The sequence below is a fragment of the Pecten maximus genome, chromosome 11 (assembly GCF_902652985.1).
Source record: "Pecten maximus chromosome 11, xPecMax1.1, whole genome shotgun sequence".
Taxonomy (NCBI): domain Eukaryota; kingdom Metazoa; phylum Mollusca; class Bivalvia; order Pectinida; family Pectinidae; genus Pecten; species Pecten maximus.
This window is the reverse complement of record NC_047025.1, coordinates 5414090-5486178: the sequence shown is the minus strand read 5'-3', so window position 1 is coordinate 5486178 and position 72089 is coordinate 5414090. Positions and strand designations below refer to the sequence as shown.

At 35.5% G+C, this 72089-nt stretch overlaps 2 protein-coding genes and 1 non-coding gene across 3 annotated transcripts; all 3 read right to left on the bottom strand.

Annotated features, from left to right (window-relative positions):
- Window positions 1-235: 235 nt before the first annotated feature.
- Window positions 236-13013, bottom strand: LOC117337769. The gene is given in 8 exon segments (XM_033898880.1): window positions 236-513; window positions 4198-5256; window positions 5439-6232; window positions 6829-6941; window positions 8435-8497; window positions 8499-8571; window positions 9380-9630; window positions 12984-13013. Coding segments are annotated over 8 exon segments (2661 nt in total).
- Window positions 13014-29128: 16115 nt separating this feature from the next.
- Window positions 29129-59448, bottom strand: LOC117337450 (putative tyrosinase-like protein tyr-1). Its single transcript, XM_033898438.1, has 4 exons — window positions 59221-59448; window positions 37039-37278; window positions 32673-32785; window positions 29129-32503 (listed from the first exon to the last, which is right to left on the bottom strand). The coding sequence occupies exons 2-4, from the start codon at window positions 37273-37275 to the stop codon at window positions 31726-31728; spliced, it is 1128 nt and encodes a 375-aa protein (XP_033754329.1). The 5' UTR covers window positions 37276-37278; window positions 59221-59448; the 3' UTR covers window positions 29129-31725.
- Window positions 59449-67240: 7792 nt separating this feature from the next.
- Window positions 67241-67345, bottom strand: LOC117338677. Its single transcript, XR_004535016.1, has one exon. It is a non-coding gene; the product is annotated as a U6 spliceosomal RNA (small nuclear RNA).
- Window positions 67346-72089: the final 4744 nt, after the last annotated feature.

Here is a 72089-nt window from a genome sequence, read left to right as displayed (position 1 = left end):
TTAACAAAATATATTTTCAAAGACAAATATTATTGGCTATAAATAATTAAGTACAAGTAATTAATGATGTGTCAAAACAAACAAATTTGTGTAATTTTTCATAATGTTAGGAAAAGTATAATCTTGTATGCATAAACACACAATACAATTACGCGAATAAATTATATAAAACACAATACTGATGTCATGTATTGTTATATGATAAAACTGAACGTCTGTACCAGATTTTCGGAAATTAATCGGAATCCCCTTGACTTTTCATCAGCTGACGATTTGGGTTTTGTATCTGTGGAAATGCTGGAGTGACGCCTCTTCCTTGGCATCCTGTAAATCCGGGTACACACATTTGGGACCGGAAGTCGAACATCTGACCGTTCATACAGGTTTGTATATGGTACATGCCTCCTCGACACTGAGCGTATGACGAGCAGCTGCCTTGGCACATGCGCACAGAGCCGTCAACACATGGACGGCAGTAGTCGTTGATGACACACCCCTGGCCAATGTGACAAGCTGTAAGAGAAAACAAAGTGTCTTATCAATTAATGTTAAAGGGTAATTAAACAGTTAATCACGTTAAAAAAACAATGATATTTTACAAACCTATACACTCCTACTATGGTGCAATTTAACAGAAATAACTTGATTAACTTTCAATATGTATCATGACAAACCGTTGGACTTCCTGTTGGCATGTCATTTGTTAAGCTGTTTGTAAATTTTAACAAGACATGCGAAAAATGCATGTTTCAGGGGGACATAGTTTATATCGCATATTTTGCACAAAAAAAGCCATGTGGTTTTGCTCACAAGTGTCTAAAGCACAAAATAGGAGCATTGGTTTGACCAGACTTAACTTTTTAGCATACACTGTTGTTGTTTTTGGCTTTGAAATGCAAATGCGATCGTGAATAATATCACACAAATATGGCATATAAGGAGGTATTTCAAACATCAAAAATGCTGTTATTAGACACTATAAAGAACTCTCGAAAAAGCAAGAAGACGGCTTTTAGAAAAGAATGCTTATTTCTGAAAAAGGCCACAAACTCCCTAGTTTAACAACTTGTCTTAAAAAAAGTCCTTCTTGCTATGATCAGAAGTCTTAAAGGTATGGTATAAGAGCATTTTTATTCTTTGAAATGCCTCCTTTTATGCCATATTTGTGTAAAATTATTCACAGCCGCCATTTACATATGAAGGTCAAAACAAAATAAGTATTTATGCGTACATAAAGTCAAATCCGGTCAAAGAAATGATCCTACCCTGTGCTATAGACACTTGAGAGCATGACAGCTTGGTTTCTTTTTCAGGTTTAGCGTGACTTAGAATTATCACATTGGTGATTATAAGAAGCTAGATGTCCTAACAAACATTTTGGTATATTACACGACTATTTTTATGCAACTTTTTGTATTTTTATTCGTGTTTGAAATTCAACATTATTTTGCAATACAGATGACCTTTGATTACTAAACAAAGCTTACAGTGTGACACAACCAATACAAATTTCTTGAATCTAATGCTCGGTCGATATGGGAAATTTCAAACTTTTGTGAAGAAAGGTTGTTTTTCCAACTTTTCTATCAACCAGTCTTGGCTGTGTGATTTAACAATCTTGCATCCGTTTCCATTTTAAATGAAATTCATAAAACTCGAGTCGCCAAATGCAAAACACTCCATCTAGTTCAACATGATATAACGATCCTTTATTTGTATTCCATAAAAAAAAGAATAAATCAAATAGAAACGTATACAATAATGTCGTTATATAAAATTAACAACGTCTCAGCTTACCCCCCTCACCCCCAAAAAGGGTATTTTACAATATGCAATCGAAAACGTAATCAAACCTCAGAATTGAAATAACGAAATACAAATATAAACGTATGAATTTGCCTCGAGACCCTTAAAGGTATATAAAGTCATCCACGACACTCGCATTACATATCAATGACAATGAAAGATGAACAATAGATAACACTGGCTTACAACATGATACGACTTTGCAAAATAATCTTAAAAAACATTGTTAAAGCAATGCATATCCCATACCTGATCCCGCTCAAAATAGTAACAGTGACCTTGGCATTGCCCCGAAATCCCTGAAATTCGATTTCGAGATATTATGTCCCTTTATCATTGCGTGAAGTTTGATCAAAATCCAAGAAGGAAAGAAGGCGATAGAGCGTTGTCAATATGTGGCGTTATGTACATACGTAAGAGAAAACAAAGTGTCTTATCAATTAATGTTAAAGGGTAATTAAACAGTTAATCACGTTAAAAAAACAATGATATTTTACAAACCTATACACTCCTACTATGGTGCAATTTAACAGAAATAACTTGATTAACTTTCAATATGTATCATGACAAACCGTTGGACTTCCTGTTGGCATGTCATTTGTTAAGCTGTTTGTAAATTTTAACAAGACATGCGAAAAATGCATGTTTCAGGGGGACATAGTTTATATCGCATATTTTGCACAAAAAAAGCCATGTGGTTTTGCTCACAAGTGTCTAAAGCACAAAATAGGAGCATTGGTTTGACCAGACTTAACTTTTTAGCATACACTGTTGTTGTTTTTGGCTTTGAAATGCAAATGCGATCGTGAATAATATCACACAAATATGGCATATAAGGAGGTATTTCAAACATCAAAAATGCTGTTATTAGACACTATAAAGAACTCTCGAAAAAGCAAGAAGACGGCTTTTAGAAAAGAATGCTTATTTCTGAAAAAGGCCACAAACTCCCTAGTTTAACAACTTGTCTTAAAAAACAGTCCTTCTTGCTATGATCAGAAGTCTTAAAGGTATGGTATAAGAGCATTTTTATTCTTTGAAATGCCTCCTTTTATGCCATATTTGTGTAAAATTATTCACAGCCGCCATTTACATATGAAGGTCAAAACAAAATAAGTATTTATGCGTACATAAAGTCAAATCCGGTCAAAGAAATGATCCTACCCTGTGCTATAGACACTTGAGAGCATGACAGCTTGGTTTCTTTTTCAGGTTTAGCGTGACTTAGAATTATCACATTGGTGATTATAAGAAGCTAGATGTCCTAACAAACATTTTGGTATATTACACGACTATTTTTATGCAACTTTTTGTATTTTTATTCGTGTTTGAAATTCAACATTATTTTGCAATACAGATGACCTTTGATTACTAAACAAAGCTTACAGTGTGACACAACCAATACAAATTTCTTGAATCTAATGCTCGGTCGATATGGGAAATTTCAAACTTTTGTGAAGAAAGGTTGTTTTTCCAACTTTTCTATCAACCAGTCTTGGCTGTGTGATTTAACAATCTTGCATCCGTTTCCATTTTAAATGAAATTCATAAAACTCGAGTCGCCAAATGCAAAACACTCCATCTAGTTCAACATGATATAACGATCCTTTATTTGTATTCCATAAAAAAAAGAATAAATCAAATAGAAACGTATACAATAATGTCGTTATATAAAATTAACAACGTCTCAGCTTACCCCCCTCACCCCCAAAAAGGGTATTTTACAATATGCAATCGAAAACGTAATCAAACCTCAGAATTGAAATAACGAAATACAAATATAAACGTATGAATTTGCCTCGAGATCCTTAAAGGTATATAAAGTCATCCACGACACTCGCATTACATATCAATGACAATGAAAGATGAACAATAGATAACACTGGCTTACAACATGATACGACTTTGCAAAATAATCTTAAAAAACATTGTTAAAGCAATGCATATCCCATACCTGATCCCGCTCAAAATAGTAACAGTGACCTTGGCATTGCCCCGAAATCCCTGAAATTCGATTTCGAGATATTATGTCCCTTTATCATTGCGTGAAGTTTGATCAAAATCCAAGAAGGAAAGAAGGCGATAGAGCGTTGTCAATATGTGGCGTTATGTACATACGTATATAACGGACTGAGAGGAAATCTTTGGTACACCCCTCCCCCCTCCTCCCCATCCCCATCTCACCCTCTCCGGTAGAAGAACTAATAAGAAGAAGGCAATAACCGCCTAGAGCCGAGAGCTCGAAGCAAACTGCTCATTTAACTAGAATTACAACGACGACGTAGAATTTGGACACGAATATTCCTAGTCGGCAAAATAAAGAAGCAAATGACATCACATTAACCGCTGGAGTCCGTGCTAAGATGACAGATAGTAATTAAGAATACTCACCGACATTTGGCTGTACTTGTTGTTCATTGGTGACCCTTGGAGCAGTTTGAATATTAGGGGTCATCGCCATGACTGGTGCAGCAGCAGCAGCAGCAGCAGCAGGAGCAGGTGTGGGGACGGGAGCTTCGGTCCCAACAAAGGGCCAAGTCTCGACGTAATCGCAATAGAAAGACACAAACACGTGATCGTTATCAAGTGTTGGACATCCCCCGGCCCCCGTCATGGACCAGGTTCCGAGAACAGCCTCTCCATAGTCAAGGCCGTAAAGCTTTGGATGTGCTGTTGTCACGCGGATAGCTCCAGAGCATGGACGTATCTCGCCGATGTTAGACTCGGGGTTACGACAAAAAGGCATACATACTCTCCCACAAGAATCAAACGCGGACAACATCACATCTGTTGCACCTTCTGAAGGACTCTTTACAGCCACAAACGTTGTTGCTATAGAAATCGCTAATCTCCTATCCACTATAGCGTATTCCTTATAAGTTCCCAAGTAGTTGATGCCATTTGATTGGACGAAAACCTTTCCAGAATCTGCGTTTCCGTTTCGACATGTTGGGGTTGTGGCGAGTTTCCCGGAAGCAAAACGATCCTTCAGTTTGTCGTAGCCTAACGGAGAATAAATGTCTGATTCTTCAGATACACGGCCATCCATTACGGGGAAAGACCGATAAGTACGGAAATTCGGAGGTCTGCGCGATATGATTTTAACCGGGAGATATACCCATTGGCGAATATCGGCTCTTCCGTTCAAATTGTACGTGTTTTGATATCCCTGGTTTATCGGGATAGCTGGACATTGGACGTTGCTCTGTGTTGTGTCCGACGTAGCTGTCTGTCCTTGTTGGTTGTCCGTAACGTTAGAAGTGCTATCCACTAGTGGGGTCAGAAGGTCTGGATCCATGCCTCCGAAGAATCTTCTTTCAAAATCACGATTTAATGCTGAGGTGGAACCCCCTGCCCTTGCCATATTTTGTACCTGACGTGCTTCCATATTATTGATTTGCCCTGTGCCAGTCACCTGACCCATTCCGCCCATGCGCCCCAACGGTATCCCTGAATTGGCAAGCAGCATTGTATGTGCAGGTGAAAGGGGACCTGTAAATTGCGAACGCGAACGCCTACGTCGTCCGAGGAACTTAGGGTGAGCCATAGGCTGGAACCTTCCCGCAAAATTATTTGATGGACATTTCCCATTCGTTGTTGTTGTTGTTGTTGTTGTTGTTGTTGTTGGTTACCTGCTGCCCGACTGTTTGTGTTCCGCTGAGCGTTGTTCCCATTATTAGAGTTTGGGACGACCTGTGTAGGTTGCCTGGCGCTCTGGTCTTGACGTGGAGGCGAAATTTGTCCAGTCACCGCGACACAGGAAGCCTGTGAGTTGTTTATCTCACAGCGGAGGTAGGGCGACCCACAGTCTCTATCACTTAGCGAACAAAAAGGCACGGGCGCGTATGTATATATACCGTCAATGAATCCATTACTGTAACTGTCGATATTCCGGAGATTGCCGAACCCTAGCGGAGCTGTCGCCGTATGTAGGGTATGATTAACAACATCCGGGTAATCACTCTGAGGATCTATCCCTAAACTCCTCTGTCTTCCCCGGAATACCTCCCAAATGAAGTCAACATACGCATGGTGGGTGAAGAACACAGGATCCTGGGAAGACGTCGCTAACATGGACATTTGGCCGTCGATGTAGTCATGGATACGCCCGTGGAGAAACTCAAGGTTATTGTTCGGGGCCGCCTGTGGTTCCGTGATAGCGGCAGTTCTAGTTTCCCGCAGTACATTCTGTATCCCTTCATCCCTAAAGAGATAACCTCCTGATTCACCAATATTACGTATAAGGGGACCTGATCTGGTCATCCAATCAGCGAATGGGCCCATTCTTACTAAACCATTACCATTCCCGAAAAAGCGGTCAGACCAAATACCGGATTGCGTGGGGTCCCGTAACTTTGAGTCCATGGAGGAAGCCCAGTATGGAATGGTCACAGTTGGAACCTTCTGCCGTAACGCATTTTCAAACCTGGAACAGAGAATGCAAGATAGCAGAATTCTTTAACATTAACATAGCTACACTGTAGGCTACAGTTCGAAATAGCAAGACACATGCTATGACGGAACTTGGGCATAGTTCGAAATAACAAGACACATGCTATGACGAAACTTGGGCATAGTTCGAAAAAACAGGACACATGCTATGACGTAACTAGGGCATAGTTCAAAATAACAAGACACATGCTTTGACGTAACTAGGGCATAGTTCGAAAAAACAGGACCATGCTATGACGTAACTAGGGCATACTTCGAAATAACAAGACACATGTTATGACGTAACTAGGGCATAGTTCGAAATGATATAGCACATGCTATGACATAGCTAGGGCATAGTTCGAAATGATATAGCACATGCTATGACGTGACACATGCTATGACGTGACACATGCTATGACGTTACCAGGGCATACTTCGAAATAAGACATAACTTTGATATAACTCAAACAACAATATTATACCAGGATGATAAACAAGATTCTGATGTCGAACTTAACAAAATGTTGAGGGTGACCTGTATTTCAACATACGAATCTTAGAATTGCGAGCCGACATCGCCGTACTTACATGAGGAGGTAAACCCTGTGCCAGCCAAGGAAGTTGGGACCCCCGTGGGACGCCGTGGTGGTCAGTCCAGTGTGTAAGTTAGCGAACGAGTCATATTTGTTTGGATAGATACTCTGAAGAAAACAAGAAAAAAGAAAATAAGCGTAGATCAATATAACGCTAGAAGTTACAAGCTTAATGTTATCAGTTTAATGAAGACGGATGGTAAATTAGTAATGATTAAAGTGTAAAATAGTGTAGGATAATACAAAGGGAAGTAACTCGTATGTTTTCACCGTATCTAGTTCGAGCTCTTGAACAGGGATAGATTGTGACAAATTGGTGACATTGTTAAAGACAGACATAGGGGGACAAAACAACTGTGTGATTCGGTTTAACAAAATATAATCCACTCTTATTGTATCTATAATGAAATCCATTGTTAAATGTGATATAACATTCGAGATTGCTGGTGGATGTATGTCAACGTATAACACCAAATAAGGGTGTTTTATTCAAGGATAATATTTTGTACAAATTAATGTCCCTATTATTAGATACAATAAAACTGGTATACAAAGACATGCTGTTACTCTACATTCCACGTTTAAAATTGTATGAATAATTTATTCGTTGCATAGTGTAAATGCATATTTTTCGGCATAGACGTATAATATTATTTTGGCCCCGGATATGATGCGACAGGTGGCGTTACTGGTCAAGATGAAGTATGTGATTGGTCAATGAAGAGGTAAAGGCAAAATGCAGATATGCAGTTAAAAACGAAACAAAGTTAAGATTGAATGCAAACTGAATAAGTGGATTTTTTTTTTTTTTCAAATGACACATTAATAAAATTGTATTCCTGATTCAAATGCAGTCTTATTATCACCAAAAATGATTCAAATTGATTTGTTATCATTGCTGAAACGCATTAGTTCGTTAATTTATTTCACCAGCAGTTTTACATTCCGCCATCATTAAAACTATGCCGTTTATCTTTTTAAAAGATATTTCTTGTTACATGTATATATATTTATCATTATCCCATAAAGTACCGAATTATTACAACATGAATGTTTTAACAACAGCTCTGGTCAAATTTTATTTCTCTGACCTCTCTGAATTTTCTCCAACTGTGACCCCTAGCCTGACTGACGAGTCCAAGAAGTTCTCCTTAATTCCTATTTAAAGGCACTAATTTGATTTACTGACCTTTCTAGATTCCCCCTTTTGTGGTCCTTAACATCAATGACAAGTCCTAGGATTAATTTGCTACTTATTCATATTTAAAGGCGTTTATTTGTCTTACTGACCTTTCTAGATGTCCCCTATTTTGGCCCCTAGCCTCACTGACTTATCCTAGGATTTTCAGTGATGTGCCTTTTTATACATGATTTAAGGATGATGAATACTTGCATGACATCTATAAATTGCATCTGCGGGGCATTTTAAGAAAACAGTTCTAGATATGGAATCCGTAATATCTTGATTACTTGTCTGAGAAATGAACGAGAAATTAAGAAAATAAATAACAATCTTGTCAATGCATGAGATAGTATTGATGATAGAAGTGTTATGACGTTAAAGGATAAGATCACGCTACTCACACCATCTCTATACTTACCGTGTCCGATTTGAGAAGTTGGATAGCTCGGTGGTAATCGGCTCGTTCGCTCTCGGTCAATGTCCCGTATTTCCTTCCTGACACGCACTTCCGGTTTCTTGGCGTAACGTTTATTACGATTTGGAAGATAGAGCAAGCTAGAAAATGGAACAAGAATATCTAACGCTGTTATTAAGCATGACTATATATGTTATTCAGTGATTAATTTGAACACTGAGTAAACATCTTAATAGGAGAGGGAAAATGCAGTGAACAGACCAGGACTCGAACCCGAGACCGCCGAACTCTTAGACAGACGCTCTAACCGTTTGAGCTACCTGGCTACTGGCGTTCAGTTCAAATCAGTACGAAATAATTCTTGACCAGTACGTCATTATTTACAACTTATCCGCCTCATGTCCACTACAATGTACACACAATAAGTAATAATATCTATTTCCGTGATATTGTTTTTGAAACATGATGAAACAATACCGACATATTATCTTAATCATAATAATAACTCACAATTTTTACAATAGACTAGGGCAAAATATGAACAAATACATCTATACTTAATAGGAACAAGTGTAATATGACCATGAGTTCATGAAGGGTAAGCGTTTTCTACATCGACTACACAAGCGATACAAAGCTACTATTTATATTAACTACAGATCCTTAACTAATTGGTCAATTACATATTCTTTGTCTCTGTTTCTCATTAATTTTTTGTGATTGTTTCTTGAGCTCCCCATGTATCACGATATCCGATTGGCTAGTGTCTTATGAATGAATCATCTGATTTGTACATGTCTGACCGAGGACTGCGCCGTACAGCTTCAAAACATAAAATTATGGTTTGGTGACTAATCACACTCAATGGTCATGATATTGGTAACTGTTCTAATACCCGCGGAACGATTTAATTCTTGTTTCCAAGATAGAAATATAAGGGCTACTTACCTGGAGAACCAATCGTACTCCTGCCTGGTAATATTGTACCTCAGCCAGTTGTTGACGCCAGCCTGTCGCCACATAAACTGTTGTGTACAGTGGTACCCAATCGCTTGACCAACAGTCTGAGAGACAGAGGTCTGCCTTGCAAAGGACCGGAAACAGTTCTCAAGGTCGCTGGGAAGGGGGATTTCTCCTATCATAGCCCTCCCAAAGGAGAGAGACCCAACGAGTACAAACAGATGGAAGGTCAAATCACCCTAAAATAGACAACAATCAAAAGTCCAGTTTTGATTCAGTTACGTAAGAGTACAACTTGTGTATTTCATCTTTTGTGTTCTGTGTCTATCTGTCTCGTCATTGTCCTTCGTCGTCTGTTATCGTACTGTGTCGTCAATCATCGTCCTGTGTCGTTTGTCATCGTCCTGTGTCGTCAGTCATCGTCCTGTGTCGTCAGTCATCGTCCTGTGTCGTCTGTCATCGTCCTGTGTCGTCAGTCATCGTCCTTTGTCGTCAGTCATCGTCCTGTGTCGTCTGTCATCGTCCTGTGTCGTCTGTCATCGTCATGTGTCGTCTGCTATCGTGTTTCATCTTCTTGTGTCGTCTGTCATCGTCCTGTGTCGTCTGTCATCGTCATGTGGCGTCTGATATCGTCCTGTGTCGTCTGCTATCGTGTTTCATCGTCCTGTGTCGTCAGTCATCGTCCTGTGTCGTCTGTCATCGTCATGTGTCGTCTGCTATCGTGTGTCATCATCTTGTGTCGTCTGTCATCGTCCTGTGCCGTCTGTTATCATCCGGTGACGTCTGTCATCGTCCTGTGTCGTCTGCTATCGTGTGTCATCATCGTGTGACGTCTGTCATCGTCCTGTGTCGTCAGTCATCGTCCTGTGTCGTCTGTCATCGTCCTTTGTCGTCAGTCATCGTCCTTTGTCGTCAGTCATCGTCCTGTGTCGTCAGTCATCGTCCTGTGTCGTCTGTCATCGTCATGTGTCGTCTGCTATCATGTGTCATCATCTTGTGTCGTCTGTCATCGTCCTGTGTCGTCTGTCATCGTCATATGGCGTCTGATATCGTCCTGTGTCGTCTGATATCGTGTGTCATCGTCCTGTGTCGTCAGTCATCGTCCTGTGTCGTCTGTCATCGTCATGTGTCGTCTGCTATCGTGTGTCATCATCTTGTGTCGTGTGTCATCGTCTTGTGTCGTCTGTCATCGTCATGTGGCGTCTGATATCATCCTGTGTCGTCTGCTATCGTGTGCCATCGTCCTGTGTCATCAGTCATCGTCCTGTGTCGTCTGTCATCGTCATGTGTCGTCTGCTATCGTTTGTCATCATCTTGTGTAGTCTGTCATCGTCCTGTGTCGTCTGTCATCGTCATGTGTCGTCTGTCATCGTCCTGTGTCGTCTGTCATCATCCTGTGTCGTCTGTCATCGTCCTGTGTCGTCTGCTATCGTGTGTCATCGTCCTGTGTTCGTCGGTTGTAGCGTGTCATCGTCTTATGTCGTCTGAAATCGTCCTAGATCGTATGTTGTCTTAATGTGCCCTCTGTTGTCGCGTGTTATCGTTCGATGTAGTGTGTTGTCGTCTGTTGGCGTCATGTGTCCTTTGTTGCGATGCGTCATCGTCCTATGTCGTCTGCTATCGTCATAGGTCATACGTTATCGCATGTCACCGTCCTAGGTCGTCTACTGCTATGTGTCATCGTCCTGTGTCGTCTGTTATCGTGTGTCATCGTCCTGTGTCGTCTGTAATCGTGTTATCGTCCTGTGTCGTCTGTAATCGTGTCATCGTCCTGTGTCGTATGTAATCGTGTCATCGTCCTAGGTATCTTATCTTGTGTCATCGTCCTGTGTCGTCTGCTGCTATGTGTCATCGTCCTGTGTCGTCTGTTATCGTGTGTCCTCGTCCTGTGTCGTCTGCTATCGTGTGTCATCGTCCTATGTCGTCTGTTATCGTGTGTCATCGTCCTGTGTCGTCTGTTATCGTGTGTCATCGTCCTGTGTCGTCTGCTATCGTGTGACATCGTCCTGTGTCGTCTGCTATCGTGTGTCATCGTCCTGTGTCGTCTGTGTCATCGTCCTGTGTCGTCTGTGCCATCGTCCTGTGTCGTCTGCTATCGTGTGCCATCGTCCTGTGTCGTCTGTGTCATCGTCCTGTGTCGTCTGCTATCGTGTGTCATCGTCCTGTGTCGTCTGCTATCGTGTGTCATCGTCCTGTGTCGTCTGCTATCTTCATTTGTTCGTATGTTGCCTTGTCACATTGTCATCAACGACCGTCCATAATATTATTTACAATAATCAATAATTGACGTTATTCTCTATGATGCAGACACTCCATATAATGACATCTAGTTTATTCCCTTTGATTTCAATGTCATTCCCAAGGAAGCTCCATTTACTTAGAATTCCAAAGGACCCCCTTTAATCTATCCCGATCACGACAATGCATTATAATCTTCTTGACTTGATTTGAACCTATTTTATTGTTTAAACACAATTTGATTGGGCAGAAGTTTTTAACAAGTTATAAAAGCTCTCTCTTCAAATATATATTACAAAGATTAGTATTATCATTTCAGTTTTTAAATAGTACATACAAATATTTTAATGTAATAATTCTTATTATGACAAACCATTAACTAATTAATTAAATCGTTTAAATGGTTCCTTAAAGGATAACATTCATCAAATTGTTCCCAAATCTTACAAATCAAGGATCGTCTTTCAAACAAATTATCTATCAATCCAATTGCCCACATTCATTTAATTTGCCACGCGTTAGCATATTAACGATCGTCATTTGATATTAAACTGGTTATCTAACAATATAACACTTGATATATATTAACATAAAAGATGTTGTGTATTAGACTAAATAGATTTATAAAGTTACACAGATCGTTCATTAAGATCAATTACCCTTCATAAAGGTTAATTAAAACAAGGATAATTAAAATAACCAATTAAGAATATGTTTTTTTATCAATGTTCTGATAAATAGACTCATTGCAATAAAGTTCATGTGAACAAGACTTATTTCCATGAGATATATAAATTCATTAAAACAAGATCAATTAGTCAAGCGGTAAACGTAATTAATTTGACAAACTCAAATTAGCAATTAATCCAAATTAAAACAGATTAGCGGAATGATGACTTAGCACACCAACAATAATTGTCATAGAAACCAACGTAGATAAACTACAATTAGCATTATCATAATTTAGCGGAATGCTTCAGTGCTAACAACGCTAAAATAAGATTACCGCTATGATAAGATTACCGCTAAAATAAGATTACCGCTATGATAAGATTACCGCTAAAATAAGATTACCGCTATGATAAGATTACCGCTATAATAAGATTACCACTAAAATAAGATTACCGCTATAATAAGATTACCGCTAAAATAGGATTACCACTAAAATATGTACGCTTAGAGTAATTCGTGAAAACGCGACACGTTGAAGTTAGTTCTTTTGATAATGCTATGGTGATTCCTTCTTAAAAAATTCGGATACAAGTGAAGCGAAAATTTACCGAAATAATTCACACTATATATAGAAATAAATCATCATGATAAAAAAAATATATTCCCCTTTGTGTATACTTACCATTTCCACAGCGCCAAAGATACCTCGCATCGCAGTAATCCCTGGAGTTGGATACAAAATCACCGGAACTTCATTCCGAGGGAGCGGTTTATCACCTACACTCAAACATGTTATCAGCGAGGAAGGATTTTAGTGAAGATTTTTAATTGCTTTAAAGCTAAATATATACTTTATACGCAGTTTGAAAGGAAACATCTCCTACATTAAAGTGTGGCTTGCATGTCGATGAAATTAGTTTCTGTGATGTGAAGGTGTACGACAGGGCGGTCATGTTGTTTGGTGCTTGTCAACATGGCGGAGTTTGTGGTCGACATAGTTTAACGACCGTGGGGGTCAACTTTCCTACACCTGCTTAGTATGAAAAAATTGTATCCTCACTTCATTGACGGATTGTGAATGTAGGGGTTTAGCGTACCGCGATATATATTTGTATCTGTTCCATGCTAATTGTCAGTTCAAATATCATTTCTGCTGATTGTTTCTAAATATACATTTATTATGCGCTAATAAACGGACAGTTCAATGCTTCCGGAGTTAGATATGACAATTTGAAATCCTGACAAAACTGTTGTATCACAGAAGACTAGAAAATGTCTGTCAGACATAAATGCCCCCGCTGCCACTTTTGACACCCCGAAACAAAGTTTGGTTAGGCTGTCTAGGTGGAAGGCAAATTTAACCACTGTGTCACCCTTGGATGCTGTAGGGAGTTTTATGTTAATCCCATGACCTGGAAGTAGATACATTGTATATGATATCTAAAGTACATTTGGCACACCTCGGCAGATTCCACTACCCTACATCAATGAAGTCAATCGGAACTCCTCGTCATTTTCTCCGTATACTGGATTACCTGTCTTAGTGCCATTTCACTCCGCTAGGTTGCGCTCATGAATACGAATTGTATTTTCGAAGCGAAGCCTAGCGGAGAGTAGAAAAACTACGGCAGGTAATCCAGTCTATTTTCTCCGAAACTAGACGGAGGTGAGGTGTTCCATTGGTAGTTTGATATATGGTAGCGGAGTCTGTCGAGGTGTGCCGAATGGCCTCAAGTAATTGCAGAGGATTGTTTACAGAAAATAGATTCAGCCCAAATAATGTACCGTGTTACCTAAGATGAATATAGTGCTATCAAATTAAGACATTTTCTTATCTATTATATTGTGGAAGATTGATTTTAAAATATCCACACAAAATAAAATGGCCAGATGTTGTTTCGCTTATTGGGATATGAATCGCAATTCTTCAAGTGATATTACATGTATTTTGGGTCTGGCAAAGGGAGATGATATATCAATAGAGGTCATAATAAAAACATATTTACGAGAAGACAAATGACTTGAAGTCTTAAGTAAACAATGCGGAGTTTGAATTAATCCTACATTGTATGCGATATGTTGAAAATGGTAGCTAGCGTTGTCGTATTGTGTCATACTAAACAATTTCAAGAATGCTCCCTTGTGTAAAACATTGCCTAAGTTTAAAGTGATTCGATGTAAATTGTTTAATTGTCAACGTGCACTTATTCGATATAAATTGTTTAATTGTCAAAGTGCCCTTATTCGATATAAATTGTTTAATTGTCAACGTGCCCTTATTCGATATAAATTGTTTAATTGTCAACGTGCCCTTAATATTAAAGATTGTTATTGAATGAAGCTTCGACAGAAATGGACAGGAATCGTCTTGTATATCCTGTGCTGAATCTGAGTATTCTAAAATGGTAGGGTATTAAAGCGACATGGTCTGTTGATACTGAAGACACCCTGCAGCAGTCCATCAAAATTACAACCGAAGTCGTTATCACTGTTGTCAAAACTTCCAATATTGTTCATTTTCAGAATACTTCGTTGGTCAGCCATCTTTGCATCTTGTTTTCAGTTTGTGTGTACCCGTTTTTTAAGTAATGTCATCTATTGAACAATTGACATCAGCTAGAGAATGCTTGATATTGCACATCCCTGCTCGAATAGGTAATATGTATATCTGCTATTCATTTTCTTTTTTAAACAACTATGGTATTTTTTCTATCGATATGATGATTTATAGAGCGAATATAACCAGGAGCCCGAGGTTGATATTGGTTATCTGAGCTCCATATATCGTCATATCGGTCGAAACAAACAAAGTGCTATAGCTGTTGAATTACATTTCGGTATCAAAACCATAGCACTGGATCTTTAAAGTAAGATCCCATGTCATTCAAATTATATTTTATTTCATAATATTCACGACAACTTCATAAATACAGCATCTTTGATAAAACATCGTATTGAACTCGCGCTCAATTTCGTGGACACGTGTCCGGCAACTCAGGTTGGCTGAAATTAGGCGACGTCACAGACCACTCGCACGGTCGCAGGGTGAAATTCGATAGCAAAAGAAATAACACGTGATCGGATTTTCAATCAAGAAAAAAAGAAAAAAAAAAAAATGAAACCTTATCAAAATGCTATAATTGTATATACTAGTAAGTGATATTATAATTGTATATACTAGTAAGTGATATTACCCATTTTAAAAGCGATATTACTAAATTGGAATAAATAGTAAAATAGAGCTCCATATCTATACTTTGCATGATGAAATGGAGGGGTATTAAAGCGACATGGTCTGTTGATACTGAAGACAGCATGCAGCAGTCCATCAAAATTACCACCAACATAGCAACACAAATGACGAAGGAAGGCAACTTTTTGACTCGTGCCCTGACCGGGCCTCGAACTCACGATCTACGGCACCCCATCGCCTAGCCAGAAATACCTGCAGCTTATACCGCTGCGCTACATCGGCGTTCTTAAAAAAAGAACGTTACAATGGCGCAGTGATGGTCGGTATATATAAATAAATATATAGATAAATAAAATGATGCTCAAAGAAAACAAAAACAACACGCAAGCTTTTAGCTTGTTGCAATGATTAAAAACCGATATTTCCAACTCTGGCTAAGATGTTAAAATCATTTATGTAGAATTTAATCTCGAATATAAACTTTATTCGTTCATTTTTTTCAGTCCTAAATAAATCATAGTTGTGATTGGAGGATAAACAATTACACATTTCTTACTTCGTTTACTTTGATGATTGATTATTGAGAGATATCTGTGCAAGAAAAATAAACAATACATTAATGGTATATAATCATTTATTTCTTAGTTTAAACTGTGTTTTATTTGTCAATATAAATCTAACAACATGTATACAACAAATAAATGATACAAAAAAAGAATATTATGTAAAAGTTACGACTGTATTTAACTTTGACATCTATATATATATATAGGTTGACGTTACATAACAGCATAGACATGACAATCATAATGACAATAGAGTCTATTGTGAAAACATCAGTTGGGATTTGATCAAATAATTAAGTATATTCTAATTAATAGAAAGGGTGAAAATGGGATTTGCTGCTTCCATCTGGTTGTAGATATATATGTTATGTGGTATGACTAATATACCCATCATATAGACAATGTAATAATTATTAAAAAAAATTGCAATAATCATTATGAATACAATTTATTGTTTAAGAGCGTAATAAGATGCAATACACTAATTTTATTTATTTATTTAATACTACTTATATACACATATTGATAATATTATAAATAAGTAATTATATATATATATATATATATATATATATATAATTAAAAATATATAATGTCCTTGTGATGGGTATACACAGTAATAATAATAAAAAAAAATAATAATAATAATAAAAAATCTTTCTGGTTTGTGTTTTTTTATTATTATTACTATATATATATATATATATATAATTGAAATGATGCCCCACGTGCGCCCTAGCGTGTAGCACCCTGTGTGACCTGGCAAACTGTGACCGCCGTAACCTGGCACACCGGAACTACAAGTTTTTTTATAGGTCCGTCGGAAGTTTCCATCATTTTCTTGTTTGATGTTTATTTAGCAAGATGGAGTTTGATAAGTACATCGATCACGTGTATGACATCATCACAACGTAGACAGAATGACTGACATAAACTCGAGTTGCTTCTCTTTAACCTACAAACCATAAGTTGTAACGTCATCAAAAGTTGTCAAAGACTTCCAGGTTGTGCCAATCAGAATTGTGCTTGACTCAATATTAGTTTTTTTTTCCTTCAGGAAAGTGTTTCTCAAGATGGCTGTCACGTTCCGTGACGAAATGTCTAAATAAGGTCGCGAGTTTCCATACCTACATAATTTATGTGTTCTGTTGGTGGACACGTTACCATTTTACAAATATCGGAGACGTTAATGTGATACAGTGGAACCTCTATAAACCGTACATTTAAAGATTAATCTAAATAATCTTTTATGTTATGGAGATATAACACAAAAACTCTCTGTGTGTCTCATCAAAAACTGCTTCGACTACACGCCGGTTTTTCATCACATAAAGATATATTCAAATTAATCCTTTTGATTTATTCTACTATACATAATCCTGTAGAAATCTACTTTTACTGATGAACTATTTTCTCTTATAAATCATTACGCCGTGGCATCAGACAGTCAAAAGCGGCGTTACAAACGACGTCATTTTTCACGTTATTGGCTGTTAAACACATTTTTCTAACCAATGAAAATGCTTGTTACAAACAAAATTAAAGTATAAGTCGCTGAAAATATCTTAATACTTCAATCTTGTAAATGATTTAAATTTTAACAAAATATACAGTTCACTTTATACCGCAGACATCTCTAAAAATGATTTAAAGCACTTTTATTAACTCTTAATTTCAGACTGTTCTCGGAAGTGTCCATTCCCAACATACACTGTATTATAAGTTATTAACTTGAACATTTGAAGAATATCAACTGTTTTTGCCACTGACCTACCCTGTTTCTTCTACCCTTCGACATATCAAAATGTCTTCAAAGACTATGAATGAAAATACATGATTCTTGCTCGATAGGACGGACTCATATAATTAGCCATTTTCTAAATGTTAGTTTTCTCTTTTCAATTTCACAATTGATTCAGTTTATACATAAGTTCGTTTTGCATATATCTGATCTCGAAGATTCGCCTACTTTAATAATCACTTTGCTACGTAGCACTAGCATGCGTCTAATTGTTTCAACTTTGCATTTCAATGTTTGGTTGTTTCACATTTCTGACCCATGAAACATAGCTGGTACAGTATTACTTTCTGATAAATGCTTATAGATGTTATCGGTTTCGTGTGTGGGCAGTCTGATCCTCATACGGGCACTTGTACGTGACATTTTTCTTTAAAAGCTTTTAAACAACATTTAAACATTGGAAGTATGAAGATGATTAATTCCTAAGTGACCATTAATTTCTGAAATAAACGTCCACGGACGAATACACAGGCAAAATGTCTTCATGTCAACTCAGGTTAAATTCAGGTTAAATTCAGGTCAATTTCAGGTCAATTTCAGGTCAATTTATTGACCTGAAATTGACCTGAATTTTCTTCCATGTGAAGTTCAGAAATAAATCTGGTCAATTTCAGGTCAATTTCATGTCTTTAGGTCAATTTCTGTACTTGAAACTGACATGAAATTTCTTCCATGTGAAGTTCAGAAAGAATTCATGTAAATTTCAGGTTAATATTTTAACCTGAAATTGACATAATGATACATTTTAGGTCATTTTTATATAACAATATGTAGCCTTTAGAGTGACTTCGAGTGAGATTGTCTCATCCTTATTATACCAATGGGAGCAGTTCATATGCCAACAGTTTCCCCAGGAAGGTACATGTTTAGTAAATACAGTTATGTAAGTCTCGGTCATACTGCACAGTATGAAAATGGGATGGAGAGAAGATTAAGAAGGAATGGAATTTGGATGGAGAGATAAGAAGAAAAAAATAAAGAAATTGGAATGCGATGGAGAGACAAGTAAGAAGAAACCGGGATAGAAATATAAGCGTGGGAAGGAGCTAGTCTAGTTTGACTGATGAGAATGAAGGGATGCTGGAAATGAGACTCAGGATTGACGAGACTGTGCTAGTTTTACCATCTCCATCATCCAAATAAATCGTCCTATTTCTAAGCTTACCGGTACACCTGTCACACTGCACTTCATCACCACTAAGTGTAGACATATTTTAACACGGACAGCGAGAAACTGGGCTTCAACCTACATTTGCATATATAACAGTCTGCATGGGGGCGTACCGTTCATATACCTTTCCATACTCTTCTGTTGGATTTCACATTAGTTTTTCAGCAACATCTTTTTCTGGTTTAGTCCATTTTGAATGGAAGAATATCACTGCGTTTTTATTGATCCATAATCCTGGCAATGACAAGTTAATTAGGCATTTCCCAGACATTCATTTCTCAGATGTTCATTTCTCTGATGTTCAATTCTGCAGATGTTCATTTCTCTGATGTTCATTTCTCAGATGTTCATTTCACAGATGTTCATTTCACAGATGTTCAATTCTCAGATGTTCATTTCTCAGATGTTCATTTCACAGATGTTCAATTCTCAGATGTTCATTTCTCAGATGTTCATTTCACAGATGTTCATTCTCAGATGTTCATTTCTCAGAAGTTCAATTCTGCAGATGTCCATTTCACAGATGTTCAATTCTCAGATGTTCATTTCTCAGATGTTCAATTCTCCAATGTTCAATTCTCAGATGTTCATTTCTCAGATGTTCATTTCTCAGATGTCCATTTCTCAGAAGTTCAATTCTGCAGATGTCCATTTCTCAGATGTTCATTTCCCAGACATTCATTTCTCAGATGTCCATTTCTCAGATGTTCATACGTGACGAATAAATACATCAAACCAATTTATATGACTTAATTGATAATACATTCCATGAAAAGCCCAGCCGTCATAATTTTGATGCATAAAAATATATCAAAGAAGATAAAATCCAAGTTAAGAACAGACGTGAATGTCATATGGTTTATCATGGCATATTGTAAGGTAAGGTCGATGGCTTTCATATTGACCTAGTTGTCAGTAGAGGTTAGTGATATTGACTCATTAATTAGGTCGAGGTATGTAATATTGACCCATTAATTAGGTCAAGGCTTGTGATTTTGACCTACTTATTAGGCCGAGGTCTGTGAAACTGACCCAGTTATTAGGTCGAGGTCGGTAATAAACTGACCACTACTACAGACGATTTGACCAGAACTTCTGACGATGACCAGTATAATACCTTGCCTTAGGCCAGTGATGGGACAGCATCCCATCATTCTCCTGTGAGCGCGCGCGTTAGTGAATTGTTTTTAGGTCAGATTTTTGACAATTATGACAAGAATGTCTGCAGAATCACATCTTAACCTTGAATGATTAATGAACTCGTTATTTCTAACTTAACTCTTCTCTATGCTAAATTGACACCGGTCAGCTTTAGGCTCGCCTCCGTGACCACATCAGACGTGATTGTATATACCACCTGTTAACTTAAGCGTGACATTCAACACCTCTGACACCCCCATGTGTGTTGATCAGTAACATTAGGCCATTTTTCACAAACGGAATGTTCGGGACTAGTTCTCGAGCCCACGGTTTAGGATTATTACCGCCATCAGAGTATGAAGAAGAACTTTCTTGGAAAGTCTGTATTTCGTTTAGGAGCCTATTGATCTCATCATACATACATGAATAAGTCTTCACACCAGGTATATATTTGAAATGATATCAAGGTTAATATCATTTTAGATATTACAGAGCGCATGGTTAATTAACTTTAAATCATTCCTTCCGCTAGGGATCGAACCCGGGACCTCTGGCTTACTAGTCTTACCCTCAACCGATCGATCTAAAGATCTCTCTAGCTCAATATTATATTGCGGCTAGTATATACTTACCAGGGTAACACAACCCACTCTAGGAAAGAACGCGTCCTCGATTTATTCTAACATGAGTGCACATGTATCAGAACGCATGATTAATTAGATTCAAATCACTGTCTCCATTGCCAATTATTACATTTTTTCCTGAACTTGATTTGCCTCCCTTTATTCATCTGAATTTTGCTAACAATAGCTGGTTAATGTAAAACTAAATTATTTCAGTTATAAACCAACTATAAGGGCCTGATACAACATCCTCCGAAAGGGCAGATATTATTCTACCTAATTAAACTTTAATACAATAAGCCACAAGGGCATGTACTATTTCACATAATCAAACCTTAAAATCATAAGCCACAAGGGCGTGATACAGTATCCTCCGAAAGGGTAGATAATATTTTACCTACATTTATCAAATCTTAAAATCATAAGCCACAAGGGCGAGCTACAGTATCCTCCGAAAGGGTAGATGATATCTTACCTAACTAAACCTTTATACAATAAACCACAAGGGCCTGATACAGTATCCTCCGAAATTGACTGGCCCCCTGTCTCTAGAATATTAAAATTACAAATAAAATTGAACTTTTTACGATTTTGGTCCCTAGGATATGTCTAATGCTAGATTCCTAAGTTTCAACCTAGGGGGAGTCAATCTAGTATTAGAGTTTAGCTTTGTGATTCTTAGCAAACAAAAAACAAACAAAAAACAAGAAAGAGTAGATACAATTTTACCTTATTAAACCTAAAACAATAAAACAGCAAATAAATTTACTGAGAACTGGGTACCACACCAGAAGCGGTATCTCAAAATTTGTACCGAGAATCCAAATGTTGGAAACAAATTTTTTTTTTTTTTTCAAACAAACATTTTATTCACTCAGATTTATAGCAATACACATTACAATATTTGTCCTCTCACAAGAGGGCTCTCCCTCGTCATACTTCATTCACACACTAATTTAATTTACTAGTTTCCATATTGTGTACTGTACCTTATATATCTATTGACTAGGCCTAAAAAAATAAAAATAAAAAATATATTACACGGTTTTTGTGTTGTTGTTTTTTTTTGTTTTTTGTTTTTTGTTTTTTTTTTTAATCCGCTTATCCGACGACCGTATCGTTGTATTACCCGCCATGCTTACATTTTGGAAACAATCTTATAAGTGTTCTTATTGTCGATTTGATAAATATTGTTTAAGATAATTGATTCAAGGAATCCGTTATGATATTGGCGCTCTAATTGTAGCTGTACATTTGTAATTCTCGATTACCGCCTAGATCTAATGTTGAGAGAATTTCCAATGTCTCAGACAGATTACATGCAAGTAAATTGAAATGCATTTCGATTTGGGCTATAGGCAAAATGAACGCCCTTTCACCACGAAATTTGTTATGACGACGATAAAAAAAAAGAATCAAAGTTGTTACCCCCCCCCCCCCCCCCCCCCCCCCCCCCCCCTTTCCCCATGTATAAATCGGCACCAGATGGAAAGATTATGTTTCCTTTGAAGATGGTTCAAACTAATTCTGTTAGCAACATTTTTATTTTCTGGTAAAAAAACCCCCAGAACTTTGAATTTTTTATATCAAATTGTGTTGATGTGACCATGCAACTCAACGCAATTTGTAATATAACTTTTCAAATGTCATTATCAGTAATAAACAAGTATTTTGTTGGCAGAATGAGGTTGAAACATGTACAATGGTGAGAGTTATTCTTCCATCTGGTGACGATTGATCCGGGAAAAAGGGAGGCCTATTCGCTGAATTTGAAAACTGATGTATGCGGTAACCTTGAAAAAAATCGTATATGTCTGCGTCTGATTATTTTTTGAAATTTTAGGAACGGCTGTACCATTGCACACTAGAACCCGGATGCATGTATGATTTTCATGTCAATTACACTCTCCATAGGGGTACAGATGGCCTTTCTCAAGATATGCGGAGTCGGCTTGGTGACAATACCTGCACGTTATTTCAGACTATTCCAAACTGTACTGGCCGACGGGACATTCCGACAATCAAGAGAGCCTATATGACTGACAGCGAGTGATTAAAAGCTTATGTTCTTATTCAATTTTTAAACATGTTTATTAACGTGATTTGAGATGACATTTCAAACAGTAATAAATACAGTCATTACGTTTTCTGTTTCCAAACGTGAGTCCACTGTGACATTTTCTGTAATTTCTCATCCAAACGAAAGTCTACGGTGACATTTTCTATAATTTCTCTTCCGAACGAGACTCCGTTGTGACATTTCTATCATTTTCACCCAAACGAGAGTCCGCTTTGACGTCTTCTATAATTTTTCGTCCAAAAGGGAGCCCAGTGTAACATTTTCTATAACTTTTCGTCCGAACGAGAGTCCAGTGTAACATTTTCTATAACTTTTCGTCCGAACGAGAGTCCTGTGTAACTTTTTCTATAACTTTTCGTCCGAACGAGAGTCCTGTGTAACTTTTTCTATAACTTTTCATCCGAATGAGGGTCCAGTGTACCATTTTCTATGATATCTCGTCGAAACGAGAGTCGAGTGTGACAATTTTGTATAACTTCTTGTCTAAATGAGGGTCCACGGTGACATTTTCTATAACTTCACTGTTACATTATCTATGATTTCTCTTCCAAACGAAAGTCCACGGTGACATTTCTATAAATTCTCGTCCAAAAGGGAGTCCAGTATGACAATTTTTCATAACATCTCGTCCAAACGAGAGTCCAGTGTGACAATTTTTTTATAACTTCTCGTCCAAAAGGGAGTCGAGTGTGACAATTTTTCATAACTTCTCGTCCAAACGAGAGTCCAGTGTGACAATTTTTTCATAACTTCTCGTCCAAACGAGAGTCCAGTGTGACATTTTTTTCATAACTTCTCGTCCAAAAGAGAGTCCAGTTTGATATTTTCTATAACTTCTCGTCCAAACGAGACTTGCGTTTGACTTGTATTGTTTGTTTACATTAATCTTTCATTCGTATTTATATCCGTTTCGGATCGTAGTTCTTACTGAAGCGCAAGTGTAAATGTTAAATGTAAGGTTTGTGCTTGTGAAAATTGCATATATCAATGAAAGAAAAAAGTTTCGGGAAAATAGGAGAAATGGAAACATGTTTACGAAAACCATAAATAGTAAACAAAATTCGACTATCTATAAGTACTCTGATTTGATGGTTTAAAATCAAGGTCAACAAGTCAAAATGTCTGAGAAAATGACCGTTTTACGTTAAAAAACGACAGAAACTGTTATGATGTTGCTATGGAAATATATTTTTAAGTTTCCATAAGAGACACACCGCCTACATGTACAACATGTACATGGCTTGTCACAAACCTGCTTACAATGGTACTCGCCGTATAGAAATATGTACAATTTATATATATATGTATATATTAAATATGCATAAAAAGGCTTATTAACACGTCCTTGAAAGGATTCTTTATTAGACCGAAATTTACATACCAAATATAGATTTACAATTCGATAAAAAAAAAAATTCGGGAAATAATGAATTATTTCCTTACTATAAAACCATAGCAATAAATAAATAAATAAATAAATAATCAAATAAAAAATAATACAAAAGAAAATAAAGTCTTGACCTCTAGGAGTATACTTATACTGTAAAGTACATATGTGTTGCATACAATATATCATAACTGCTTACTCTTGTCTTAGGGGCCGCGGTGGCCTGAGTGGTTAAGGTGTCCCGACACTTTATCACTAGCCCTCCACCTCTGGGTTGTGAGTTCGAAACCTACGTGGGGCAGTTGCCAGGTACTGACCGTAGGGCCGGTGGTTTTTCTCCGGGTACTCCGGCTTTCCTCCACCTCCAAAACCTGGCACGTCCTTAAATGACACTGGCTGTTAATAGGACGTTAAACAAAAACAAACAAATAAATTACTCTTGTCTTCAGTAGAAGATAATTTGTCGAAGATATAGCGCCTTTAAATGTCAGTCAAGATTTTGATTTCACTTATCTGACTCTGTCGTGGTGTACAGGCTTGGAGAGACATTATTGTATCTAGATGTGTCGCCGGCATCCTCATGTGTGTGATTGTGTAAGCATTGGTAAAAAAACATTTACATACCATATTTGTATTCATAAAGAAGATCCCCTGAGACCCTAGGTTAATCTATAAAAACATAATATTATAATACATTAACAGTTTATGATATGAAAAATGTTTCATAGGTTTTTGTCATCTACAAGTGTGGATATATGTAAATGTAAGCATATATATATTAGATATATACAATATTTATGCTGATATATACAGAGACATACAATTTCGTGTATATTTCTTTGTTTTAATACTGTTAATTGTCCACGTATTTAAAGTAAGGGAACTAGAGAATAAATGAATGATTCAAAGATAACGATTAGGAAAGATATATACCGTGTGAGGCTATGTAAAAGAAATATATTTCGGGCTCCCAACCCTGACATGTCTCAAACAGATTCTGGGGAAATAAAAATGGGCTCCCAACCCCGACATGTCTCAAACATATTCTGGGGAAATAAAAATGGGCTCCCAAACCCGACATGTCTCAAACAGATTCTTGGGAAATAAAAATGGGCTCCCAACCCCGGCATGTCTCAAACAGATTCTTGGGAAATAAAAATGGGCTCCCAACCCCGGCATGTCTCAAACAGGTACTGGGGAAATAAAACTGGGCTCCCAACCCCGACATGTCTCAACAGGTACTGGGGAAATATAACTTGGCTCACAACCCCGACATGTCTCAAACAGGTACTGGGGAAATAAAAATGGGCTCCCAACCCCGGCATGTCTCAAACAGGTAATGGGGGAATATAACTGGGCTCCCAACCCCGACATGTCTAAAACAGGTACTGGGGAAATATAACTTGGCTCACAACCCCGACATGTCTCAAACACGTAATGGGGAAATATAACTGGGCTCCCAACCCCGGCATGTCTCAAACAGATTCTTGGGAAATAAAAATGGGCTCCCAACCCCGGCATGTCTCAAACAGGTACTGGGGAAATAAAACTGGGCTCACAACCCCGACATGTCTCAAACAGGTACTGGGGAAATAAAAATGGGCTCCCAACCCCGGCATGTCTCAAACAGGTAATGGGGGAATATAACTGGGCTCCCAACCCCGACATGTCTAAAACAGGTACTGGGGAAATATAACTTGGCTCACAACCCCGACATGTCTCAAACACGTAATGGGGAAATATAACTGGGCTCCCAACCCCGACATGTCTCAAACAGGTACTGGGGAAATAAAACTGGGCTCCCAATTTCAACATGTCTCAACGGGTACTGGGGAAATATAACTTGGCTCACAACCCTGACATGTCTCAAACGGGTACTGGGGGATAAAACTGGGCTCCCAACCCCGACATGTCTCAAACAGGTACTGGGGAAATAAAAATGGGCTCCCAACCCCGACATGTCTAAAACAGATTCTGGGGAAATAAAACTGGGCTCCCAACCCCGACATGTCTCAAACAGATTCTGGGGAAATAAAACTGGGCTCCCAACCCCGACATGTCTCAAACAGGACTGGGGGATAAAACTGGGCTCCCAACCCCGACATGTCTTAAACAGGATAGAGGGGATAGGAATTCTGAAATCACTGTTAAAAAAACTGGAGAAATGTCTGCTGGATACTGGACTCAAAGGAAATCTAATGCCCAACAGCTTTGAACCAAAGAGTAATTAAAGAGAATAAGTTCCTCTGATACGGCGCTCTTAGGCTAGAAACGTGTCCACACGGGACTGTATTCAAAGCGAGGTTAATGTCAAAGCTTATTTCGATGAATGCATTATTTATCAAATGATATTATGAAGCTTTTTGGATGTCGAGTCCTGAATATCCAGATAAAAGTTTAACGAAGACACGTACTATGTCCTGTGACACTGATATTTGGTCCTTAGCGCCATTAACGGGTCCTATATGTAAGGAACTAAACACCTCCATAATGCAGTTCTATGTCCAATTTTCAGTGTATTCTATGACTATGATGGTCTAATTAATATTGAAGGTGCTTTATGACACCCGGACCTTACATTGCTATACCTGGTGAACCTTTAGTTCCCGCAGGCCACGTTTCTCCTATATAAGAGTTGCCACCTTTCGCAAGATGAAACTGGCTGAATCAGAAATAGTTGATATCCCTTGACGAAGGGTCAATTTTGGCCATTCCTATGGTACCTAAATGACGTTGGATGTCCTACTGAATTGCCGTATAGCCATCAATGACTAGCCCTAGAAGGAAGAAATGCTTGTGAGCTCAATTTATTGTTTGCATTAAGCGATATATATATATTACATTGAGTTGATATTTAATGTTGTAAGTGACACTTTTACAATGTTTGAAGCGAAACTGCCAGCATTTTCATTTTAAAGTCAGTATTAAAATGTTTCGCAAACATTTACAACTGGTGATGTAGTAAATTTTCGAATCGCAATATATTTAAGGTTTGATAGTCAATTTTGTTACTTGCATGGACTGTTGAAGGGAAGTGGACCTCGTGCAAATGAAGTGAACTGCGAAAGAGTACCATTTGCACTACAAAACCTTTTAAAACTCTATTTTATAGGGATTGAAAGTGTGAATGAATGTTGGATTTTTAGTCTTGCGGTTTTTAACAGATGTCATACGTTTCTCAAAATCTCAAGCCTTACCTCTATGACCGTATACCCGATGCAGAGCTATAGCCAAGAGTTCAGAGCTCGGGAAAAGTGTGAAAATGTTAGTCGCAGATTAGTGGGGGATGAATGCGATGTTCTTGCAAAATAGGAGTTCGTTGTCACTGGCGTTTTGGGATGTAAGTTCTGATAAAACTGAGTAGAGAAACATTGATTTGAAAATTGGCGTAGTTAGACGGCCCGAAACTTGTGTCCTCCATTGTCATAGATAATGAGTCAAAGGGACGCCTTACGATATTAAGTGACCATGCGTTCGATATAACATATTGCTGATACCAGTCTGTTTTGTGTTGTCTAATTGTGTTAAAATTGAGGCTTCGTTTTCTGTGACCACTAATTAAATCAACAGTACTGCGCATACGTAAGGTATGAACTTTGTGCTATCGGGAGTGTCAGTGTTCTGTCAGATCCTGTCTGCATTAAACTGACATTTTTTATTAGCACATAAATCAGCTGTTCCACTTGTGTTCATATAAGTGTATACCAATGTTACACAATTCACAAATTGAAAGTGTTTTCAAGTCTGAGGCGGAACAAAACTAGATCGCTAATGTAAACATGCAGTGAGTATGTTCACGTGTCAGCAAGTGATTCGCCTCTCGGAACAAAAGCACGCGACCCTAAATCTTCATCGGGAAATGAAGTGATTTGAATTTTATTGAGGCGTAGCACAGGGACATGTCTAGTCTTATATTAGAAATAGCCAGAAATGCCTACATACCATTTATAATGACAAGAGAACCCTCGATCGTCATTGAAATTCTTACCTATTTTTCCCTCCATACAAAATATACACCAACCTACAAAATTCTATTACTGATCTCTTCAGCATACTTCTATCTTTCGGTTTATACACTTTTATTTTATATCTGTAACATTCAACGTAGTTGTTGAAATCCGATTTTAATCGGGAGATGCGACAAGATTTGCAGCTTCTTCAAAAATCGTATGAGAAGAATGTTACATAATTGAAATATTCTGAAGAGATCAGTAGTAGAATTATGTAGGTAGTTGGAGATTTTGTGTGAAAAAAAGAAGTTGAGAAAAAAAAATCAAAAAAAAATCAAGGCAATCGTTCGTTTTCTTGCCTTTATATAGTTATTTCTAACTTTTTGTTTTAAATCATAAGACTAGACATGCAAGACTGAGCGAAGTGAAAATGAAAACATTATCATTTGAGAATGAAGCTCTGTTGTGCTTTGGCTAAAACATCTTTTCTTCATCCTCGTAATGCAATTGTATCTAACTTATATAAACACAACGAAGAATGTCAAAAAAAAAACAAAAAAAAAAACGAAACCATAATTTCACCTTAAAACTGAAAAACCGAGACCAAAATATGAGCAAAATATCAGATTTGACCTTCTGCTTCGTCGACGACACCCGCCATACAAATCTAGGTCACGACGACACCCGCCATACAAATCTAGGTCAAATCCGATTTCAGTCACTTCTCAAACTGTGAACTATAATTGCATGGTGAAGACAGAACTGCTAGGTATAACAAAACATATTTAACACGTCTGACGTCATAACATTTATGAGGTTTGAAACTTGCTCCATCAAAATACCTTTTATGTATTGGCATGTATTTTTGTGTATTATGTCTGTGTGAGCGATGCGTAATGACAACTAGAAGACAATATTGGCTTTACCATTCCGCATTTATTCGTTCAACAATGAAGTAGAGTTGTAGATTCTATTATCACACTCTATACTTCTGATCGCTTTGTTTAATAGGTATATAAGATATCTTGCCAACAACAACAATGGAGTACGGTTAAAATCAAAGAACCGGGGAAGAGGTAATTGACAACCAAGAAATGCGCATTTATTTACACATATGTTTCAACTGCTTGAGATTTTCTCTGGGATATCTCAAATACAGATTGAAATAGGAAACAGGTTTTCAATAAGTTGTTAAAATTTCGCACGTAAATAATCATTGTTTTGATATGTTGTAAATAAATTTACCATATTTGACAATATTTTCCACATCTCATCAAGCTTATCAAGTAAAACAATGCAACATACTAAAATATGCAAGAATAAAACATGGCTTTATCGATTACGAGAACGAGGCTTTTACGATTACTAGAACGAGGCTCACTCGAATACCAAAACGAGTCTCATGCTAACGATAAACAAGAACGATGATAACCGGCAACCAAGCGCAACACTTTGAGGTAATGTTTTAATTAAATTACTTTGGACATTTTATGCGATTATTACTAATTCGCAAATTCTTCTTATTATTTACAAAAACAAATGTACGTCAGACTACACAGAAGATACATGCATTTCAAATACAACTCGGTTGATGGTTCTTGTGTCGAGGTCGGCAAAAGACGACTACTGAAGCTTAATCGTACTTATATTTTGCATAACTTAACAAATAAAAACATTTTCCATTCGTACTCAATTGTTTACAACTAAAGTGAGAAAATGATAAAGTGATGTTACACACTGGAAGCTTGGAGGTCAAGTTTAGTTGATGTGCATGCTAAATTGTTATCGACTATTTCTACTGTAGTTGATATTATTTAAGAAGTTAAATTTCTTGGATATAATTATAAAATTCCGACTGCATTTAATTTAAGATTATTTTGTTCATCAACCGTTTCTAGTGGTTTCTGTTATAACGTGGCAAAATATTTTATTTTGATAATTCTTAATGATCAAAACAGAACATAACTAAAATAAGTTAACATATTCTAATACAAACACATCACAAGAACATTACAACAATTGTCAAGTTCGAATGATTAGAACACTCAGTTAAGATGATGTTACTTTTTCGTTGAATTGAATAAGTTCAGTTTTAAACTTGAATATTCGTAAACTGCTCAGTGCCTTTGGTGGCCATTAAGAATAAAAGTGTCCACTAAAAAGGGAAGCGATTTCCAGGAATATTAAATCGTCAATTAAGGGACACATTTACGTCAACATTCAATCAGAACTACATATCATACAAATGCTTGAATCAGTGATTGTAAATTACTAACTTCAGATTTATACGGTAGCATGGTCACTAGAATTACTCGCCCACACCCACATTTACACAGGCAAAAAACTACGTTTTATTTGTCTTTCAAAATAAACATTCAACTAGTGACTGTCCATCAAGCAAACTGACAAAAACAGACGGTTTATTGCAATTTTCACCAACCAGTTATAGTTTAAATCTTCCATTATTGCTTCATATGGCGAAAACACTTGAATATGTTACCATAAGATTCACGCCATTTAAATGTCTACAATATCAACGATGTAGCTTCACAAGAACTGCTGATAAATTACTTAAAAAGCATGGAAACTTAGAATGATATCAAACTCAGAAGTCTAAATGTACAAATGCTGATTCGGTACCATGAAAAATTAAAAAATCTTCGTGTTTAGAACCAGTGTGCTCTGATTCATCAAGAACCTTTCGGAAGGACAATAATCAGATTACGAAAACACATACATACATGCATACAATTTATAAATTATCACTCAAAAAACTATTCTCCATTTCTACATAATCACTCTCTGTACCATCTCAGTATTCACATATACTGACAAAACGAAGGGTAAATAGTCATTTCGCTCTTATACCTTATTCCTGGTAGGTCATTTATATATACGCTATTTATAATAAACATCGATTGCAATGACGTTTTAGGCGCAAAAGGATTAAAAGTCAACAGTAATGTATGACGTCATTACTTATTGGATAGGCAACAATAATATGTGACGTCAGGATCTGTTGAATATGGAATAAGCAAAAATGCCATGTGACGTCATGAATTGTGTGATAGGTAACAATACCATGTGATGTCATGAGTTATTGAATCAATAATATGTGACGTCATGTTTTTTTCATAGGCAACGATAACCTGTGACGTCATGAATTATTGAATCAATAATATAACATTAATTCATTTTTGGAGCGGTATTTTCAAGTCAAATCGTCAAAGTTGACACACAGTGTTAGGCTTATTACTGGCCTAACTTGGATATGTTTGTATCGCCGGGGAACTCACACACACATTCGTGGGAACATTTCACTTTCACCTTCTTATACAGCTATCACACACGTTCTGAGAAACTTACAACACACGATTTCGATACAACATTTGCCCTGAATTTAGATTAAAATCATTTTCATGCATATCAACACCAATTTTTTGTTCCAAATTCTGCCATTTGCATTAAAGCAATTTACCGAACAATGTAATGTTTGTAAATCTGTTGTTTTTGTTATCCAAAAATATTAAAACTATTCTGTCCTGTCGTCCGCCTATTGAAACGTGACCACCAAGGCTGCTGTGCTGGCTGAGTAAACGACACAGATGGCCTACTCATGATGAGGGGGAGACACCGCCGGGTGGACCAATCACAGCGAAGATAGGGTGACCCACAGTTGTTCGTGTTGGGAACACACCTAGGCCTAGCCTGGCATCTATAAATCCGTCTTGTGAATATATCATTAATGCCGTCAATGACGAGTAGTCTTCCTAGACCCATTGGCACCAGCGGGAGTTGTTCATTCTCCCCGACAATCCTCGGGAAGTCCCGTGCTGGATTTATGCCCATTCGGCGTTGCCTATTTCTAAATTCCTCCCATATACAATCCACATAAGCATGGTGTACGAAAAATGCTGGATCGTATGAGGAGGACTCGATTCGACTCATCTGCTCACCTATCCACACGTGGACATTATTATGGAGGAGCTCCAAGTTACTATTATCCTGGCCACTTGGATGTGTAATCTGCCACAGCCACCGTCTTCGTAACACGTTGTTTATATTCGTCGCGGTCATAAGAGTACGTTCTGACCCGATATTGCGTCGTAATAATCCGTACGGTGTTCCCCAATTACGAAATGGTCCATTTTCCACAACACCATTCCCGTTTCCTAGAAACAGTGGCGACCACGTGATCGACCGCGTTGCATCAGCAAGACCTTGGTCGAGTGTGTTGTCCCAGTAAGGTATGGTGACGTTCGGAACTTTCTCACGGCAGGCGTTTTCCACTCTGTAAGAATAGGATGAGAAAACAATTACATGAGAATCAATGTTCAGCGATACACAAAATTACTCACATACAAAAGTGAAGCTGAGGACGCCTACAAGGAGATATTTTCACGGATTTCTGATTGCTCTCCTCAACCATATAGATGTTGAGTGAGTACAATGATACTTACAATACTATGTAAACCCTGTGCCAGCCGAGGAAGTTTGGACCGCCGTGAGCCCCACTTGCTGTGTTGAGATGATGGAGGGATGCCAAGGCGTCATACTTGTTCGGTTGTACCGACTGGAACACAAACAAAAACAAATTGAATAACAGATGTAAAATAATTCTCAATATAAACATGTGATTGACGTTCTTTTGAAATAAAATACTGTAAATCAACTTGATTTCGCGATGACTTAATTTCGCGTTTTCATGCCTAACCACTTCTTCGCGGAGATTTGATTTCGCGAGTTAGAGCCTAAAAGGCCTACTGTACCTTTGATTTAAAAATGTTTTCGAGGCAATTAATATTCGCGAGTTTTTATCGCCCGCGAAATAGGCAAAACGTATCTGACGCGAAAACAAATTGGTTTACAGTAATGAAAATCATGAAGTTAATTGAATTATGGGGCTATCGCACCTTCCCGCCAAGATTTTGACTTTCTTTAGATCTATTTTGAGTTCCTCAGCGCCTCATTGGTATCAATACTTTGGGCCCCTAGTATAATTGACAAGTCCTAGGTAGACGAACCAGCTGTATGATACAGTTTAATTCATTTTGTTTCTAATGTATATAACTCATTATTTATTGCTGATGCCTTGTGGGCGATTATTCCAACCCGAGACACCGCCAAGAGGTGTACATTTAGAAATTTCACCCTGGGGTAAAGTTTTTTCCCCACATACATCATCAATGTAAAGACGGTATAACCCTACGCCATTTCTATTACCTACAAAGTCTATAGTGTCCCTGAATTGTATTACTTCAAAATTGATAATTATACAAAATGTATCCGGGATCGTTGCATTGATAAATGGTATATAAGCTCATGATAGATGCTGGTCGTCACCGAAATGTTACCCGGTCTCAACGATTGTGCACCTACATTTGAATGTAAAGGAATGTTGTTCAGACGAAATCCCTATTTGGATATTTAGCGATTTCAGAAATGTAACATTCTCGGCCCTAGACCCACCAGACATATTTTTGGTTGTTCAATAATGAAAACAACGATATTTTAAACACGCAGTCCAAAAACAAAATGTCCTTATTTTAGATACTATTTGTCTAAGGAATGTCTATGTGTTTCTAACTGTATAAAACCAATAACAATAATTAACATGTCATTTTGTATCCTTTTGTTGTCCGATGTTGGCCAAAAGTCGAAAATGAAAGAAATTAAATAAAATTGAAGCAAAGCAGGTCTAAACTATTTGTTTTATTAAATCGGATATTTCCAATTCGACAACATAAGCTGTAGTGTATAGATCTGTTACCGAATGTCACAACGACAACAACGCGTTATTTTTAACTTATAAAAACACGATACACATGCACAATATCCACACGTCACTCATGTATTATGACGTCACTCACTTCCGGTTAAGAAAGTCAGCGCGTGAAATCTTACATACCCTAGAGGCATACAGAGAAATTGTGTACATCCAAGATCAGAAAGGGGAATGAGTATATGACTACAGCTGCAATCAATTAAATAAAATTATTAAAAGAAATTTCCTTGTTAACGTCATAAATGAAAAGACATTTCAATATGGAGGTTCTACTTAATGATAGTCAGCATACTTGGATAACTAGGTCTTAAAAGGCAAAGGTCAGAAATTAACATAAAGTGTGAACACGTGTCAAAAGGAGGAAGTTTGGAGGCAGCCCACAATACACTGACACGTACTCTTCAGCCTGACCGATCTCGCCTACAAACAACACGACGAGTTCATCCCTAAACCACAAAGCAAATCAAATGTCTTCCCTCTTGTCTGTCAAACATTGAATCCTCTGTCATCAAACAGTTTAACGATAACGTGATCTACCTGGTTAAAAGTACCACCGTTACTTTCTGTGCATCTTTCTCGAGTTTACCTTGACAGACCAAATGACTCTCAGCCAACATTTCCCAACATGGTTTCCATAAGATTACTCAAACCTTATATTTTCCCATTATATATCACCCTGTCGTTATTTCTCCTTTTGACAGAGTTTTTGAGACGGACATCCGTGCATGTTAAACAATTAAATTCATGCTAGGTGAATAAAAAGGGGCCAGTTTCGTGCTTATCAAGATCTCGCTGTATTATCCAGATCATCAAGTCATGTATTGTGAATTTGGTCATTTTAACCCCATGGCAGGTATTGGGCAATGAACGACATACAGGATAACTATCAGGTCATTGTCGGTGTACAGGCAGATAAACATGTCAAAAACGGATCGTCCACAACCTGTCAAAACCATCGCTTCAACAGCTTAATGTGATATTCCAGTGAGCTGTTGATGGTTAGCGAGTGAAGTAGGTCTTTTCCCGGATGTTTACAATCCCGTTATGTTTGCTAAACACACCAACTTAAATCCCGCATTATTAATGATTAATGTTTTTTTTATAGTGCCCCGGATATGTATATTAAAATTATAAATTATTTAACCGGACGTCAGATTATTTTTTACTTATCTCTATGAATACATTTGGTGACATGTCAACCTAATAGCGTCACGCTACCATCATTTATTAGCCACTTCATTCATGTAAAAGTTAACAAAAGCTGACGTCCCTTACACAGTGTTTTACAATTCATAAATTATTAAAAGATAATCTTGTTTGTCGTAATCTGCATGGCACGTTTTAATTAATTTGAATAGTGAAATGGTTAAGAATATACACATGTTTTTGACGTTCTTCTGAAATTCAGAATCACGAAAATTACACAATTTATTAGATAATGGAGGATGGTACCCCCATCCAGATTTTAACATTTCTTTCTACCTATTTTTGTTCCCTCAGTATCAACATTTTCGACCCTTATCATTACTGACGAGACCTAGAAGGATGACACAGCTATAAGGTATAGTTTAATCCATTTTTATAGTTTCTGTATCTAACTCTGATTATTAAAAGGCGCAAATGACAGCATGTGTGTATTTTTTTTTTACAATTTACCGGAAGAGTTCCTGCAAATCATGATCATCCAGATGATTGATGTCAAGCTATAATATGCATTATCCGATCATGACTCGACGTGCAAAGCGTGACGATTTTTGGGAGTTCACACCTTAATGACATGCTATGGTCATGTGATCTGTAATGTGGACTGTGAATATAGTCCAGATTAACAACCTTATAAACGACCAGGACGGGATAATACATAATATGTAGCAAAGAGAAAGAACATTAATCATAAATGTTAATTTGTTTTAAAATGATATAATGAGGACAACAATTATGTTGACATTTACATGTGAAATAAGCATATAATAAAGAAATTGAGAAAAATGAAATCATGCGTTCATAACGACCTAATTACAAGCTGTTTATCATTTGACAAATCCTAGCCGAAAAAATGAAAATACCTATATTCAAAGTTTTTTTTATTATAAATTAACTAATATCTTCTACTCTTATATTATAGTTACTAACAAATGACATTTGACGTAATTGTCTGGCAGATGATGTAGCTAAACACATTATTTTATTGATTTACGTTAACGTTTTATAGAAAAATTTTCATTGACTTTAAATTCTATGGAATAAAAGGGGAAATATGATTTGGCCAACAGTTCCTGATGAGAAACATTGTGATCAGTCTGTTTAAATCGTGATACATATTTGATTTTGTGACTATTGTATTGTATTCTACCCTTGTTGATATTCTTATCACGTGAGTGTTTAATCTTAGCATTTAACAACATTTACTGATTGTATTTATTGTCGTTATAAATGACAGAGCATTGCAGCAAAACATATTGCGTGATAGCTCTGATGTCATATATATCACATCTATAAATCTCAAAGCAAGACAGTCTGATTGAAAGTTCCATGGGCAGTCCAATGGTAAGCTGTATAGGCAATCCAATGGGAAGTTCCATTGACAGTCCAATTGGAAGATCCATAGGCAGTCCAATGGTAAGAATCATTGACAACCAATGGGAAGTCCCATGGACTATTCAATCGGAAGATCCATTGGTAGTCCAATTGGAAGCTCCTTAGGCAGTCCAATGGGAAGTGCCATTGACTGTCCAATGGGAAGCTCCATCGACTATTAAATGGCAATGGGAAGATCCATGAAGATCCACTACTTATAATTATATCGCCTAAGCATTTGCTGTTTAAGCATGTTCTCGTTTGATTAAAACTAGGCTATTCATTTCAGAACTGCCATTTCGACGGTAAACTGTCGCTGTCACCATAGATTAAGTTACGACATCATATCTGCCATGCTATGAAGGGTATTTATAGTCTATTTAGTCATGCGTCTTTTCAATTAGTTTATATAAGCTTTATAATACAAGTGTGTTAATTATATATATATATATAGAAATACATACCCTGTCCTCCTTAAGCATGAGTAGAGCTCTGTGGAAATCACCACGTTCTTGATCGGTCAAGAGGCGGTATTCTTTGCGGTAGCGCAACTGTCCCTCCGGAGGCAGGTAAAATAAAGTGTTTATCCATCTGACAAACTCCGGATTAAGGGCAAGAGAACGGGCACGTGTGGATGTCTGGAAATGACACAGAGGAAAAACGGCCAGCAACAGGTACAGGACGGCGTATATCGAAGGCATCGTCTGTAATAACAATGGTTTATAGTGTGTAACGAGGGTTATCAAAGGAATTATCTGAATATAGTGTATAACGATATGATGAGTACAACAAATTCTGTTGACATTTATATGTGAAATAAGCATATGATAAGGAAATTGAGAAAAATGAAAGCCTGCGTTCATAATGACCTCATTAAAAGCCGGTTATCATTGGACCAATCCCAGAAAAAAATACTTATATTCAATTTTTTTTTATAAATGAATTCTTATATTCTATTCTTATATCAAAGTTACTGATATCCATCTGACAAACTCCGGATTAAGGGCAAGAGAAACGGGCACGTGTGGATGTCTGGAATTGACACAGAGGAAAAAGGCCAGAAACAGGTACAGGCCGGCTTATATTGAAGGCATGGTTTATAGTGTATAACGAGGGTTATCGAAGGAATCGTCTGAATATAGTGTATAACGATGTGTATCGAAGGAATTGTCAAAAATGTTAATGATTTATAGTGAATATCGAGGTATATCGAAGGCATCGTCTGAAATGTTAATGGTTTATAATGTATAACGAGGGATATCGAAGGCATCATCGGAAATATTAATGATTGATATTGAATAACGAGGGATATCGAAGGCATCCTCGGAAATATTAATGGTTGATAGTGAATAACGAGGCATTTCGAAGGATATCTAGAGTTGAGAATATGACCTCGATATTTTCATTTCTTTACAAGAAGCCTAACAATGGAAATAACATTATACAATAACAAACCCGATCATCCTTTTTAATCAACAACCGGCCTTATTCCTGGACTCCCTAATGTCCCCTGAACAGAAGACACCGGGGAATCATTTCCTGCCTGTTGGGTGACTACAAATATTCGTGTCGTAAGCGAAAAATACTAGACACATACAGATACTAGAAGTTAGAAAAAAAGAATACCTGAGTTCAGTTTTGCCACAAGTGACCTCTTCCCCTACCCCAAACATAATAATTACTGCATAAATTATGTTATACATATTAAGCTGGTCAGTTTTGGAAGAATAGCAAGATATCATGATCAGGCACACAACGTTCTGAAGGGCGTGATGAAATAAAACCAGAAGGTCAAATGATTCCTGCATAAATTATGTTATACATAATCTGGTCACTTTTGGAAGAACAGTAAGATATCATGATCAGGCACACAATGTTCTGAAGGGCGTGATGGAATAAAACCAGAAGGTCAAATGATTCCTGCATAAATTATGTTATACATAATCTGGTCACTTTTGGAGGAACAGCAAGATATCATGATCAGGCACACAACGTTCTGAAGGGCGTGATGGAATAAAACCAGAAGGTCAAATGATTCCTGCATAAATTATGCTATACATAATCTGGTCACTTTTGGAAGAACAGCAAGATATCATGATCAGGCACACAACGTCCTGAAGGGCGTGATGGAATAAAACCAGAAGGTCAAATGATTCCTGCATACATTATGTTATAAATAAGCTGGTCACTTTTGGAAGAACAGCAAGATATCATGATCAGGCACAACGTTCTGAAGGGCATGATGGAATTAAACCAGAAGGTCAAATGATTCCTGCATAAATTATGTTATACATAAACTGGTCACTTTTGGAAGAACAGCAAGATATCATGATCAGGCACACAACGTTCTGAAGGGCGTGATGGAGTTAAACCAGAAGGTCAAATGATTCCTGCATAAATTATGTTATACATAATCTGGTCACTTTTGGAAGAACAGCAAGATATCATGATCAGGCACACAACGTTCTGAAGGGCGTGATGGAATTAAACCTAGAAGGTCAAATGATTCCCTCGGGAATAACGTGCGAAGAGTTTAAAGCTTTTTTAAAAGAAAATGGATACAGTTTATCAAATGTTGACAAGTAGGGCACCAGTGTTTTGCTTATCATGATTGCACAAAGGGTTTTGCACGGACATAAGTTTTCCAGTCAAATAGCACAAAGGGAGAGATCATGATATAATAGGTGTCAAGACGTCATTTCTTGAATAACTTCCGCGACAGAACGGTTGTCATCTATATGAGGAATTTCAGGTAACCAGAAACTACTGGACAGACATTGCTAGTAAGCCGACGGATGTTATTGTTTGATTAACGGACATTACAGATGTCAACTGATCTCACTATAACTTAATTCGTAATCAAATTAAAGTGAATGAGGTGTTCTTTGAGGGAATTATTGGAGTTTTTTTTTTATTGGAGAATACCGTCTCCTGTCAACAGGAAATGACATTCTTTTAGTGTGTGTATCTACAAGACATTTTAACAACATGAGTTAAATGCCTCGCATTACAAAGTAAGTTATTACCTTAATGAGCATGTTTTCACTGATAATGTGCTAATGTTTAGATTTTGATGTTGGTGATTACAACTGTAGGAAATCCGGGCAGATGCCTACACGATAACATAAGAATATCTCTCTACTAGATATAAACAAGTATTATCATGGTCTGAATGTTGCTCAAACAGGGCATATATTGTACAAGTTAACCAAATAATCAACTATGTTGATATTGTGAATAAAGACAAGCTGTTTACAATTTCGCCATTAACCACCATCAACAAAGGACAGTTAAAAAAATACATATTAACAAAAAATATTGAAACCTGGATTAGACTGATCAGATAACTCATTACAAGGATCCATCTCCAGAAACCTTTAGGGTTCACGTTGGTGTTTATTGACATATTTGACATATTTGACAACAACTTACTTCTACTAGCTAAAGGTATCTGTCAAATCAATTGTTATGATGCCTACCAACCCTGAGACTTCGCAACATGCGTCAAAAATCAAGGTAGAAGGAAGTTCCGAAAGATTCAGTAATAGTTATAACTAATTCACATCAACTGATTTGCAAAGAAACACTCTCCATGTCATTCCATCGCTCTCTTCAACTTGCAATGTACTTTCATACGGGATGTGTCTATCATGCGGAACACATATAGAGTACGAATAATCGCATTCCGCTTGTTTTTGTTATGATTTCCATTTTTGTATATACCGGGAAGTCACTTTCGGTCTGATGTTGTAGCGGATTCATGCCTGAATGTGTACACAATCGTTATTTTGTGTCTTTGACACTTACTTCTGTAGATTTAATGGTGGATTCAAAGGGTAATACATGTTATGTGACACCACTGAACATTTAAATGTAATGATAATGTTTCATATCATCAAAATCCAAACAGAAAATTTGACAGTCTTCGCAATGTGAATACGACAAGTTTTTCGATGTGTAATCTTCTAACATTGTTCCAGTAACAACTAACAAGAGAACTCTGATTTGGTATAATTAATAAAGATAGACCTATTCTATAGGGTAACCGTATGGATTTCTTTATACAATGATATCACACATACAAACATACATACAGTAACACTACACCATTGACCACGATACCACATATACACAGTGAGGCGCCCAATAATTTCTGTCAACAGATGTCTTCAAACCATCAGCGTTTCTTTTGGCCTTTGTCATGTGAGTAGAAAAAATAGACTGGACACCTTGCAGAACGTATGTAGGTCATGACATCTATATTGTACAGTAGTGCCGACAAGCCTGCTATTGTATTCCTTAATGTTGGTATGAATGATCTCTACTGTTCAAAGCAGAACGCTGGTCATAAAGACCCTTCTCAATATATCAGGTAATATTGCGTCAGAAACATAAGGTTTTCTTGTCACGGCGATTCTTATCAATAATCGTCAACTGCAGTGTTACAAGCTTTCAGAGAGGGAAATAGGCGAATCTCATCAGTATTCATGTACTGCAGTGTTACCAGTTTTCAGCTAGTGAACATGGCGTTTCTTATCAGAAATCGTAAACTGACATGTTATCATTTTTAGCGAGGGAACTATTGGCGATTCCTATCAGTAAACGTATACTGCATTGTTTAGGGGTTTTAGATCCTTGTTTGGACTTTTGTTTTACGTCTCTGATACGTGAACCAACTAACTTAAGATAAATTGATAAATGTTTCATCCATAGGAAATATTCAAATGATTTCAAGAAATACGTTTCATACGAGCTTTGGAAAAACATGCCAAACGTCTTTGTCTTGAAAACCAAAACAAAGGATGACGGCGGATAATTTCAGGTTTTATAAAAAAGGACATTGATAGATATCTAGAGTCTATATGGTCTCTGTCCTGGGCTCTCATTTAGAGAACTTGATATTTCTGGATTTGTTGAAGCAACATGAGACACTACCTCTTCCGGAACACCTGGTCTAACTAGAAATTATACTCGAGTTACTGTGTAAACCTCTTGATGTATCACGGTATTTTTGTTTGCTACCCATTTCTATCGGGTTGGCGAGTGATCTTTACTTAGATTTGATCTTAAACAATTGTTCTACTTACTTTATTACCGTACCTTATTGTCAACTGACGGTAAATTGTGAGAATCATCTTCCCTGTTGTAAGAGCTACGCTAGTATACAGTGCGAAAGATGATCAAAACAAAACCAAAGATAATTGATAGTTAATGGGATACCAGGTAGACAACGTTAGCAGAGGTGTCACCTCATGTTAACACCGGTTATGTAACAGGCGTACACGCAACTTGTTTTAACATTTCAACTCAACAGATTGTCTAGTCACTAAAAATAGCATAACTCCTTTCAACAATATCTCTTTTTTTGTCCAGGAAACATGTAATGCCTTTGGGTGAACCTTGAACGATGACTAATTGATAATTACAATGTCATTTCTCTATCGCTGACCACGGTGACTTGTAAGTTTAACGGTATAGACAGATTGCTTGTCTGACAATCAAGGTCAAAGGTCAACAGACTTACACAATATCGTTCGTTAACAGTCATTCGCCTGAATATCAAAAGGTAAACGCTTAATATTGTATCCTTGTGGCGTATCGACAATGCACAGTTTTAATTGTGAATTATAATCCGTTCCCTTCTGTTACAAGCTTTCTCGTTCTGCTTTGCCACCTGACCCTCGTAAACCCTTATTCCATCGGACAAATTTTCTTTCATCACATCCTGATCATCAAATTAGTTGTTAGATAACCGTCAAAGCTACTTGTTACTCATTGAATGTCATGATGTTTGTTGTGAAATACAGAACTTTAAATAAAGTGTGCATAGAACTTCAAGGAACTGCTCACATTTACGGTTGGTATGACTACGCGGAAATACTCAAAACTTCAGTGGGTATTACTACGCGGAATACAACTAACCGTGGGTATAATTACGCGGAATTACTCACAACTAACGTGGGTATGACTACGCGGAACGACTTACAACTACCGTGGGTATAATTACGCAGAACTACTTACAACTACCATGGTCATGACTATGCGGAACTACTTACAACCACCGTGGGTATAATTACGCAGAACTACTTACAACTACCGTGGGTATAATTACGCGGAACTACTTACAACTACCGACGGTATAATTACGCAGAACTACTCACAACTACCGACGGTATAATTACGCAGAACTACTCACAACTACCGACGGTATAATTACGCGGAACTACTCACAACTACCGACGGTATAATTACGCAGAACTACTTACATCTACCGTGGGTATAATTACGCGGAACTACTTACAACTACCGTGGGTATAATTACGCATAACTACTTACAACTACCGTGGGTATAATTACGCGGAACTACTTACAACTACCGCGAGTACAATCACGCAGAACTACTCACAGCTACGGTTGGGTATTATGCGGAATTACTAACAAGTTCTGTTAGTATGACTGAACGAAACACATAGGTGAAAACAGCATTCCATCTTGTCGGACTAATGTATGCATATGCTCCAACATGACCACTGGTTTTACGAGCGTTAGATTCCGTATTCGACCAGAAATCAGCCGCCGGCCATCGAGGTTAGACAGCCGGACATGCACCAGACGGGCCAATATGCAAAGCTACAATAGAAGTCTCTATCGCCTTGGACAACGAGATGTAACTAGAACTGACCTCTGTCCGAAAATTATATCCAGAGGGTTACGGGTCACTTATTCCACGAGACTTGACCCTGACCATATATAACATGTACCATTATCATTTAATATGCGAAAAAAAATCTGAAGATTCATTACAATTCATTACATTGAAAACTTCTAAATTAGTTGACTTAATACTTCTGCGTTTTCTTTAATAACGTAACAAAAGAAATATAACTAGCAATGACATCTTTCACAAAAATCAATGACAGCGAGAAAAGGCTATATAATTTATGATATATGTGATAGCAGCTCATCTACTGCAGAAATTACATCTGATGTAAATACTACTTCAAAACATGGAAATCAAATTCATCACATGTATCTCCAAAACAATAGTATCATTGTTTTCCGTGAGCAAATACAATAACTATTATCTACTTTTAACATGACAAAATAATTAGGTTTCATGCATAATGACTAACGCAACATTTACGGCAGTAATCTCGAGATCTAAGCACGCGATTTGTTATCGTCTGTTTGTCACTCATCGTGAGTCAGTTTGGTTTCCTTATCGGTGCCAACATATTTATTGTTTTCTCTCAAGAGACTGCGGCGTCATGAGACAGTCCGCCCACAAGCTTTCTACCTAACAGACCTTCCTTTGAATACATCTTGACATACAAATCAAATAATTTATGATCCACTTACAAATGACCTCGTAACGTCGTGACCCAGGTCAACCATTAAAACAGGTATTAATGAACTATTAACATGTCGTGTCCGATGACGCAATGATAACAACCATACACGTAAGTATATATATCTTCGGTAATCACCGGAACGTTTCCGGTATTCTTCGTCAGAGTCAGAAAAACTTCCTGTTTATTGGCTGAACAAAAACTTATCTTCATCCTACATTAAACACATAATAACAGTCCGTAGTCTTATGTGGTAAATATGTCCAATCGATATACTTTCCCTACGGGGCGTGTCCTTACAACACGTTGTCGATAAATCGCAGTGTTACATATGAATATATTGCGGAAATGTTAATTTATATCTCCGCCCTGGGGCAATAGCCACTGCAAATATTGTACAGACCGTGTCGTTAAGACAATCGAGTATTTGCTTTCAGACGAAGCTACCGTAACCGATTGTTATCTTTTATGTCTCATTCAGACTTTAAATCTACAAAATCTAGTGAAAAAATAAAATTGATGAAAGACGTTATCTATTTCTCAACACAGTAGAAAACGGTAGGTTTGTTGACATTATTGTCAAATACAATAAAATATAATCAAGCATCAAGTTATTAACCCTTTCAGTGTATTTATTAACAGCACAAAGGGTTCATTTTAACTAAATAGCTCATGATTGACGCACGCTTTGTTGTGTCGAGAGGATTCGAAAAAACGACACATAATGAACCCTTTAAATATCAATTAAGTTTCGGATACTGTACATCACAAATCAGCACCGTAAAACTGTTTCGCCCTCCGAGGACTCATCCTAAATACTTAATTATCAGCGCCGTACAGCTATTTCGTCCCTCAAGGACTCATCCTAAATACTTAATTATCAGCGCGCGCCGTACAGCTATTTCGTTCCTCGAGGACTCGTCCTAAATACTAAATTTATCAACAGATTAAGTTCACAGATTGTCGTCTTAACATTATATTCCTGGTCACAAAAACACTTTACACGTGCATGAAATAGACACAACAGTTTTTACTTACTGATTCATGTAGAATCCATCTGAAGCACGATTTTAGGTTAGTATGACTTGTCAATATTGCAAAAAATCTTTTAAACAAATGTTCTAGTTATGTATATTTCAGATATAATATCATTTATATTTAGACCCTGATGTAAATATCCTATGATTCATATTCGAAAACGTGATCGGTATTGAAAACTTGTGAAATATATTTGAAATATTTGAAAATATGTTAATCATATTCAAATTTTTATGATGTATACTCAATAATGCATTCAGTAAGGTAATTACTATTGCTTTTAGCTAATTTACCATTGAATGTAGATGTATCATATGTTGTAATCACAATGCACTATTCATGAAATCAAGGAGAACGGAAAGTCACCTGCTACTAGAGTACACAAAACGTCCAATAGCCATGACGAACAAGCATAACTTTTGCTTTCGATAAACAATTCCATTAAATACAAAACACGGTTATGAAACAGAAACGCTACACACATATATATATATAAAATAACAAAAAAAACAAGACTTTGCCGCAAAGTCTTTTTTTTTTTTGTTATTTGTTTTTGTTTTTTTCTTGGTTTTTTGTTGTTATTTTTTTTATACAATTGCCTTCGCAAGGACAAATTTCTTTTTCTTATATATATATATATATATCTGCTAAACTAAACCTTTTAGGAATTACATCTTAAGTTCATTTTTGTCTCCCAACAAAAAGGTAAAGGATTTCAAAGTTGAATCCCCCAAAAACGTTTATGAATTCCAGGCACAGAAGATAAGCAAATTACAATAACATTATACAAAGGGCGCGTGTCTATTACACCACACTGCGTAACGCCGAAAGGAATAACAAAACACCAATAATGTTTTGCGGTCAACAGAAAATAAACAACAGTAAATGCATGGGTATTACGAGGGGGAAACACGGTGAATACACAGCAGGTGAGCTGTGGAGAGGCCAGCCTGTATGAGAACACTAGAAATGGCTATAAAAGATTTTGTGACCGGAGTTCTGACGATAAACGTCATGTCACATATGTATGATATCGGCTTTGTTACATTAAGCCATCGACTTTTGTGGCTTGAAGTACATTTGTTGGCGCACGACCACACGTCTTTATCAACGGAGCGCATACCAACTGATATTATTATTATCATTATATATATATATATACATGTATATAACAAATGTCTTAAACTTAATATATCTAAAAAAGAATTCAACTTCATATGGCTCTACAAAGGTCAACAATTGTATGTTGTATATAAACATCTCAGTACATGTATCAATTTTAATAGGTAGTATTCAGCACTACATGACAGTATGTATTAGGTATTCAACACTACATGGCAGTATGTATTAGGTATTCAACTACCATCACAGTGTGTATTAGGTATTCCACTAACATCACAGTGTGTATAAGGTATTCCACTAACATCACAGTGTGTATAAGGTATTCAACACTACATGGCAGTATGTATTAGGTATTCCACTAACATCACAGTGTGTATTAGGTATTCAACACTACATGGCAGTATGTATTAGGTATTCCACTAACATCACAGTGTGTATTAGGTATTCCACTAACATTACAGTGTGTATTAGGTATTCCACTAACATCACAGTATGTATTAGGTATTCCACTAACATCACAGTGATTATTAGGTATTCCACTAACATTACAGTGTGTATTAGGTATTCCACTAACATCACAGTGTGTATTAGGTATTCCACTAACATTACAGTGTGTATTAGGTATTCCACTAACATTACAGTGTGTATTAGGTATTCCACTAACATCACAGTATGTATTAGGTATTCCACTAACATCACAGTGTGTATTAGGTATTCCACTAACATCACAGTATGTATTAGGTATTCCACTAACATCACAGTGATTATTAGGTATTCCACTAACATCACAGTGATTATTAGGTATTCCACTAACATCACAGTGATTATTAGGTATTCCACTAACATCACAGTGTGTATAAGGTATTCTAACTAACATGACAGTGAGTATTAGGTATTCAACTAACATCACAGTGTGTATAAGGTATTCTAACTAACATTACAGTGTGTATTAGGTATTCAACACTACATGACAGTATGTATTAGGTATTCAACTAACATGGCAGTGTGTATAAGGTAGTATATAACATCACAGTGTGTATTGGGTAGTATATAACATCACAGTGTGTATTAGGTAGTATATAACATGACAGTGTGTATAAGGTATATATAACATCACAGTATGTATAAGGTATTCTAACTAACAATCACAGTGTGTATAAGGTAGTATATAACATCACAGTGTGTATTAGGTAGTATATAACATCACAGTGTGTATAAGGTAGTATATAACATCACAGTGTGTATTAGGTAGTATATAACATCACAGTGTGTATTAGGTAGTATATAACATCACAGTATGTATTAGGTATTATACTAACATCACATTGTGTATAAGGTATTCAACTAACATTATAGTATGCATTAGGTATTCCACTAACATCACAGTATATATTAGGTATATATAACATAACAGTGTGTATTAGGTAGTATATAACATGACAGTGTGTATTAGGTAGTATATAACATCACAGTGTGTATTAGGTAGTATATAACATCACAGTGTGTATTAGGTATATATAACATCATAATGTGTATTAGATATATATAACATGACAGTGTGTATTAGGTAGTATATAACATCACAGTGTGTATTAGGTAGTATATAACATCACAGTGTGTATTAGGTATATATAATATCACAGTGTGTATTAGGTAGTATATAACATGACAGTGTGTATTAGGTAGTATATAACATCACAGTGTGTATTAGGTATATATAACATCACAGTGTGTATTAGGTATATATAACATCACAGTGTGTATTAGGTAGTATATAACATCACAGTGTGTATTAGGTAGTATATAACATCACAGTGTGTATTAGGTAGTATATAACATCACAGTGTGTATTAGGTAGTATATAACATCACAGTGTGTATTAGGTAGTATATAACATCACAGTATGTATTAGGTATATATAACATGACAGTGTGTATTAGGTAGTATATAACATCACAGTGTGTATTAGGTATATATAACATGACAGTGTGTATTAGGTAGTATATGACATCACAGTGTGTATTAGGTATATATAACATGACAGTGTGTATTAGGTAGAATATAACATCACAGTGTGTATTAGGTAGTATATAACATGACAGTGTGTATTAGGTAGTATATAACATCACAGTGTGTATTAGGTATATATAACATGACAGTGTGTATTAGGTAGAATATGACATCACAGTATGTATTAGGTAGTATATAACATCACAGTATGTATTAGGTAGTATATAACATCACAGTGTGTATTAGGTAGTATATAACATGACAGTGTGTATTAGGTAGTATATAACATCACAGTGTGTATTAGGTAGTATATAACATCACAGTGTGTATTAGGTAGTATATAACATGACAGTATGTATTAGGTATATATAACATGACAGTGTGTATTAGGTATATATAACATCACAGTGTGTATTAGGTAGTATATAACATCACAGTGTGTATTAGGTAGTATATAACATGACAGTGTGTATTAGGTAGTATATAACATCACAGTGTGTATTAGGTATATATAACATCACAGTGTGTATTAGGTATATATAACATCACAGTGTGTATTAGGTATATATAACATGACAGTGTGTATTAGGTAGTATATGACATCACAGTGTGTATTAGGTATATATAACATGACAGTGTGTATTAGGTAGAATATAACATCACAGTGTGTATTAGGTAGTATATAACATGACAGTGTGTATTAGGTAGTATATAACATCACAGTGTGTATTAGGTATATATAACATGACAGTGTGTATTAGGTAGTATATAACATGACAGTGTGTATTAGGTATATATAACATCACAGTGTGTATTAGGTATATATAACATGACAGTGTGTATTAGGTAGAATATGACATCACAGTATGTATTAGGTAGTATATAACATGACAGTGTGTATTAGGTAGTATATAACATCACAGTGTGTATTAGGTAGTATATAACATGACAGTGTGTATTAGGTAGTATATAACATGACAGTGTGTATTAGGTATATATAACATGACAGTGTGTATTAGGTATATATAACATCACAGTGTGTATTAGGTAGTATATAACATCACACTGTGTATTAGGTATATATAACATCACAGTGTGTATTAGGTAGTATATAACATCACAGTGTGTATTAGGTATATATAACATGACAGTGTGTATTAGGTATATATAACATGACAGTGTGTATTAGGTATATATAACATGACAGTGTGTATTAGGTATATATAACATCACAGTGTGTATTAGGTAGTATATAACATCACAGTGTGTATTAGGTAGTATATAACATGACAGTATGTATTAGGTATATATAACATCACAGTGTGTATTAGGTAGTATATAACATCACAGTGTGTATTAGGTATATATAACATGACAGTATGTATTAGGTATATATAACATCACAGTGTGTATTAGGTAGTATATAACATCACAGTGTGTATTAGGTATATATAACATCACAGTGTGTATTAGGTAGTATATAACATCACAGTGTGTATTAGGTAGTATATAACATGACAGTGTGTATTAGGTAGTATATAACATGACAGTGTGTATTAGGTATATATAACATCACAGTGTGTATTAGGTATATATAACATCACAGTGTGTATTAGGTAGTATATAACATCACAGTATGTATTAGGTAGTATATATAACATCACAGTATGTATTAGGTAGTATATAACATCACAGTGTGTATTAGGTAGTATATAACATCACAGTGTGTATTAGGTAGTATATAACATCACAGTATGTATTAGGTAGTATATATAACATCACAGTATGTATTAGGTAGTATATAACATGACAGTGTGTATTAGGTAGTATATAACATCACAGTATGTATTAGGTATATATAACATCACAGTGTGTATTAGGTATATATAACATCACAGTATGTATTAGGTATATATAACATGACAGTGTGTATTAGGTAGTATATATAACATCACAGTATGTATTAGGTAGTATATAACATCACAGTGTGTATTAGGTAGTATATAACATCACAGTGTGTATTAGGTATATATAACATGACAGTGTGTATTAGGTAGTATATAACATCACAGTGTGTATTAGGTATATATAACATGACAGTGTGTATTAGGTAGTATATAACATCACAGTGTGTATTAGGTTGTATATAACATGGCAGTGTGTATTAGGTATATATAACATGACAGTGTATATTACATAGTATATAACATCACAGTGTGTATTAGGTAGTATATAACATCACAGTGTGTATTAGGTAGTATATAACATCACAGTGAGTATTAGGTAGTATATAACATCACAGTGTGTATTAGGTATATATAACATCACAGTGTGTATTAGGTATATATAACATCACAGTGTGTATTAGGTATATATAACATCACAGTATGTATTAGGTATATATAACATGACAGTGTGTATTAGGTAGTATATAACATCACAGTGTGTATTAGGTATATATAACATGACAGTGTGTATTAGGTAGTATATAACATGGCAGTGTGTATTAGGTAGTATATAACATGACAGTGTGTATTAGGTGGTATATAACATCACAGTGTGTATTAGGTAGTATATAACATCACAGTGTGTATTAGGTAGTATATAACATGACAGTGTGTATCAGGTAGTATATAACATCACAGTATGTATTAGATAGTATATATAACATCACAGCATGTTTAAGGCAATAAAATTTGAACAGAATATACAGGTTGAAATGCAGGTGTTTGAAAAAGTAAAAGTAGAATAGAATAAGTCCAGGTGTTTCCGTAAAAATCGTGTATTGTAATGAATAAATTCCTACTAATTAATAATAATGAATCATAAAATTAATAAAATTAAGTTATATATAGTTATTTTGATATTACTAAAGAGATCAGTCACATATGGATAATGTGGATAGGTACACTGACAAATTGTCAATTCACTTACTATTCTGCACCGGAACCTTATAGCTGATCAACCAAAATTAGTGACAGAGTTGATGTCAAACAAGAAGATACTCAACAAAGCGGAGTAATTAATCGTTACTTTGAGATCTGTGAGAAAAAACATTTAGAACATGTTTGAAAATGAACAACAGAACAGAAAGTGTGTTTAGGAGAAGTTATCCTGGGCCCAGTTGTTCAAAAGGTTATGAGCTTAATCACTTAATTAGTGAAATCTTCATTTCTCTTTTACTTCAAAAGATTTTTATGCATATTCCTTAAAATAGCTAGGTAGGAAGGGATAGACGCGTTTTATAGTTTCAATGAATTTTGTCAAGTTAGTTTTACCAGAAATGATTTGATCAGGATTTTGAAATTGCTGTTAAACTCTGATGAGCTTAATCACCTTTTGAACAACTGGGCCCTGTTGGATAAAGAAAGAGGTAGACACAGTCCTCGAAAGGATTGTTGTAGACACAAGCAGGTCTATCATTTGGTTAGTATATGAACACTAAATACAAAGTACTGGCATATTAAATATTATAGTACCATATCAACTCTCCCATCTATGGTTTTTAATACTACCAATGCCCTGCTGTTAAACTGTCGAAACATGTTCATATATAAAAATCACTTGTGAAGCTCCAATGGATGGCATTTTTTGAAACTGAGAATACGGATTATAATATGCAGACATATTTTTAAGATGCAACTAGCTATATATGAACAGCAAAGAATACTGACATGTGCCGAAACCATAGTTCTAACTCGAAATCAATAAAACGAGAGCAAAATCAACAGGGAATACCGACATAATAACAAAACATAATTCTAACACAAAATCAATTAAACGGGGGGTAAAATAAACAAAAAATAGTTTTGTAAGGAGATTACTTAAACGTACAAGGAGTAAAGACCATGTACTTCCAAAAGAAAAGCGTCGTCTGCTTTATCACAACTGATGTAACGATCTAGGTCAAATCCGTGGTAAGTCGCAGTCTTAAATGAGAGACAATGGAACCACTAGGCATATCAACAGGTACCAAACCCATCTGCCTTCATATCACATGAGGAAATTTAATATTTCCAAATGAGATTATGATGTCGTTATAAGGATAAATAAATTCTTGTTTAAGGTACATCAAACACACTATTGTAATACAGATGATAACTATCGGTGTTTTTTATTAACTGTTATTGGAAAGCATCTTATATATGAAACCGGTATCTATTTGTAAAATATAAAAAGACGCACACACACATATAAAGGGGGAGGGGCACTGATTAGTATTAAGGGAAGTTCCAAACTTAAAACTTCCCACAGCAAAGCATCACAGAATTTAAGGAAAGTTCCTTCACCAAAATTTTCACTTCAATCCAATAATGCTTTCATATAATCAATTTAAATGATTTTTTTTTTCAAGTTAAGGAACATTGATGAAATCGGTTCCAGAAGGAAAACGTATTGTTTCGGTTGCACTGACTTTATAAACAGTTTGACCATTCTTTTTCTACGCGTTCTATAATTTGATAAATGGATTTATGTATATATGATATAACCAGCATCTTTCAATCAATTTTGCTTTCGTTTTTTTTTTATATCAATTCGTAAGCTTTTTATAATTACTATTTATTTACTTAGATTTATTTGTAAGACTGCTGAAAATAGATCAACATGTTTCTAACTGTGTATAGATAATTCGCAACAATGATGAATTAATGAAGGCTATATATTCATGACTTTAATAATATATGATTCTGATATAAAGATTTGTTTTCCGCTAAATGCTGCACGCATTGGTAATGAACATGGTGCTTTAACTCTTTCTACCTGTTTGGGAAATTTAAAACGTGTTTGTTTTTACCTCAAGCACAATATCGTGGAACAGCTGATTAGCACTTCCTGTATCTAGCTATATATAGCGTACTGCCTAATTCATCAACATTACGTTTTGACAAATGCATACATTCGTTTTAACAATAAAAAGCCATTTATGTAATTATGTCAAGTCAGATGAATATATTGCCGGCCAATCGACGGTGTCAAGTTTTGTCGCGTTAGAATGTGTTCCTATATCTCATTTTCGTCACGTGAACAGTATGATATAAATCACGTCCGCGCAAACTAATATGGCGCTTGACACAGAAATGTATACATTATTCATATATAAGTGACTTGGTAGTTCAAAGGGCCGGGTACAGATAAAAGTCGACATTACAATCAATGTGACGATTATACCTTAACATGTCTGCTTAGAAGTGTGTCACACGAATTAAAAAGGTTGGATATAATTGTCACGTGACATGTGATTGTGTAATCATTATCTGCCTTATTGTTAAAAAAAATACTTATTTTTGTATTTTGTAAAAAAAAAAAAAAAAAAAAAATTAAAAATGCAGTAAAATGAAGTTGAAATATGAGTTTCATACCTTAGAAATGACTCAATTACTTATAATAAATTTGTTTTAGTTGAGTTAATGAACAAATGGTCATAATTCAAAAGTAAGAGCGTAATAAATCAAATTAATTCTGTTCACGTTGGGGAAATAATTGTAGAATATTAAGATATTATTAAACTATCAAACTCCGCTGTAGACAATGGTTTTTGACGTTTTTGTCATTAGTTAGCTCTTCCCACTAAACAGGGCTAACTTTTGCCTTCAGGCACTGGAAATATAGCATTATTTACTTTCAAAATAGCAGATATACATAACTATGTCATTCATAAACACGTCGTTTTTATTAATTAAGACAGTGAATACCAGCACGCTCTGCATATCTTCAAGCATCCTGCAAAGTCATCTGTTTATAATTTGACGTGTGTATGTGTGGGACGACAAGCTACTTCATAACATTAGGGAGATCGAACAGAAAAGGGGTATAAAGGGGGCATAAAGGGGCACAGAAGATTCACAAAGGGGCACGAAGGGGCACGATCAAAGAGACCAAAAGAGATACAATGAATATAAAGAGAATATGATTTGACAGGGTTGAACTAGATTATGAATTGGTTGATCACTTAATATGAATTTATATAATCCGGAGTGCGCTTTTGAATAAACTGCGATGTATTTTGTATAGGTCATTAAAGATATGAAAGGCGATATTGGGACAAAGGAAATGGGACAGAGAGGGACATTCGGAGTACTATTATATACTATCCAGGAAATGCATGTCTCTAGCTTCTACTATGTCAGAAATATAGCGTTTTGCATAACATATGTCAAACTTTTAAATATGCAAACTTTTATGAGCTTTGTCTCGGATTTGACCTAGATTTTTATGATTTAAGTTATAATTATTAAATTTATGCTGTTTTTATTTATAGTGTTTTTTTTGTTCAAACATTTGGATTTGTGTTACTTATCATCTTCTTTTGATTTGTGTTCTTAAGCTGTTTTGTGTTGACTTTTTTTAGCCAATATCAACCCAATCGTATAAAAACCATGATCATTAGTCTCTGAAATGTCCCTGTTGTAGTCGTCAACATATCACAAAGACTTCTATTGCAAACCCAGTTAATAAACGTCTTTTCCAAAATGTCTAACTAATATAAGTTAATCAGTTAAATATCAATAAATGAATATGGGTATAAAATAATACTGTATATACATGAATGACGTCATTTGTTTCCATTATATTGTAACCGGAGGTGCAAAAATCCAAGTGATGGCCCAGCTCGACGTTGCTTAATTTCGGTACACAGAAAGACTAGATATTGGACTTTGCAGCTGAAATACCCATATCCATGAACTGACGCATTGCCCCCTTAAACAAGATTCAATCTGGCATTTTCATCAAACACAACTACCCCTCTTGTTTTTATAGCGGAGCCACTTTGAAACTGTATCCAGTAAGTCTCCAGGAACATTGTGCTTCCCATGCTGTACAACGGCACCTTACAAGAAACAAGCCCCGTTCGCTGCCACCAAATATTACCAAGGATTCAATGGAGCGGTAACCCATTCAAGAGTTGACCACGCTCGACGTTGTTTAACTTTGGTACATAGACAAGACACTTAAACAAACAGCCACAAAGGTAAATAATGGAGTATACAAGTGAACCATTTAAAATATATCTGTAATTGCTGATCAGAAATACTAACTTCTCCAATAAAATAGGTAAAAATAAATAATTATAAAAAAAAAACAAAAATTCTGACAGGATATCAATAATTTTGAACGTATCCTATTGAACCTGCAATATATCCTACAACAGTGTGAGTTGTCTACTATCCTAAACAGAAGTTAATAAAAATAATTAAAAAAAAATATATTGATTGCCTAGTACGGTGTTTAAATCCGACTGGTCCCACTACTCTACATTTATCAGTCCACTTGTACCACTTTAACATAAATAGGTGGGACCTCAGGACTCCTCGAACGTCAGACCCAGTCAGATAGAGGCCGAGTCGAGTTCACAACAGTTGAGGGATATCTTACTGTTGTCAAGATGATACACCTCTCACAAAAGTGCCATATCACCTCCAAATGTGTTTGAAAAGTGATTGCATTTAGTACGTGTATCAAGATTTATGTGGTTGAGGTTCCCAGAGAAAAGTCATTTGACAAGGCTGGACATCTGTAACACTTTACGTGTGTACTGGACAGAGGTCAGTGATAAATGTTCGTCATTGTTCATACCTGTTCATCACGTCTATAGACTTATAGCTGACGTTTGATATGTCACCGGACTAGCTGCGAGATAACCGTGCTCTGTCTGAGACAGTATATTCATCCAGTAACGGAGACATTATATCACTCTATGTTGCCATGGAGACAGTATATTCCTCTTTGTCGTCATTGAGACAAAATATATCTCTGTTGTCATTGAGACAATATACCCCGGTATGATGACAAAGAAACAATATATTCTTTATTGTAATCATATAGACAAAATATTTCTCTATGTTGTCATAAAGACAACATATTCCTCTCTGTTGCCATGGGGAGAGTATATTACTCTATGTTGCCATGGAGACAGTATATTACTCTATGTTGCCACGGAGACAGTATATTACTCTATGTTGCCACGGAGACAGTATATTCCTCTTTGTCGTCATTGAGACAAAATATATCTCTGTTGTTACTGAGACAATATACCCCGATATGATGTCAAAGAATTAATATATTCTTTATTGTAATCATATAGACAATATATCACTCTATGTTGTCATAGAGACAACATATTCCTCTTTGTCGTCATGGAGACAAAATATCCGTCCATGTAGCTATGGAGACATTATACCCCTCTATGTTGCCACGGAGACAGTATATTCCTCTATGTTGTCATGGAGACATTATATCCCTCCATGTTGTCATAAAGACAACATATTCCTCTATGTCGTCATGGAGGCAAAATATCCGTCCATGTAGCTATGGAGACATTATACCCCTCTATGTTGTCATGGAGACAGTATATCCCTCTATGTTGTCATTGAGACCGTATATCCCTCTATGTTGTCATGGAAACTAATGTATCCCTCTATGTAGTCATGAAGACAATAGAACCTGTTACGTTTTCAGATAATTAATATACCCCCATGTTGTCAAATCCCTCTATGTTGTCATAAAGATCATGCATTTCTCTATGTTGTCAGGAAGACAATGCATTCCTTCATGTTGTCATGAAAATATAAATCCCTTTATGTAGTCCTGGAAAAGATGTATCCCTCTATGTTGTCAAAGAAATAATATATCCCTTTATGTTGTCATGGGAATAACATATCTTTTTATGTTGTCATGGACATAATATATCCTTTTATGTTGTCATGGAAATAGCATATCTTTTTATGTTGTCATGGAAATAATATATCCGTTCATGTTGTCATGGAAATAATATATCATTTATGTTGTCATGGGAAAAACATATCCTTATATGTTGTCATGGACATAATATATCCTTTGATGTTGTCATGGAAATAGCATATCTTTTCATGTTGTCATGGAAATAATATATCCGTTTATGTTGTCATGGAAATAATATATCATTTATGTTGTCATGGAAATAATATATCATTTATGTTGTCATGGGAAAAACATATCCTTTGATGTTGTCATGGAAATAATGTATCCCTTTTTGTTGTCATGGAAATAATATATCCCTTTAGGTTGTCATGGAAATAATATATCCTTCTATGTCGTCATGGAGACAATATCTGCCCCGATATTGTCACAGAAACAATATATTCCTCGTCATGGAGACAATATATCTATGATGTTATCATAAAGACAATATATCCTTCTCTGTTGCCATGGATACAATATATCACTCTATGTTGCCATGGATACAATATATTCCTCACTGTTGTCATGGAGACAATGCATTCCTCTATGTATTCATAGAGTCAATATATCCCTGTATATACATGTTCATGCTTCCATGAACCCGTTGACATTTTAGTTTAATGAGTTACAGGAAGATAATTTGCGACAATGTCAAATGTCATGTTTCTCATTTGAATATAATGAACAGAGATGTTCCGACTAGAAGGGTCACAGGTGTTGGTATTGTACACTTGGAACCCCTCGGGCAATATATTGACGCGATGACAATGAACACACGAAGTATATTTTTACGCCATCAATGATTACTAGATATTTCCGTCGCTAACCCCAAAGGTTTCATTAACTTGTAGACACATGATTCATTTTTTAATAATCAAAAGACAATAATATTTCCATAACAAATGTCTTTGTTCATACAAAAATATGGTTAGATACATTGCATTTAATTTTCTACTTTACCAAGTAATATCGGCTGTTTAACACAGGTATGCCCACGCTGATTAATCATAGCGATCCCCACATTATTGTAACACCATACCACATATCACAAACTGTTAAAGACTTGTATAAACCCAGGGATTCATACAACGAACGAAATATACAAAAATTAATGTCATCAACACATTTTTTGCATTAAAACGGGCGAAATATATGTTTTATGAAATCAACAATCAGAAAATGAATAAAAATATTTTATAGATTGAATAAATATGTTATTTTATATTAACGTATGTTTGTATATGTATCAAATGTGACGGATAAAACCCCCAAGTCAGCGTCAAATTATCCAACAAAGGAATACATATGTTTGTATTAAATCATCAGGAAAGTTGAACAATGTATGAAACAATGGGACCCAACTATATATATATCAAACAAAGGAATAAATATGTTCATATTGAATTATCAAACAATGATATACTTATGTTTATATTAAATTATAAACCCATTGGGGAAACATATGTTGGTATTTAATTATCGTACAATGAGATCTATATGTATATATTAAATTATCACGCAATGGGGAACATATGTTAATATGTGATTATTATCATAGAAAAGGCGAGGGACTAATGATGTGTGCATTTGATTATCAGGAAAGAGGTCTTTTTTCTTGATATCATGGTATATCCGTATTGCATGTCATTTTTTTCCCTATTTTAAACAAGATATTTGTATTTGCAATGATTCAATCCTTATATAGGCATATTTCAATTAAATAAATCATACTTCTTGTATTGTTTGAAGGGTTTTTTTTTATAATGAAATTAGCATTTTGTCCAGAACAATGGATCAGCGTATTGCTGATAAAATAACTTCATGACAAATTCCTTTGTTCTTATATTTAGTTGAGTATTCTATGATTAAAAATACATATTATACTTATTCTTAATCAATACCAGAAAAAAAGCATTTCCGTGGTTCCCTCTGAATATTTGTTTTATACTGATCATATTTAGATAAAAAGTAAATGTGCCAGTTCCCGGGGTTAATATACAGAGGTGTTATAGAGAGCGGAAGGCCATAAACCCTCCGGCAATTGTCAAAACAAGCTGTTCTTTTTATCGGTGTCAGCTTAAATTACTATGCGCTTTACTTAAACAAGAAAAAAAAATAATTATATGAAATATTATAATCGGAACATAAACATATCTAATATAGATACAAAAATGATCAAAATTAGAACGACTGCATATCTTTATAATGAGTTTAACAAAATCTTATCCTTGATGTGCCAATTCGGCATGCGATACAACACAAGTTTACTTGCCTACCTTTGACACCATGTGAAGCACATTCAATTTACATTTGTTTATTTAAATTAACTGCTTCCCGACACAGCGATTCATTAACAGTCTCGTAACACCGCATTATACACACATACCATAACAACAACGGGAAACCTACCTTTGTTTGGTAAGCTCAACACAATCCTTCAAATACAAATTTCCAAATTTGGGAAGTTTCCTTTTAAAACTGGAACAACCGTATTCCTCTTTGTGTAGTGCGAGTTGTATAATTCTATCCCGTATCCGACATGTCTTTGCCTTCTCTCCAGTTGTGCACCTTCCTTTGTGGCTCGTTCGGCAGAAAGACTAACCTACCTGTTGTTCTCGCTGTAGTGATGGGTCTGAGGCTTGTCGTTTTTACCTTGAGAAATGTCAGTCGGCCTACCGGTAACGGTCTTCTATACGTGATTTATAGTCAAGCGTAATTTACGAACGACAGCTCTAGTAGACTTTGTATATACATAAAAAGATGCCGTCTCCTATCCCTATTTCGGAGACGTACATTAACGACAGAAATGAGATAAATACAGTACTTATATTGATATTAACAGCATAAGCCATATGGTAATATGCATGTAACGTCAAATAATTTTAATGGATTTATAAGAATTTTACAAAATAATAAAGTTACAAGCTCTTTTTGTCTAAATTGTCTTTATCAGAAGTCCAATGAAAAAAACATTTATTAAACCCAAATTTTTAATACCATCCTCACACCCCGTGGACTAATTTATTTGGTTCGCTTGCAAAATATTGCGACAATCGTTCACTTTAAAGGCAAAATATTTAAAGCTATATGATACACATGTACTGTACTGTACAGTGGACACCTGTACACGTATATGATACACATGTACTGTACTGTACAGTGGACACCTGTATATGATACACATGTACTTTACTGTACGGTGGGCACCTGTATTTGTATAGAAGCTCCTCTTACATGATAAACAGGTACAGTGAACCTGTTATATAACTACTGTAGTTGGTTAATAGGACATGGCATTAACTTAAAACTTTTCCTTTTATCTTTTTCAGGTGTACAGCCTTCATGCATCTACAGTGGATTATTTCATTGTGGCAGATCCCAGGCCACCTTGCTACATGGCTGGTTATATGAAAATTGGCATCACATGTTGTCTGAATAAAGAATTGCATGACAGTGGATATCTGTTAATTTCTTTTATAAAAAAAGTTGATAAACACAAATAAAGATACACTCTAGTTACTGTATATTTATAACATAACAAATTCAAAAGTATCAATAGAAATTTAAATTTTTACTATGATCCATAAGTTATAGGCCAGTATATGTAATGTTAATTTGGTTTGTTTTTGGCCAATTTTCAATTTTAAAAAGATAAGAAAACTCTAATTTCTTGCATTTTAGGGCATAATACCCATTTTTTGTGACAAAGACTTTTTTTGGTCATGTATTCTGATAAATGTTCCATTCATGCATGCAACTATATGCAAAGCCATTTGTGTTTTCACTTATTTAATTCCTGTAGGCCTACATGTATTTAAATACATATCTGTACTCTTAAATATTGATATTTATTTCAATACAGATTTCTGTATTTTGTCAACAAATAGAGATATCTGAAATAAATGGGTAAAAACTAAAATGACTTTATGGCAATTAAGCCATGTGGGTTTTACCTATTTTAATTTGGGTATATATTTCAATTGAGATAGATCCATTCAAATACATATATTTTTCATAATTAGAGACTTCTGTATTAAAGTACAGATACATGATGTATCTTTATATAATTTATTAAAATACAGCTTTATTTAACACAAAATAGAGATATCTTTAATATTTAAAATTCAGAATTATGTAGATGCATTTAGAAATGGAGATTATAACCTGTTTTAAATACAGTGTACAGTTATTTTTAGTTTAATTAGATACACCTTTAATTTTAACTACATAGATATATAGTTCAGATAAGGATATCTGAACTAAATGGGTAAAAGATATCAAATGGGTAAATAATGTAGCAATGAAATATGAAACAAAAAATTTAAGGTTTGCACTCAAATTTGCAATCTGATTAAAATCAGCTGTTACATGGCTACGTTTACTATGCACTACGCCTGATCCGTAAACGTAGCCATGTAACAGCTGATTTTAATCAGATTGTCAAATTTGAAATATGGAATATATTTGGAAATAGCATTTAAAATTTTATCACTCGTACATAAGGCTTACAATACACTGAAGATATATATATATATATTTGAAATATTTAGGCATATAATGTAATAAATGTATACAGTAATTCAATTGAAAAATATACAATTTAATAAGTACAAGTTTAATTTAGCCATATAGATGGAAAGTAACTCTTACGAAACCTGACATTCTTTCCTTCTTTGAAGTGAATTTATGTGAATATCTCCGTACCTATATTGTCTTGAAATGTTTTATTTTAGTTACGAAACATATTTTATTGACAGTACGTGTTGATGTAGTAACAACTAACTGTGGTGTTTGATGTCGTAGTCGCGCTAGCCTACTTTACGATTGTGAAGGTGGATGTTGGAGCTGTGTTGTCCACTACCGCATTTATTACTACAGCGATATGTAGGTCGCCGGTAGACGGCTCTTGCAGTTTGAAAGTTTGTTAGTAAGTATTTGTGTTGACGGGAAGATGATGGAAAGTCTGAAATGTGGCAAGGATAAATACAACCTCAATGATGCACCTTGACACGGTCGACTACGACACCCAAAGAGTATCGGCCAATGCAAGTAAAGAAAGCTTGTTGCGAAGGGACGGGCATTGCTCACTCCAGCATTTGTCGAATGAGTAACAAAATACATGTTTTTACAGGCTGAAATCGATTCCTGTCGTATATGCCCTAGTATGGCAATGTTTTCAATGTATATGCAGACAACGGAATATATCTATGCACGACGATGGGTCAGTCGCCGCCGCAGACGACGAGGAAGTTTACGTATGTTCGCCATATTTAAGAACGAGATCACAGACTTAAGCATGCTTAGGACCGTTCTCAAATATCGGCCCGTTCTCAACTTAAAATCTGAGAATTGAGAATTAAGAAGTTTTGTGAAAGCCGAATTTTGAGCATATGCTTAAAGTTAAGCATGTACTCAGAGTTAAGCATTGAGAACGGACTTAAGAAGTTTCGTGAAAGCGGGGCCAGAGTTCTTCAGACTGTATGATCTTGTAGTATTGGGTTTGAAATGTCTATTCTTCTCAATGTGTCACACATATTTTAATACAATGCTTTTTTCTGAAGCCTGTATTTTCGACCGTTTTCAATCGTCTAGCTTGGTAAGGTTAAATCAGTTATCAAGTTAGCTATGAAGTTAAGTCAGTAATAGATTAATAGAGCTATGAAGGTAAGTCAGTAATAGATTTCAGTAATAGAGTTAAGTCAGTCATAACGTCAGTTATATAGTTATGTTACTTTTAAAGTTAAGTTATTTATGAAGTTATTTTTAAAGTTAAGTCAGTAATAAATCTAGTTATAAAGTTAAGTCAGTCATAACGTTAGTTATATAGCTATGCTATTTTTAAAGGTAAGTCAGTAATAAATTTAGTTATGAAGTTAATTCAGTTATAAAAGTTAGCTATTCATTTAAGTCAATTGTCAAGTTAGTTATTAAGTTAAGTCAGTTGTAAAGTTAGTTATCAAGTAATTCAGTCAGTTGTAAATTTAGTTATAAAGTTGTCAGTTATTAATTTAGTTATAAAGTTAAGTCAGTTATTAATTTAGTTATAAAGTAAGCTAAAAAGTAAAGTCGGTTGCAAAAGCGGCGTTATACAAATATTTTTTGCATCATTGTGTGTCACATTCCATCTCCTTATATACTGATACTTATATTAAGATAAATTGCCAACAGGTTGTGTTTCGGTGTCTACAAATCTGACAAGTCCTACGTACGAGTTGGTATAACGGATATATTAGCTCTATCAGACAGATAACTCCTTAAGTTTAAGTTATTTACCGTAGATACAACCTCACATGCGAAAATTTCTTCAAAGAATCAAGAAACATACCGCAGAGCAACCACACGATACATTATGATAATTAGCGAGCGTAATGTGATGCCGCAGGTTTAAAGTCTCGGTTTAGGTTACATGTGGCCCTCCTCTTTTCTCAACACGGACTATGGCGGAGTTTTCTGGTTTGATAAAAATCACTCTGTTCTTTCAGTTTATAAACTCTTTTCAACAGTTTTCACAAATGAAATGGTTTAGTTTATCCTTTTGAATGATCCAGTTTGTCAATTCAAATAGTTCGATTTATCCTTTTGAATGGTTCATTTTGCCCATTCGAGCAGTTCATTTTTTCCTTTTGAATGGTCCAGTGTACCCATTAAAATGGTTCAATTTTTCCTTTTGAATGGTCGAGGTTGCACATTCAAATGGTTCAGTTTGTGTCTTGAATGAATTTTTCAGCTTATTCTTTCGATTTGATTTTTTTGTACACCTAACATCGTGATAGAGAGCATACACCTAGACTAAGCTAGGAAACAAGCTCAACGCTGATTGGTTATTTGAAATTAATGAGCCAATCAGCGTTGAGATTACAAATTTATCATACAGGTTTAAACATGGCAGAGTTTGACACAGACTTTTCAATGGGCGATTGGGATGGACAGGGGCGATCAACAGGATAATCTGCATTAATGAACTAGTATCCAGGTAAATTGGTTACCTGCCTAAATTTCATAGCTACGAAGCTGAAGTGCTGACATACGATATTCTCTAAGTTATACCCAATAGGTTCTTTGCTTGCATTCGCGGGACAGTGCACAGTCCGACTAATTGAAATTTGACCCTTTCCCGAAGTTAAATGAAGCCTTGCGACGATTCGACGGCATGATATGATTTAATCATATACTAATTTAAAGACAAAATATATCTGTCTGCCGATTGAGACCTTTACCATCGACATATCTTCAAGGTTTTTCGACAATCACAATTTCCCCGAAATTGGGTCTTTTCATGACTAGACCGATTGAGTCCTTAACCTTAGTTATATATTGGTTGTATTAACAGACGAAGAGGCTATCTGTGATAGAACCGAATCTGAACGGAAATTAAACTCGTCATGTCGTCACGGTTTTTGGTCTGGATGTGTGCTGTTTCTAATGTTGCTAAATTTATCACCGATTTCTTTAGGAAATTAAACTCATGTATCCGCTGTAGGTTACATCAGTGTAAGTATTCGTGGTGATTACAATACAGAAACAAAAAAATAGAATTAATTTTTCATTAAGAGCACGTGGCGGTGTGATTAACACAGGTGGCGAGAAGAAGAAATGCTGATGTATGCATTTGTTGTGCGTTACGTGAGAACTGTCACACGAGTTTACACGTCGCTAGGCTTTCAGACATATTGTAAATCACAAAACACATCCGGGCCATGTTTCCGGAGCACAAAATACATAATACGTCCGAGGAAGTTCTATAAAGATACTGTCAACCATTCAAAAAAGGACACATATTACATGTCAAGGTTTTGATATCATCTCTGCATGTTTATTCGTGTTTAACGTAAAGTGAGTCTAACTTGAATGAATTCTCATCATTTACGCCATGACCGGGGAAATGGCGGTGCAAGAAAATGTCATGACGGATTGCCCGGATCAGTCAATAATATCGCGAAATCAAATATGTATTTCCTTTGTTCCAATTGTTCAGTTCCGATAAATATTTTTGGTTTTTTATCGCCGTCCTTAAGTTGTTTTGTTTGATGGTTTTTATTTTGTTTGTTTGTTTTTGACTTGCATGATTATAAATGGTCGCTTATCTGAAGTATCTGCACTGTAATGTATTAACCGCGGAGTGAAAATTTGGTTATGATCATTTATAGGTTGATAAATATCATATCACGTGATTTATTAAAATGGCTGACGTGTTGTCAACGATCTTGACCATGAAACTAATATGATATATTATATGCTAATATGTTATATAAAGTCTCCTTTCGTCGTTAGGTGACCCATTATAGAAATACGTTATCAATTTACGACCCTGACAACGAGAGAAACCCCAGCCCAAGCTAGATGATGCTCTACTCAGACATCGGTATATCAGCAACCAAACTGGACATAGCTGTCGAAGTTTGAGGTCCTTTTGGTAACTGTGCAGGAACCATAAAATGTTCACCATTTACACGCTTTCACCGTACACACACACCATTGTAAACCCGTTAGCCTTACTCATTTGCTTCCAATAGTTACAATTACAATCAAACGCAACAAAAGTTGAATTCAAATGAACTAAGGAAAATTCCTCTTTCGCATGCTGCTAGTCTTAATCTCAAAGTCGCGGCGGTTCCGTAGGATATTGTATCAATTGGCTATCCAAATATTATCCTAATTGTAATTTGACGGGATCATTAACCATTGAAGTCCAGAGTATCCAGGAACTACAACTCATGAATATAGAATGTAGTGTAGGACCATCTGGCAGGTATGTACCCGTCTGAACTAGCAAGGGGCATTGGCAGGGATATAAATAATTTTAACATCAACTACATCACATGTAGTAGTAGAAGGAAGCAGCTGTTTTGCTATCAAGAAATGGAAAGTTCATCTCAAGAAAATAGAAATCGCCATGATTTTCATACATATAGGATCTTAATTGAGTTCTAGAAGGGTTTTTGCGAGACTCGGCTTACATATTGACAGGTTATAAAATCAAAATGTGGACGGCTTTATCAAAAGGATACAACCATTTTGTTGCGGGATTCAAATTTCATGGCGTCACGTTTTTGTCCCTATCATGACGTCATAATTGTACGCTCCAGGGTATATTGCAATCACAGTATTGATATATGCTAAGATATTGTACGGGAGAATGTATTGAATAACAGGCCGATTATGTTATAAAACATGTTGGTAGATTGTGTAGATTAATATGTGGAAAAGTAGGTAGTGTTCTTCAGTTCTAGCTTCAATTAATATAAGATCGATCTAATCAATAAATCCATTGCTATCGATTCGGTAAGGTTTTTTGTCTTCATTAGCTTATCAATAAATTCAGACTAATATAAACATTCTCCAGTTAGCTAGATCATTAAACATCGTGAGAAATAACATTTTATTAATAAAAAGACTTTTCAGTTTGGGGAATCGATTTTCTTAGATTTGAAAACAAATGCAAATACTTTCCATTGACTCAATACTTTCTAATTACTAAATACTTTCTAATTACTAAATACTTTCTAATGACTAAATACTTTCTAATGACTAAATACTTTCCAATGACTCAATACTTTCCAATGACTCAATACTTTCCAATAACTAAAATCTTTCCAATGACTACATACAATTGTACTTTCTAATTACTGAATACTTTTCAAAAACTAAATACTTTCCAATGAATAAATAGTTTCCAATGACTTAATACTTTCCAATGAATAAATAGTTTCCAATGACTAAATACTTTCCAATGAATAAATAGTTTCCAATGACTAAATACTTTCCAATGAATAAATAATTTCCAATGACTAAATACTTTCCAATAACTAAATACTTTCCAATGACTAAATACTTTCCAATGACTAAATATTTTCCAATGACTAAATACTTTCCAATGGCTTAATATTTTCCAATGACTAAATACTTCCCAACAACTAAATACTTTCCAATGACTAAATACTTCCCAACAACTAAATACTTTCCAATGACTAAGTACTTTTCAATAACTATCATGTGATATCCTAGAGCAGTAAATGCCTTCCTGGTTTAAACTAATGTCAGCTATGATTTAAAAATCGTGACACTGTTACAAGTAATTCCAGACTTAGGGATGTTAGAATTCGATACACGTCAGATATGGGCAGCGAACTCTCGAAATGTCAACAAACGTTCTCCTCACATGTATTCAAATCACACAGACTAAATTACGTAGAGTACAGTTACTGGAATGTCCGACATTTCCGTACTATGGTAATTAAACACGTGACCGTTTGTCCTAGGCCTTCAACTTCAACCAAGAACAAATCATCGTAATCTGTCAGATATTTAGCAGTCGGCATTCGTAAACTTTGAATACCATTGATATTTATATATATATTCTCTTTCTCTAACCCTATCTTTCCTTTTCCCTTTTCTGCTCTATTTGATAATATAAGCAAGTTCATTTATTAAAAATATGGAACGCTTCACGAATTAACGTGTCATCCTTGCGCAAAGGGCCATGCTAATCTTCTCGGTATCGTTCCAGTTTTAAAATAGGTACTAATTATTATATGTTGTTTATCATTCGGCCGTTGCTAAGTTTTTCATCTGTATACATTGTGTCACTATTTGCATAATTATGTAAAATTGACTTATTTAAACTTTGAATTTGTAAATGTCTATGTCATCAATTGTGTAAAATGTTTTGTTGATAGGAGATGGCTTCATAAGTTGTCATAACTTGTGCCAGATCCTTGCGTGCCTATTTTGGACAATAAATATGTTTAAAGTCATTACGGAGAGGACATTGACAAGTTCTGATAACTTGCGTCCAATCCTTTTATGCATTGTTTGTAATTAAAATGATTTGCATTGAATATATATATTTGTATATGTTTTATTTTGCAATGTTTTAGACACAATTTTAAAACAGTACAGTGACATATACCAGATATACACGCACGCTATCACATACACACCACAACACATATTTATGTATAATATGTCCTCTAATATTTTGATATGTTCTGTAAATATTTTTCTGCCTGGCACAATGAAACGTTACCTAGCAGGAGCTTGATTATCAAAAGGAGAACGATTAAGGAATGAGCATAAAAGGACAATGATAAGGTGAAGGAGCGTGCATATGTAGTTAGTTTGTTCCAGGCAGATATTATGTCATTGTGTGTAAATCAAATATTTTTGTTAGACATAAATTAATTATGGTATAATCATCTGTCTTCCCTTCACTTTCCCACTTTAGTCTTCCTTTTCTAATTTGTCAATCGTAAAATTAATGTAAATATCCATTGTTTTTTGTCACATTGTTTTAATAATATTTGAAGGAGAGGGCTTTAATAATTTGTATAACCTGTGCCAATCCTCATGCCTATATTTGAAGCAATAAAATATGTTTAAACTAAACCACAACACACACCAAAAAATGCATCTTCTTTGGCAATCGTCATCCATCACTACAATTGATATATTTTTGTTTGATTATGAATTACATTGTTATTCGCTTTATTGCATTGATGCTTGCTAATTACAATCACATTTATGTGTAATTATCTTTTGTTTATGAATTGTATTGTTTTTGTCTCATTACAAATTTCATTGTTACTTTTTTTTTTTAACTATAAAAGCTTTTTTTGTTGTTTGTTTTTTTGTTGTTTTTTGTTTGTTTTTTTTATTGTGAATGTCATGATTTTTCTAAAGAGTTTTTGTACTCAATTTGCGTCCAACATTTAATTTTTTTTTAATTTTCTACTGAATTGTCTAAGTTATGAGGTTTACGTAACACCAATTTGTTAAGTAGCTTGATGGATAAGTAAATAAAATGGAAAGATTTTTCTCTCTGATATATTTATGTATCATATGAAACTGCTAAGTGTGTCTGGTCGGGAAAACACCATATTTGGAAGTAAACAGATAATCACGTGACAAGCATGATACCGAAACGCATGATCTTCCGATCCAACCAATCAAACGCACAGCGTGTATTACCGTGGTTACTGTACACAAGCACGTGTTTTGTGCAATTCGGGAAGAACCCAGGCATTTGGTGCAGCTTTAATTGAGAGATCTGACATTTGTTTAGTATAGGTACATCCATGAATTATATAAAAATTTACATAAGTCTCCATGTGTCGCTTTAATCGACCTAACATGTACATCAGATATGTATTGTCACGTGTGTAGCGTGCTAGTACTACTGAACACATTGTCATACCTTGTGTATACATGTACTTGTGCGGCACATCATACAAAAGGTGAAAACCGAGAATTCACGAACACAGGTTTTTCTTGCACATGCCCATTGTTATAACCACACAAAGAAAAAAAAACAATCTTCAATTGCATTATTGTTGTTTCTAATATTTTTGGACAGTCCATTTGAAAGTCTCAGAAGTCAATACAATTCTGCATTTACAGCTACATTGACCAATCACATACTTCATATTGACCAGTAACGCCACCTGTCGCGTCATATCCTGGGCGAAAAGAATGTTATACGGCTATGCCGAAAAATGACAACATTACAAGTATTTGACAGTGGGTAGATAATTAGCCGTCACTGAGATTTTCCAGTTTACTTGGCCGCGTGTGAAGTTTATAAAAGTCATAAATGTCTCCGACAGCTATTACTCATTTCTCAGGCAGCAGTGTACTTTTGAGGGAGGTTAGACCAAACAGCACTGGGTCAAATTCCTACATTATAAATCATGGCCGTCCCTGACCTCGGGGAAAATCAACTTTGTCATTTACGATAGAGCAACTCGACAAAACTAACAGAATCAAAAATCTAACCCTGAAGAACTCCAAGCAAATACCAAGAAATCAAGATATCAAGTACATGTATACACGTTTGGGTTGGTTTATTTCGTTTAACGTCCTATTAACAGCTAAGGTCATGTAAGGACGGCCTCCTGTGCGTGCGACATGCATGCGTGTGGTGAGTGCGCATGCGTATGTGTGTTTTTGGAGGCTGCGGTATGTTCGTGTAGAGTCTCCTTGTGATAGGCCGGAACTTTTACCGATTTATAGTGCTACCTCACTGAAGCATACTGCCGAAGACACCAAGCAGGACACATGATACATACAGGACAAATGATACATACAGGATACATGTATACACAAATAATAACACCAATGCATGTATACACAGATAATAACACACCAATACATGTATACACAGATAATAACACCAATACATATATACACAGATAATAACACACCAATACATGTATACACAGATAATAACACATCAATACATGTATACATAGATAATAACACACAAATACATGTATACACAGATAAAAACACACCAATACATGTATACACAGATAATAACACACCAATACATGTCTACACAGATAATAACACCAATACATGTATACATAGATAATAACACACCAATACATGTATACACAGATAATAACACACCAATACATGTATACACAGATAATAACACACCAATACATGTATACATAGATAATAACACACCAATACATGTATACACAGATAATAACACACCAATACATGTATACACAGATAATAACACCAATACATGTAAACATAGATAATAACACACCAATACATGTATACACAGATAATAACACACCAATACATGTATACATAGATAATAACACACCAATACATGTATACATCGATAATAACACCAATACATGTATACACAGATAATAACACCAATACATGTATACACAGATAATAACACACCAATACATGTATACACAGATAATAACACACCAATACATGTATACACAGATAATAACACCAATACATGTATACACAGATAATAACACACCAATACATGTATACATAGATAATAACACACCGATACATGTATACACAGATAATAACACACCAATACATGTATACATAGATAATAACACCAATACATGTATACATAGATAATAACACACCAATACATGTATACATAGATAATAACACACCAATACATGTATACATAGATAATAACACACCAATACATGTATACACAGATAATAACACACCGATACATGTATACACAGATAATAACACACCAATACATGTATACATAGATAATAACACACCAATACATGTATACATAGATAATAACACACCAATACATGTATACATAGATAATAATACATGTATACACAGATAATAACACACCAATACATGTATACATAGATAATAACACCAATACATGTATACACAGATAATAACACACCAATACATGTATACATAGATAATAACACCAATACATGTATACACAGATAATAACACACCAATACATGTATACACAGATAATAACACCAATACATGTATACATAGATAATAACACCAATACATGTATACATAGATAATAACACACCGATACATGTATACATAGATAATAACACACCGATACATGTATACACAGATAATAACACATCAATACATGTATACATAGATAATAACACACGAATACATGTATACATAGATAATAACACCAATACATGTATACACAGATAATAACACCAATACATGTATACACAGATAATAACACCAATACATGTATACATAGATAATAACACACCAATACATGTATACACAGATAATAACACCAATACATGTATACATAGATAATAACACCAATACATGTATACATAGATAATAACACCAATATATGTATACATAGATAATAACACACCAATACATGTATACATAGATAATAACACACCGATGCATGTATACACAGATAATAACACACCAATACATGTATACATAGATAATAACACCAATACATGTATACACAGATAATAACACACCAATACATGTATACATAGATAATAACACACCAATACATGTATACACAGATAATAACACCAATATATGTATACATAGATAATAACACACCAATACATGTATACATAGATAATAACACACCGATGCATGTATACACAGATAATAACACACCAATACATGTATACATAGATAATAACACCAATACATGTATACACAGATAATAACACACCAATACATGTATACATAGATAATAACACACCAATACATGTATACACAGATAATAACACCAATACATGTATACATAGATAATAACACACCAATACATGTATACACAGATAATAACACACCAATACATGTATACACAGATAATAACACACCAATACATGTATACACAGATAATAACACACCAATACATGTATACACAGATAATAACACCAATACATGTATACATAGATAATAACACACCAATACATGTATACACAGATAATAACACACCAATACGTGTATACATAGATAATAACACA

What these genes read in the sequence shown, in the direction of transcription:
- LOC117337450 (XM_033898438.1), bottom strand. Translation starts at nt 37,275, where the DNA reads ATGCCTTCGATATACGCCGTCCTGTACCTGTTGCTGGCCGTTTTTCCT. An exon ending in TCATGCTTAAGGAGGACAGG is followed by an intron (nt 32,786 to 37,038) that starts GTATGTATTTCT and finishes TTTGTGTTCCAG; the next exon opens with TCGGTACAACCGAACAAGTA. An exon ending in CACAGGGTTTACATAGTATT is followed by an intron (nt 32,504 to 32,672) that starts GTAAGTATCATT and finishes CTATTCTTACAG; the next exon opens with AGTGGAAAACGCCTGCCGTG.